Here is a 50,919-nt window from a genome sequence, read left to right as displayed (position 1 = left end):
ACGTGGGGCCCACAATCCAGAGATCAAGGGCTGCATGCTCTACCAAGTGAGGCAGCCAGGCACCCCTGTTAAAATTTTAAAGTTCTTTTTTTTTTTTTAAGATTTTATTTATTTTTTTGACAGACAGAGATCACAAGAGCAGCAGGCAGAGAGAGAGAGGAGGAAGCAGGCTCCCCGCGGAGCAGAGAGCCCGATGTGGGGCTCGATCCCAGGACCCTGGGATCATGACCTGAGCCGAAGTCAGAGGCTTTAATCCACTGAGCCACCCAGGAGCCCCATCCCCTGTTAAAATTTTAAATGGAGGAAAAAAAACCCCAAAATACAAATTTCATATACAGCATGATCACAAAAACAATTTCAAATATACGCATAGAAGGACAGGCTGGAAGGAAGTACATCAAAATGCTACTATTGGGGCACCCTGGTGGCTCAGTCATTAAGTGTCTGCTTTTGGCTCAGGTCATGATCCTGGGGTCCTGGGATTGAGATCACATTGGGCTCCCTGCTCAGCGGGGAGCCTGCTTCTGCCTCTCTCATTCTGTTTGTGTTCACTCTCTTGCTGTGTCTCTCTCTGTCAAATAAATAAATGAAAAATCTTCTAATTTTCCTATGAGTATCTATTATGGGAAAAAAGAAACATTTTAAAAGTCAGCTAAGGTTTGGTTATACAGACATTAAAAACAATTTATATCCATCAGGCCATGTAAGAATGTAGATGTAAGAAACATACAATTTTATCTGATTAACATAATCAATATCCTTTTAAACTTAGAATCAAGAATGGAGAGGTGGCAGGGCACCTGGGTGGCTCAGTGGGTTAAACCTCTGCCTTTGGCTCAGGTTATGATTTCAGGGTCCTGGGATCAAGCCCCACATGGGACTCTCTGCTCAGAGGGGAGCCTGCTCCCTTCTCTCCCTCTGCCTGCTTCTCTGCCTACTTGTGATCTCTGTCAAATAAATAAATAAAATCTTAAAAAAAGAGAGAGAGAACGGAGAGGTGGGAAAAAAGGCAAAGGCAAGAAAGAGGTAGATTATTATAGACAGAAACAGAAGCAGAGCAAATCAATGCGTTTGGAACCAGAAGTAAATCCCACCTGTCCTGCATGGGCTTAGGCTTGGTCTTTCCAAGGGCCTTTCCAGCAAGTCATTGCTCTCAGGCTTATCTCCAGGCTTCAGTGGCACATTATCTAGAGCTGAACTTGAGCCTCAGGGTCCCCTCCAGGGCTCACTGTTGGCTTTTTATCTTAAACCCTTAAGGGCCAACAGCAAATATTGCCAGAGCCCAAGCCCCTTTGGGAGCACAAGGGCATGAAGAGGACTTTATACTTTGCTGGGGAGATGCAATCTGAGTAAGTGACCAAATTCAGAGTGTCCTCCAAGTACCAAGAGAGCAATGTGGACACTAATACAAGTAAGAGACCCTTTCTGGAAAAGGGGAGTATGGAAAGATGCTTAGAAGAGAAACAGGACATGGGTGGCATTTTACAAACTAGAGGACTTGGCAAAGCAAAGACTTGAGAGTCAGAAGTCAAAAAATAATCGGAGATCAGGGAGTGGGATCACTGGAACCAGATGGCCTGGTCCGGGTTAGTGTGAGATTTGAGAAGTCCTGGAATTCTAAAATGAGGGCCTGGGAGTTCACTGCTGGCCCCTGAGAGCTGGTAATAGTCCTGAGTCAGAGAGGCACCAGAGGGAAGGCAGCAGAGGCAGGGATGAGGAGGGCAAGGATGACAAAGGCGCGGGCCAGGCTTGGTGACCTAGCAAAAGAGGAGACATAGTGGTATGGATGTGTTGAGACCATCAGAGAATCAGGGAAGAAGCTGGGCGGGCGGGGGGAGCCTTAGAGATGACCTTTAGACTTCCGCCCCCTACTCATGGCACCTCTAAGACCCCCAGAAGAAGTCTAACAACCTCTCACCCAGAATCCTGAGTCTTATTTTGCAAATGAGGAAACTGAGGCTCATGGAAGGGAAATGACTTGCCTAAGGCTATGGTTGATGGAAGAGTTTGAAGGTCAGGGCGTAGTGTGATGAGCTGGGTTGGGGTAAAAGAAGCTGTGGAGCTGGGGTGTGAGACACACCCCATCCCCCATCCCTCCTACCCCCCCCATCCCCTCCTGCCCTGGTGCAGCTCCAGCACCCCCCTGAGGGGCAAGGGGACAAATGGAGACAAGATAGCTGGAGCTCTGGGGGATGGGTACTGGTGGGACTGGCGCTGGACAGTCTTGGCTAAAATCTAAATTTGGAGATTATCTCGGGTTTCACTTGGCTGGGATTTCTGTCCCTCAGCCCTGCTCTTTCTCATACTCCAGCAGCTGTTACTTCCTGCAGAGGCTGCTGGGCTGGGACAGGGCTCGCACTTACCCGGCCTGACAGTTGCCTAGCAGGTGTCCCAGGTATGCCTTAGAAATAGCTCTCCAAAAGAATAACATTTACCCATGGACATAGAGAACTCGAGTTCCCAGAGTACTCTTACAGCTGCTTGGTAGTAATATCTCACTTGAGATGTTACCTTTTTCCTCTGGGGCTCCCTTTCCTTATGGTTAAAATAAAGTGTGTTTTTTCCTCCAAGCTGCCCTTTAAAGTTCCTTCCAGCTCCAATTCCAAGGAATGTTCTCTGGATCCCTGCTCCTCTCCAAGTTGTCACCCAACAAACCCTCACTCCACAGGATTTCTGGGACCAAACTTGTATTTAATTTTTTTTTTTTAAAGAAGATTTTATTTGACAGAGAGAGAGATCACAAGTAGGCAGAGAGGCAGGCAGAGAGAGAGGGAAGCAGGCTCCCTGCTGAGAGCCCAATGGCAGCGGGGGGGGGGGGGGGGGGCGGGGCTCGATCCCAGGACCCTGAGATCATGACCCCTGCTGAAAGCAGAGGCTTAACCCACTGAGCCACCCAGGCACCCATCTATTTAAATGATTGACAACTGGCACCTTGGGCCTTCTGCGGACTGAGTGCCAAGATCAAAGACTAGGTCCAATCAACTTGACCCAGAGTTTGACCAGTGGTTGAGCTTTAGGCTGTAAAAAGTCCCTTCATGCTCAGGCTCTGAAGCAGGTGGTCCCCCACCCCAAGACCCTGTGGACAGTTGGAAGGATCAGAGCAGGAAGGTTTAGAGGGCCCAGCATTGTCCGAGAACCCCAGTGCTGAGGGAGGTGCTCTAGAAAGGAGGGGCAGAGGGGCGGGGCAACACCCGCCTGGTGAGGTCATGGGAAAGCAGCTCTGGCGCTGACACCTGGGGAAACCCGTTCCTAGGCTGCTTCCCACGCTAGCTCTCCTGGGAACCGGCTAAGCCCCAAGTGGGGAGCCCCAGACCTGCCCCCCCCCCCCAGTCCAGTTCCCATCACACTGTCTCATCTAGTCCAGCCCCCACCTGTCAGTTTGGCCTCAGACCTTCAGTGCCCAACCTGTCTATCCTGGCTGCTGGGCCTTGAAGAGGGCTCTGAGAGGGCAATCGGCAGACAGCTCCAGGAAATGACACAGAGACAGCAGCTTCAGAAACCTAAGACTTTATTTGTAGAGTCTGTACCGTCCTACCTTCTAGGCTGTGCCTTAGAGAAAAGTGACCCCAGCCCCTTACTCCTCTAGGCTCTAGGTTGAAGCTCCTCCCCCTCCTCTTGCTGGGCCTTGCCTCTCACTTCCTGCCCTGCTCCTGGCCCAGCCAGTTTGGGCAGTGCCTAGGGAGCCCTGAGTCCCAGTTCTTCCCAGGGACCAGCCCTGCCCTCCCGGGCCCTGGGGGCAGAGGGCAGCCCAGGTGTCAGCCTTAATCTTCAGCTGCCCCACTTTTCTGCTCTCCTTGTCTTCCCTCTTCCAAACCTAGCCCTCTGACCTGCCTCCTCACCATACTGCCTCCTGTCCCAAGGCTCCAAGACCTCACTTTCAGCTCCCTTCTCTGTCTCTCCTTGACCTCTTACCCAGTCCATCCCGAACTTCTCTCCAAATCAGGGCTGGACACCCTCCTGCCCTCCAAAATGCCTGGCTCTTCCTCTCCCGCTGTGCCAAGGTGGGGACCACCATAGGGGGTCCTAATTCAGCCAGGCTGACCTAAGGGCTCATGATAAGAAACTGGGAATTGGATCCCAAAATGCTTGGAGGTGAGGTGGTTGGCACTGTTAGGACCAGCCCACGAAAATGAAAGTGCTGGGATTTGATTTCTCTGTGACCCTGACCACAGAAATCCAAATCAGAGCCCCTCACCTATAGAGTGGGCAGTTGGAGGCCTGTGTCCTCACAGTGTTCAGATGGAACTGAGTCCCATGGGGTGGCCTGGCCCTGCCAGCATCCCCCTCAAAAGCCCCAGTTTCCAGAAGTCTGTGGGCTTATGCCTACTACTCCCTAGCCACCGAGGCTCTTCAAACAAAGCAAAAGAACTTCTTCCAGCGGCAGCGGGAGAGGGTACGCACACCTTTGGCATTCAGTTTCTTCTCCAGCCGGGCTTTATGTTCAATGGCGCTGAGAATAGCCGAGTCAAACACCTCTTTCAAGTTCTTCTGCGTCAAAGCGGAGCACTCAAGGTAGCAGGAGGCTCGGATTTTCTCTGCTAGACCCTGAGCCTGGGGTTGGGGCACGGGGCCCTCCCGGCCCCCCTGGTCCAACTGAATCAGTACATTGACATCGTCCCTCAGGTCGGCCTGCGTACCCACCAGCAGCACAGGTGCCTGGGGGTTGTGAGTGCGGATCTCCGGCAGCCATTTCTCTGTGATGTTCTGGAAAGAGCTGGGCTGCACCACGCTGAAGCAGGCCAAGAAGACATCGGTATCCGGGTAGCAGAGAGAGCGGAGGCGGTCAAAGTCTTCCTAGGATGGGAAGGCCTGATCATTAGCAGGATTATTCCCTGCCACAGGTATTGGGAATCTGATTGTCATCGGGGTTGCAGACCTGAGAGTCAGAAGGGCCCAAGACCTTCTCCATCCCTTATCCATCTAGGGTCCTCCCAGGCTCCAGCCCACCTTCTCCCAGTCCATTAGGGGTCGCCCACAGCTTCTCACCTGTCCCGCTGTGTCCCAGAGCTCAATGCGCACCGGCGCTCCATCCACCAGGACTTGCACTATAGGGGGGGGGGGGGAGGTACAGCGAGTTAGGAAGAGCGTCTAGGGCCCCACCAGACCTCACCAGCGCCACCTCTGGGCCTGCTCCCGCCTCCCTCCCGGGGTGCTCCCTTGCCCTCCCGCCGCCGCGCCGGCCCCTGCCGACGAGTGCACAACCCTACCCTCAACTACGCGGCCGCCGGGGCCGTTGAACGTACCGGAGAAGGTGTCCAGCGCTGTGGGCCGGTAGCGCGCGGGGTATCCATTGCAGGTGTAGCTGACAATGAGGCTGCTCTTGCCCACGGCGCCGTCGCCCACCAGCACACACTTGATGCCCAGCTCCGGGGGAGCGCTGCCCCGCCGCGGGGGAGGGGTCGAGGCCCGGAGCGGGGACGACTCGGCCTCGCTCAGCTCCCGCGGGGGCATGGCCCGCTCCGGGGGCAGCCCGGGACCAGGCTCCGCTGCGCTCTGGAAAGCAGGTGCCGCAGGCCACCTCCGACTGAGTCCGCCAAGGCCCGGCGCTCTGGCCCGCCGCTAACCCCGGGTATATGTGGGGCCCCGCCCACCTCATCTGCATGTCCCGAGCGGCCTCGAACCCCGCCCACCCGCCGGGCCTCCAGCCGCGCCTCGCGCCGCAGTGCACCCCATGAGGCCAGGCAATCACAAACGCCGGGAGGAAGGGAGGCAGGACGAAAACTGGAGCTCAGGGAATCGCAGGTGCAAGGACAAAGAATCGCTAAAATGAGGCAGATCGAGGTATCTTGGCGGAGAAAGCTATCCAGGATTTATCGTTAAGAGGAAGAAGCAAGTTGTAGCACACACAATACAGCCTGTTCAAATTAAACCTTTGTTGAAAATAAAAAACTAGATATATGCTTGCACAAGTATGAAAGTCTGGATAATAATTTTCTTAATTAACGAATGATTTAAAAAAAAATGTATACACCGGGGTGCCTGGATGGCTCAGTGGGTTGAGCCTCTGCCTTCGGCTCAGGTCATGATCTCAGCGTCCTGGGATTGAGCCCCACGTCTGGCTCTCTGTTCAGTGGGGAGCCTGCTTCCTTCTCTCTCTGCCTGCCTCTCTGCCTACTTGTGATCTCTCTGTCAAATAAATAAATAAAATCTTTTAAAAAAAAAACAAAAACGTATACACCATGGCGACACCTGGCTGGTTCAGTCCTTAGAGCATTCAATTCTTGATCTCAGGAATGTAAATTCAAGCCCCATTCTGGTTTACTTACAGATTATTTCAAAATAAAATCTTTTTTTTTTTTTTTTTTTTTTTTTTTTTTTTAAAGATTTTATTTATTTATTTGAGAGCAAGACAGTGAGAGAGAGCATGAGCGAGGAGAAGGTCAGAGGGAGAAGCAGACTCCCCATGGAGCCGGGAGCCCGATGTGGGACTCGATCCCGGGACTCCAGGATCATGACCTGAGCTGAAGGCAGTCGTCCAACCAACTGAGCCACCCAGGCATCCCCAAAATAAAATCTTTAAAAAAAAAATACAGATCATTAAGAAAAGATAAACTCAAGCATGAACACATCAAGCAGGAATTTACTGTAGTCCCAGGGAACAGCTCCCTCTAGATTAGGCCTGGAGGCAGGTCTTAAACACCTTCACTATATTCTGCTAAAGGAATTCGGGGTGCTGGAGAATCTAGCTGAAGAGGATCTCCAAGGACAATTCTCCATTTGAGTATTTTCTAAATCCCCAAAGTCCCTAATACTATCTTCATCATCGTCATCACAAACACATAGTAATTACCTCTTTGTTGATGCTGTTCTGGGCCACCCACTGTCCTTGTTCCAGAAGGGGTTTACAGACTGAGACAATATATGCCAGGTAGCTCTAGGAAGGTCACCCAAGAGAGCTAATTTCATTTCTTTTTTGCAGCCGTACCAAGTGACATCAGGCCCAGAATCCTTTCTCTGAATTCCAAGATAGTCTTTCATCTAAGCCTGTACAAAGATCATTAAAAACACCTCGTTCTTCAGTTGTTGCAGGGAGAATGTTGGGAGGGGAGGAGGCAATGAACATTAAAGAAAAGAGATAATCCCCCAAAAAAGAAAAGCAAAGAGATAATCTTATTTCTTAAACTATTGGTAGTATAAAAATCCACAAATCCAAATCTCGAAATCTCGTGGAAAAAGTGTCAGGATCCCTGATTTTTATTTTTTCTTCCTTCCTTCCTTCCTTGTCAAGAATTGAGGACAACACCTAGAAAGTTGCTGATTTAACCATTAAAAAATTGACTATGGGAAATGGTAGGATCCTCTCCAATATCCACTTCTATATCCCAATGTCTACCTCCTACATTCCCTACATCCAAATATCTGGGGATCCTAATAATCCCTGATTATAGGCCCAAAGACTTCTCAGACATATCCAGCTATATTTATTCATCTAGCAGATGAAAGAGGCCCCAAAGTGTTGTCTTACCACTGTATCCCCCAGGAGGTCCAAAAGCTGTTCTTTTTGCTCTCCAGGAAAAGGAGGCAAGAATGGGGATTTGAAAAGACAGGCAGATCGGGAGACCCGTCCTAGTATTCCTAGTTCTTCCGATCATTAGCTTTGTGACTTCTGAGAAATTCCTTGATCCGGCTTAGTGTTATAAAATGAAAGGTGAAAAAAAAATAAAATAAAATAAGTGACAGGTGAAGCCTGTTTATTTTTGAAAACCCTTCTAGTGCTAGCAATCTGTGATTCAGGGAACCAGGTGTTGGGGACAAAATTACTACACACACACGTGGGGGCTCTTCACAGAATTCTTGTCCTTTTGCCCAAGTTTTAATAATAGTTTAATTGTAGCTATAAATTTGAGAGTAATCTTGTTTAATTCTTTCTGCAGGAATGAAGGGTATATAAAAATAATACACAAATGGGGGGAGGTGTCTGCCGGTGTGAAAGCCCTGACTGGGCCTGTGACAGGCCCCATGGGTGGGGACACTTTCTGACCTAGGTCCCTCTGTCTGAGCTGGTTTAAGGACAGTCTTGCCAGCAAGAAGGGGAGGGTGGAGACAACCCTGGGAGCTGGTGAGTCACCTGTTTCCCAGCTAAGGACTTGCCACTGTAGCAGCTACAGCTGGGAAAGTCCCCTCCTAATGGTGGGTTGAGTCTTACTCCTGCCCCCCCCAACCAGGACAGATCGTCTGTCCTAACTTCCAGTCAGACACATGTTTGCTAAGATTGAAACTTGACCCTAACATTCTCTATAGAGAAATGTTTGATTCAAGGGCTGGGGCAGGAAATATACAAGATGAGCCAGGAACATTCTGTGGTACAGAGAGTAAGGACGCCCTAAACCGAAGAAAGGGAAGATGGAGGTACATCAAACAGACACCAAGCCAACTAACTGAAAGAGTTTCCAAAGGCCGATCTGGAACAAGTTGAGCAACAAAATTAAGACATATTGGATTATGACCCAAAGAATAACATAAATATCCACAGGCTATTCTGATATAAATAAATGATTGAGTACCTAAATCAATAGGCCATCATAGACAAATCTCCCATGGAGAATTACAAATAATATGTGTAGAACCAGGAAGAGGAACATAACCCCCAACTCCTTCAGAGTGGGGCTGTGCGTAGTGACTTCCTTCCAAGGAGGATGGTATGAAAAAAGTGGAGGGGGAACGAATAACTTCACAGTGGAGAATCCTGAAGAACTCTCCCTCAACGTGGTGATCAAGATGAAGATCAACATGGATAAGTCAAGTTGATAGTTATGTACGCTTGATATGATGTAATGAGAATGGCATTTTTCCTCTGTAGTCTTCCCTACTAGAACCTCGGCCTAATCATGAGAACAACATCAGAAAAGTTCCATCTGAGGGGCACCTGGGTGGTTTAGTTGGTTAAGCGTCTACCTTCAGCTCAGGTCATGATCCCAGGGTCCTGGGATTGAGTCCTGAAACAGGTTCCACACTCAGCAAAGAGCCTGCTTCTCCCTCTCCCTCTCCCTGCCACTCTGCCCACTTGTGCTCTCTCTGTCAAGTAAAAAAAAAAAAAATCTTGAAAAAAAAAAAGAAAGAAAAGTTTCATCTGATAGACATTCTATGAATTGCCTGCCCAGTACTCCTCCAAACTGTCAAGGTCATAAGAAACAAGGAAAGTCTGAAAAACTGCCAAGAGTTGAGGGGAGCCTGAGGAGAATGGCTACAGAATGTAAGTAATATGGTTTGTGGACCGATTCTGGAGCTGAAGGAGGATCTTAAGGGAAAACTGAGGAATTCCGAACAAAATTTGAATTTAGTTAACAATAATGTATCCATGCTGGTTCATTAATCATGACAAATATAACCACATAATGTAAGATGTTCATCACAGGGGAAACTGGGTTGGAGGTATATGGAAATTATCTTCTCAACTTTTCCTGTAAATGTAAACAGTTTATTTAAAAAGAAAGAAAGAAAGAAAAGAAAACACTCAAAAAACCAAAACATGGCCCTGACGTTGAATCATGGCAGTAATAACCTTTAGTTTCCAAAATGTCTGACACAGGTGTATGGGGCTTAGAAATTAGTGCTTTAATTTCCCTGTCTTACGGGAAGCAAAGCGAGACGGCTGGGGGAGAGGGTGAGCGTACTGGGGCCCAGAGGAACTAGGGGACTTGCCCAATATTAAAGAAGCTAGTAAATGCTGGACACTTCACAGGTTCACCCTCAGGTGTGGCCAAGTTCTTGAGCATTTCTCTTGTTCCCTTATCTTATTTAAAATTACTGTTTATTGGGGCGCCTGGGTGGCTCAGTCTTTAGGTGTCTGGCTTGGCTCAGGTCATGATCCCAGAGTCCTGGGATCGAGCCCCACACTGGGCTCCCCGCTTGGCAGGGAAGCCTGCTTCTCCCTCTCCCTCTCCCCCTGCTTGTGTTCCCTCTCTCACTGTGTGACTCTCTGTCAAATAAATAAATAAAATCTTAAAAAATAAAATAAAATAAAATTACTGCCTACATTAGGATACCTAGGTAAAACCTCAATGAGAGTAAACCAAACCGATCTCAAACAAACAAACAAACAAACCAACCGATCTATCCCTACCCCACCATCGTGCTTTTCCTACAGCTGAAATGGTTGTTAACCAAAAAAAAAAAAAAAAAAAGCTGGTAGTGGGGTAGCTTGGACTTAGCAAGGTCAATGTGCAGACTCTTTGTAAGAGAAACACGCCCGTTCCTGGGGAACACTCTGCTCCAAGCCTCCCAAGTCAGGCCCGCAGCTCAGGAGGGGCCCCAAGAAAGAAGTGCACATTTAGCACTTCATTTGGCAGTCATACCTCAGTAAAACTGGGAAAAAACACCCTTTATTTACCATACTACTGCTACTACTGCCATACAATAGACTGCACAGTTAATAGGGTTTTATTTTTAAAGATTATTTATTTATTTATTTGACAGACAGAGATCACAAGTAGGCAGAGACGCAGGTGGGTGTGGGGGTGTGTTGAGCAGGCTCCCTGCTGAGCAGAGAGCCGGATGCTGGGCTCAATCCCAGGACCCTGAGATCATGACCTGAGCTGAAGGCAGAGCAGGCCTCATGGTGTCCCCTCCCCAGCTCCCCCCACAGGATCCTGCTAGCCAACCCTTCAGCCCAACCCCATCAGAGCTGTCCATGCCCTCCGGCTCCCATGGCTCAGTCTCCCGCCCTGTCCTGCATCTTCCCTCTAATTCCGCTTTAGCCTCTGCTTTTACCTCTTTCTCCCCACCTCCTCTATATCTAGCTAATCCCAACTTCTACTGCCCGCCACGCCCCCAGTCCCTTTTTCCTGCCCAGACCTCACACTCAAGCCCTGGCCAATATTTTTTAAAGGCCTGCAGGAGTTGAAACCTAAAAAAATTCATCTATAAAGGACTCCCGGAACCCCTGCGTGGCTATCAGTTGAGCATCTGCTTTTCTTTGAGCTTCTTTTTCTTTTCTTATTTCTTTTGAAATACGAGACTCTCCTCTTCCTTTTCCGCATCCTTTGCCACAGTGATCACCTCCTACTTGCCTCCCATCTTTGCTTTGTACATTTCTGGTGCACCCAAGCTTCCTAAGTCAAAACACTTATTTTGTCACTCTCTCACTCAAAGCCTAAAACGAATTCCTGTTAGCCATTGGATAGTGTCTGAGTCTCTACCTGACATCCCACATCCTTAGAGTACACCTCCAGCCCAGCAAACAATCCTTACGAGAATTTTCAATGAGGAAATGTGAAAAGATAATATTAAATGGTACAGAATTATAAAGACAGTTTGAGCCCAAGTATTTAAAAAAAGTGTACAGTTAGAATAAAAGAGAATCCGATATGAAGAGTGTATATTAAAATGTGGAATCATTGGCACCTGGTTGGCCCAGTCGGTTAAGCACCTGCCTTCAGCTCAGGTCATGATCCCAGGGTCCTGAGACAGAGTCCCCCATTGGGCTCCCTGCTCAGCGGGAAGCTTGCTTCTCCCTCTGCCTGCCGCTCACCCTACTTCTGTGTGCATGCTCTTTCTCTCTCTCTTTGACAAATTAAATAAAATCTTAAAAAAAAAAAAATACTGATTGGCAGCCCACGACCCTTCCCTGAGGCTGCAGCACCTGCCCAAATGGCTGGGTCTCAGGTCCAGCCAAATCCTTAGTTGATTCGCCCCAAAGACTGACTCCACTGCCCAAAGCTGCTTCTGGAAGAGGAGCCGAGGCCTGATACCACTGAGGTCCATTCACGTCGCTGTGGGTAACCCTAGAGCACATATTATCCTTTGATGCTGATGAGGATAATGATGAACATCAGCAGCTTTGCAAAAAGAGAGCCCTGTAAACAAACATTCAATGAATAATGCTATCGCTCCAAACTCTCTTCTCGGCATTGTTTATATAAACTAGCATTTTACACACTTGTAAATAGGGCTATCTAAATTCTTTAGCAACTGGTATAGCCTCAGAAAGAGATAGTCCTTGTGCCCTAGCAGCTTTTTAGAAGACTGGGTTATGCCCAACATTAACCCCTTAGTGGCTGGATCCTGGGCAGGAGTGACACGGTGGGGTACACTCAGGGAAGTGGGTACTTTAACAACTGGGTGTGGTCATACTGGTGTGTGCCTGTCGAACTTCATCAGTCTGTTTGGATTTGGAAGGAGGATAAACCAAGCAAAAAGGGCTTGGAAACAGGGCACCTGGGTGGCTTAGTCGGTGGCACAGGTCATGGTATCTGGGTCCTGGGAGAGAGAGCCCCAGGGCTCCTTGCTCAGTGGGGAGCTGGCTTCTCCCTCTGCCCATTCCCGCCCCCCTCAACTTGTGTTCTCTCTCTCTTTCTCTTTTTTTTAAAGATTTTATTTATTTATTTATTTATCAAAGAGAAAGAGCGCGAGAGAGCGAGAGTACGCACAAGCCGGCAGAGTGGCAGGCAGAGGAGAAGAGAAAAGCAGGCTCCCTGGCCAGCAAGGAGCCTGATGCAGGCAGGACTCCATCCCAGGACCTTGGGATCATGACCAGAGCCGAAGGCAGAGGCTTAACTGACTGAGCCGCCCAGGTATCCCTCTCTTTCTCTTTTTTTAAAAGATTTTATTTATTTGACAGAGAGAGAGACTGTGTGAGAGAGAACACAAGCAGAGGGCATGGGAGAGGGAGAAGCAGGCTCCCTGCTGAGCAGGGAGCCCAATGCTGGGCTCAATCCCAGGACTCTGGGACCACGATCCAAGTGGAAGGCAGTTGCTTAAGGACTGAACCACCCGGTGCCCCCCACCTCTAATAAATGGAGAAAAAAAAAATGCTTGGGAACAGCCTTAAAGAAACAGCAGGAATCAAGCCCAGGGGAGAAAGAATGGGGTCCCTTTGGAACTAAAGCTAGCTTAGCCTGGCTGAGGAAGAGACAGATAAGCAACAAGCTGCCAAGGGAAGCGGGAGCCCGATCAGGTCACAACAGAGCTGCTCTTGTCCTTTGGAGTTATTTCACAGGAGAACAGCTAGGCTTAGAGTGACCAGGACTAAGGGTTGTCTTGAGATGCCGAAATTTCAATGCTAAAATTGGCAGGGCTGGGGGGCACCTGAGTGGCTCAGTCAGCTAAGCATCTCAATCTCTGTTTCAGCTCAGATCATGATCTCAGGGTCATGATCTTAAGATCTTAAGATCAAGCCCCACATCAGGCTCCACCCCGAGCATGGAGCCTGCTTGAGATTCTCTCTCCCCCTCTGCCTCTCCCGCTGCTCACATGCACTCTCTCTCTCTAAAAAAAAATAAACATAAAAATAAATAAAATAGGAGGGCTGGTCACCCCAACTAGATCTCTTTTTCACTCCTGTTAGCACTTCCCGTGTGCTCTTCAGAAAGGCCACAGCAACTGAACTAGAAACAGAGCAGGATTTTCCAGACCAATGTGAAATCCGCATTTTCTATTTTGTGAAAGTACCGATAGGAAAGGTACTGGGTTTTGTACACATTTAAATTCATATAAAACTAGTATTTCCAAATCAAATTCCTTTCCCCTCTTTTATCTCAAATACAATTTCATTGATAAGAGACAAATTTGCTTGGTGGTCAAGAGCCTAGGCTTTGGTCCCTAGCACCTGGATTAGTAGCCAGATTGTGTTATTTACTAGCTGTTGTCTTCTCAGTCTCCTTGCCTATAAAATGGGGTTAGAATAGTACCTATCTCAAAGAATGTTGTGGGAGTTAAATGAATTATGGAGAATGCTTAGCATAGTGCCCATAGAGAGAGCTGCAAGGGGGCTCTATTATAATTATCTTCTCTCTGGGTCAGGGCAATTTTTTTGGATGAAGTCATGGGCCTACCTGAGAATGAACAATACAGATTTATCAGGGAAGGTAAGGTTCAGAATTTTGTCTCCTGTGACCCAGAGAGGGAACACGAAAAGAACTGAGGCTTTTTTTTTTTTTTAAGATTTTATTTATTCATTTGACAGAGATCGCAAGTAGGCAGAGAGGCAGGCAGAGAGAGAAGGGGAAGCAGGCTCCCCGCTGAGCAGAGAGTCCAATGCGGGGCTTGATCCCAGGAGTCCGGGATCATGACCTGAGCCGAAGGCAGAGGCTTTAACCCACTGAGCCACCCAGGCGCCCCAAGAGCTGAGCTTTTATTGAAGTCACCATCCTACTATCCTGGCATTGTTATTACCTTTATTTTACAGAGGAGGAAACGGAGTCTCCTTAGAGGGGAAGTGACTTGCCCAAGGCCTCAAGGCTAAGAGAGAGCCAGGTCTGTGGAGCCCAGGTCCGCGCTCCAACACCACCCTCTTCTCAGGCCTCCCCTTAAGGATTAAGGGCTACAAAGCAAGTTATCTATTGTTTTGTTATCTTTTGCCATATAAGTACTGATTACACTCTAACATTTGGGCAGAGAACTTTTTTAAAAATTTGTATTGCGATCAAATTCATTTAGATATTACGGAGAAGATGTACACATTGTGGGGCGCCTGGGCGGGCGGCTGAGTCAGTTGAGCATCTGCGTCCTGCTCAGGTCATGATCCCAGGGTCCTGGGATCGAGCCCCTCATCGGGCTCCCTTTTTCCCTCTCCCTCTGCCTCTCCCCGCAGTTTGTGCTCTCTCTTGGTTACTCTCTCTCTCTCTCAAATAAATAAAATGTTTTTTAAAAAAGATGCACCCTTTTTAACTATATGGTTCCATGAGTTTTGACCAATGTGTCCTCCTCTAGCATCATCACCACCAGCACAATCAAGATATGAAACATCTCCATCTCCCCTAAAAAGTTCCTTCTTATTCCTTTCTAGTCAATCCTCCACCCCCTAAAATAGGTCCCCGGGGAAACACTGATCAGCTTTTCTGTTGCTAAAGCTTAAGTTTTGCCTGTTTTAGAATTTCAAATATATATCCCTTATTGGTGGTGGGAAGCCTGTTTCTCCCTCTCCCACTCCGCCTGCTTGTGTTCTCTCTCTCACTGTGTCTCTCTCTGTCAAGAAAAGAAATAGAATTTCAAATAAATAGAAGCATACTCTGTGTACTCTTTTACGTCTGGCTTCCTTTGCTCAACCTGTTTTCGAGATTCGTTGCATGTCAGGGTAATTTGTTCTTTTTTATTGCTGAATAGTATTCTATTGTACAGATGGATCACTATTTGTTTATTCTTTTGTCAGTAGACACTGAGCTGTGTCCAGTTCGGGGCTATTATGAATAAAGCTGCTATAAATACTTGTGTGTAAATCTTTGTCCGGACAGATGTTTTCTTTCTCTTGGGTAAGTATCCAGGCCCAGAACTGCTGGTTCATAGAGGAAGTGCCTGGTTCATAGAGGAAATGGCTGCACCATTTTGGGGCACCTGGCTGGCTCAGTTGTTAAGTGCCTGTCTTCAGCTCAGGTCATGATCCCAGGGTCCTGGGATCTAGCCCCATATCGGGCTCTCTGCTTCTCCCTCACCTCTTCTTGCTCTCTCTCTCTCTCTCACTTGCTCACTCTCTCTCACTCAAATAAATAAATAAAATCTTTAAAAAAAAAAAAAAAGCAAAAATCATTTGATGCACAAAGGATTTGCTACCTGTTCTTTGTAGGAATACCAACAATAATTCCAGAGGTCTCTTTGCTGGGATACCTGCGTATCTTTAAGCCCTGAAGTACCCACCATAGTGTGGCGGGGGCTTGGTTTTACCATTCCAGTAGGTGAGTGGTGTGTTTTTCTTTGAAAAGTAGGAGCCCGGGAGGTGGAAGAGATCCTGCCTCTTCCTCCCAGGTACCTTCTGCTTGTCACTTTCAGGAAATAGATGGGGGAAGCTGAGGACACTGATTTTCTTGGTGCCCTGGGCCTCTTCGGGAAAGCTTCTCATCCCCCTAAGGACATGTGAACCCCAGTTTGAGAACCAATGACTTGAGGATGCTTTCTTTTCATTTTTAAAGATTTATTTGTTTATTTTGGGAGGAAGGGCAGAGGGAGAGTCTTTTATAAGTTTTTTTTTTAAGATTTTATTTATTTAAGAGAGAGAGAGAACAAGCAGGGGGACCCGCTGGCAGAGGGAGAAGCAGGCTCCCCACTGAGCAAGAAGCGTGATGTGGGACTTGATCCCAGGACCCTAGGATTATGACCTCTACCAAAGGCAGGCACCAACTGAGCCACCCAGGCACGCTTTGAAGGATGCTTTCATTTCCCACATAGACAAGTGAAAAAAGTGTCTCTATTCCCTCACCTCCAGTGTCTTCTCTGGGTCCACTGGAGCAATAATCCTAGAAGATGGCAGGAAGAAAGAAAGAAGGTAGGTTGGATCCACACACGCCTTGGGTGAGGTTTTGACATGCACTCAGTGAAATAAGGGATGACAGTAACAAGGAGGGGAGAAGGCTTTCTTAAAACTGGGGCCATTCAGATAGGTTTGGAAACATCAGGAAGGATACCAAATAGGAAAAGAAGAGATTTATAATCTCTTGTAAAGGGTTGAGAAGAGGTGTTCTTCATTACTTAGGGCTTTTTTTTCCCCTTCAGTATAGTTTAACAATGTGCCAGGCCCTGTCCTAGGAGAGGGTGTGCCCGTATACCTGTCCCTGCCCTCTGGGGGCTTATACAGAGTCACCTCAGGGAGAAGGAGGGAAAGGCGGAAAGGCGGGGGAAGAGGAGGGACAGGAGGAAGGAGAGAGAAAATGAGGGTAGGGAGGAGGAAGGGAAGGGGAAGGGGGGTGAAGGGGTGGAAAAGTAGAAAGAGGGAGAGAGGGGAGAGAGAGAGAGAGAGAGGAGAGACTACCAGACAATTGTACTGCAGGCTGATCATAACATGGTGATCAGTCCAGGAGCTGGAGGAGCCCGTAGGAGGGTCCTGATCCTGGCAAGTGGAGGAATATCAGCAAAATCTTTACAGAGGGATCAGACCCCTAAGACCAAATACTCAAATATCTGCAGAGATGTGGTACATTCTGGGAACATCCCTAGATCAGGATAACTGGAGCACTGAGAAATGAATACAGACTGGTCAGAAGGAGTTTAACTGGAGGTGAGGAAAACGACTGATGGGTTTCCTTAATAAGTCTTATGGCCCTGTTTTAAAATTTATACATATGTTACAATGATTAAAATAAAAATGAAATTTAAAAATGAATTCCTAGGGCGCCTGGGTGGCTCAGTCCTTAAGCGTCTGCCTTTGGCTCAGGTCATGATCCCAGGGTCCTAGGATCAAGCCCTGCATCAGGCTCCCGGCTCAGCAGGAAGTCTGCTTCTCTCTCTCTCCAGCTCCCCCTGATTGTGTTCCCTCTCTCTATGTCTCTGTCAAATAAATAAATAAGTTCTTCAAAAAACAAAAACAGAACAACAAAAAAAACCCCACAAATTCCTAAATCTCCCATGCAGAAGAATTCCAAATGACTTAGACATCACCCTCGAAGAATGGTAAATCCCCATTCTTAATTGTGGGCTGTGTGTAGAGACTTCCTTCCAAAAGAAGATAGTATTGAAAGGTGGGGAGGAGGGGACGCCTGGGTGGCTCAGTTAGTTAAGCGGCTGCCTTGGGCTCAGGTCAGACTCCCTGTAGTCACGTGATTGTGATCCAGCTCCGCTTGGGGGCATGGGGCTCCCTGCTCAGCGGGGAATCTGCTTCTCCCTCTCCCTTTGCCGCCAGCCACCCCCACCCCGCCCCCATGCTCTCTCTCATTGGCTCACTCTCTCAAATAAATAAACAAAATCTTTAAAAGAAAAAAAAAAAGGTTGGGAGGAAGAGTAACCTTACAGTGGAGAATCTGACAAGCGCTACCAAGGTCAACATCAACAGTGATGAGTCATGTTGATGGTACATAGCCTTGATATGATGTGATGATAATGGTACTTCACCTCCCCCAAACCCATAACCCCAATCTAATTATAAAAAAGAGATACCAGACAAATTCCAATAGAGAGCATCCTGCAAAATATTTGCTCAATACTCCTCAAAATTGTCAAGGTCATCAAAAACAAGGAAAGTCTGAAAAACTGCCAGAGTCAAAAGGAGTCCAAGGAGACATGACAGCTAAATATATGGTGATATCCTGGATGGAATCCTGGAGCAGCCAGAGGACGGAGGTAAAACCTGAGGAAATCTGAATAAAGTATGGACTTTAGTTAACCATAAGGTATCAATATTGATTTACTAATTTTAACAAATATGCCATACGAGTGTAAGATGTTCAAAGTAAGAGAAACTGGATGTGAGGTACATGGAAACCCTTTACTATCTTCTCACTTCTTCCATAAATCTAAAACTTCTTAGAAAGAATGCATATTTTAAAAAAAAAATCTAATTTGGAGTGCCTGGCTGGCTCAGATAGGAGAGCATGTGACACTTGATCTCAGGGTTGTGAGTTCAAGCCCCATGTTGGGTGTAGAGATCACTAAATAAATAAACTTGAAAAGAAAACAACAAATTACTTAAGTCAATTAAATCACTCCTTTTGGTATGGATCTTCATTCAGTTGACAATTGCTGCTAATAGTTAACTGATTTTTGGTTTGTTGTTTTTTTTTTAATAGTTTATTTATTTGAGAGAGAGAGAGAGACAGATAGTATGAGAGCAGGGAGGAGAGGGAGAAGCAGGCTCTCTGCTAGGCAGGGAGCCCAACACAGGACTCGATCCCAGGACCCCAGGATCATGACTTGAGCTGAAGGCAGAAGCTTAACCAACTGAGCCACCCAGGCGCCCCTATTTAACCTGTACTGAGCATCTTCTAGGTATAGGCATTGTGCTGAGTGATTTGCATAATATCCTCTAATATTCACAATGCTACAGGTATATTTTTCTCATTTTACAAATGCAGAAACTGAAGCATGAGAAAGGTCATTCATGCAATTGTTTAATAAGCTTTTATTAATATGTTATGACTGCCCCCATGATGCTGGATCTCTCAGAGTAAATGCCCGGCAGGAACCTCAGGAGCCACAGACTAGAGTGTGCTCAATCATGTGACCTCTGCCCCACCCCTATCCAGCTCTTCCTTCTCCTGGACAGTGATGACACTGCCCCATCTGCCACGTCTCTCCAGGAGTCATCCTGAACCCTTCCTTCATCCCCACATCTAACCTGTCGCTAAGTCCAGTGGGCTCTTTCTTGGAAATGTCTCCCTAGAGCTTTCCCAGTCTACTCTCCAGGCTGGGCCCTTTACCACTTCTCTGCTTCTGTCTCAGGTCTCCTACTCTCTGATGTGGATTCCACCCAAGCCACCACCCATTTTTTTCTAGAACCCACATCAGATGATCTCACCCCCAGCCAAAGCCTTCTGATGGCCCATTGAATTGATTTCATAATCTGGCCACAACTGGTCCCATTTCCTACACTGCCCTCCTCCCTGATGCTCCAGCTCCCCAGCCCCTCAACTGGCACTGCTTGCAGGCCTATTCTCTTGGTTTTCTTGACGCTTGCCTAATGCCTTCTCTTTTTTTTTTTTTCTTGGCCTTGGAAATCAGGCATGCACTTCAAGTCTTAGGTCAAGTTCACCTCCTTTCATACACTATTCCTCTTTCTCCCCGGCCCAGCAGTCAGCCCTTGCCTATCTTGTGGCAACAACCACACTGACTGTGAGAGGTAGGAGCTGGTAGATCTGTATCCCCAGCTGTGAGTTCCTGAGACACTTCAGTATTCCTGTGCTCGCTCAGGTTTGTCTGGGATGTTCTCCACAATCAGCCTCTATTATATCAATGAAAAATGCCCATGCTTCTTAATTAAGGGTCAGCAAATGGCCAGGATAAGAAAAGCTGTAGCAGCTCTGATGGGGAAGTTGTGGTCTAGGGAGGCTGCATGGAGGAGGTGGCTTGGGAGTGACAGTCAGATTAAAGCCACATTTCGAGTTTCCTGAGCTTATGCTCTGTGTTGGACATTATGCTATAGCAATGAGACTTCACCTAGATCACCTCATTTACTTTTCTACGAAAACCTACTACGTAAGTATTACTGTATCTACAGTATTTCTGTAGATGAGGAAACCAAAGTTAACAGCATCACATGTGCACAGTGTCCAACTAGAGAGTGATTGGGCAGGGATGAGAATGTTGGTCTTGTTCCTACTCCCAACTCCAACATAGGGATGGGAGAATGAGTATGCCGAGGAATCCTGCAGTGATCAGCTCAGCAGGGAGTGTGTATGGAGTCAGTGGTAAGCAAGGCCCAGGTAGGCCCCACCCTCTACATCCCAGAGAGCAGTGAAGCCCAGGACTGAGGTTTTGGGGACAGGGAGGAGGTAGCTGGAAGGACTCTGTGTCCCTGAGACACCCCCTCCAATGCTGTCTGGCTCCCCACAGGGGGGGGCATTTCTCTGCATGGTCCAGACCTGTGGAATCAGCTGTACCCTCTTCTCTTCGTCTTGCATTGAAAAATGGGGTGTGGTGGTTAACTCATGGCATCTGCTTGTATTTTGAATGCTGCCTCCTGGTTTCCCCAATTCCTGGCCATGGGACCCTGTGGACAAACTGCTTCTCCCTTCGGAATGTCAGTTTCTGATTTCCTAGCATGGGGAAAAGAGCAGTATCTGTTCCAGAGCATTAGGGTAAGGGTAAAACTTAATAACAATGACTATTATGAACTTGGTGTGGTGCTTGGCACATTGTTGATACTCAGTAAATGTACCTTTTATTATTGTCTGACCTTAGCGGGGGGGGGGGGGGGGGGGGGGGTTGCTATTTGTACTTCCCTGATGCACCCAGCAGGGGAGCTGGGGTGGAGCCTTTTGCTCTGAGCGGGGCAGCTCCCTAGCTGGAATCACTTTTCCCAGGGCGGAAACCTCTTGTCTTCGGCTCACCCCTGGCAACTTCCCTTCTGGGATCTAGCCTGCCAAGCCACACCCTTGGTTGGGAGAGCGGCTTTGCTTCTGCAGGTTCTGGACGGGAGAAGTGGGACCCGGGAGCCACAGAAAGTTACTGTGTTCGGCCTAACTTGTGTCCCTGTCCCAGGCCAGGGCCAGTCCCGGTCTGAAAGCCCTCGATGTAGGCTGGTGAGGGTTCAGTCCTCTGTGCCTGGCAGGTTAGTTCAGCAAGAGTAGCGGGACCACACAAAATGTGGCACAAACCGGGACGCTTCTGAGAGTAAAGGGGGCGCTTTTAGTCATTACGCCCAGGCTACCTGTTAAAGCCAGGATGGCAGTGACCCTGGCCCATAACCCTATCTTAACAAAGTAGAGTCTGCAGGTCCCCGAAGGGGACAGGCTCCGTCTGGGTGGCCTAGGTGGGTGCAAGAGGGAAACCAAAACGGAGTCGCACTTTGTGAGCTTTGGACTCCCCACCGGCCTTCAAGGTAGGTCACTTGTCCTTCGTTCCTGCCAGGCTCTGCAGGTATTTGCCCCTCTGTGCTCCCACAGCGCTATGACCATGTCCCTGGGTTAGCCTCGGGAGGGCTGAGACTTTCCTCTGTTTTGTTCTCTGTCGTGCCGCCCCCAGAGCCTGGAATCGTGCCTGGCAGAGAGTGTGTGCTCACTTTGGAATGAGTGAGGTTCTGAACAAATCCATCCATCGCTTTTCTAGCATTAATGATCTGTTTACTGGTCCATTGTCCCTGCTTGTTTATGACCTTCAAGGATGATATTGTACTTATCTCTGTGACTCCAGCACCCAGCCTAAGGCTAGGCAGGCAAAGAATAAGGACGCTATTTTGAACGAGTGAATGGAAGCAGTCCTTCCTGAAGCCCTTAGCTGTGCTGGGTCTTTTCTGCTACCCATTCTGTCTCTCCCCACACCGAGGAGACATTACGCAGCCGGTTCGAGGCAGGTTAGGTAGCTCTTGGCTTCCGTTGGCCAGGTGACCAGCTCTGTCACTTCCTGAAAGCTGGTGGGCTCCTAAATGTTGGAGAAGAAAGGCCAGAACTGCTTGCCTTGGCCTTGTGAAGATAGGATCAAGACAGCGACTAGACCGAGGAACGGGAGGTTCTCCTGAGGACCTAGGGCAGCGACCTGTTTGGAGAGGTTGGAGCGGGAACTGGACACGGAGGCTGAGCAGTCGTCTGAGGGAGGGAAGCCTGGGCACGAAAGGAGTAGGGGACTGGCTTCGAGGCTGGGGCTGAACTCCGAGGCACGGTGGGGAAAGGCCTAAAAGAGCCAGGATTGCCCCCTGGCGTCAGAGATCGGAACTGCACCCTGGAAGGAAGGGCCTGTATTCGGAGGAAGCCACGGAGCACCCAGCTGGACGGCACATCTGCCCTGTCCAGCGCTCCGCCTCCAGCCGAGAACTCCCAAAGAACTTCCGGCTCCCTCCCTCAAGAACCACCCGGCCCAGGCCCTGGCCCGCCCCCCGCCCTCGCCCCGCCTCCGCCCCGCCTCCTCCTCCGTAGCCCTTGCCGCGCCCCCGAGTGGCCGGCCGGGGTACGTTCCTGCGCGAGTAAACGCGGGGCTCCGAGAACCCGGAAGTTACGTTATAGGCGCGCGTCCCGGGGGCGGGAGTCAGCTGAGCTGCCTGGGCGAGGTTGGGATCTTCTCGAATCGGCTAAGGGGAGCCAGTGATCTTTTGGGGTGCGGGAGCGGAGTGCAGGACTGCGTCAGATTCAAGGGGGAGGGCTCCCCAGTCTTCTCGCTTTATAAGGCGAGAACGAGAAAATCCTCAGGATTTTAAAGAGGAGGAGTGGGCGGCGGATTACCAAAATCTGTCAACAGATTCTTGTCGAGGCTGGGGAGACGCAGTTTCCAATCCAGGGCCACGGGGATCCCTGGGGGGAACTCTGTTGTAATCCCTGGGCCCGGGAGGGAGATCCCAGAGGCCGGGCACCATGGCGTCCATCCTGGATGAATACGAGGACTCCCTGTCCCGCTCAGCCGTCTTGCAGCCTGGCTGCCCCAGCGTGGGCATCCCCCACTCCGGTAAGGGAGGGGAGGGCGCCGCTCACCTGGCACCTGCTGGGGAGGATCGGGGAAGTAGCTCCAGGAGGTCCGGTTCACCGCCTAGAGGTGCAGTCCAGATCCAGGCCCCTGAATCTCCGCAGGCTCTCGTGGCCCCCAGCTGGAGGATGGTCGAAGTTTGAAAGAGCAGCCTCGTGATCTAGGCCCTGCCACTAGGGTCCTAAGAGGAAACTGGGACCCAGATAAGGAAGTGGCTTGTCTACAGGGCCACAGTTGAGAGAACTGAGAATAAGCTCCAAGGCTTCAGCCAGAGCCTATGCTTTTCCTACCAGGCCCCTTCTGGAGGCGGGAGGAAGAGAGTGGTCCAAGAAAATGGTTGAAGGGGAGTATTGTAGGGGAAAGAAGACTAGTCCTAGAGGGAACTTTGTCACTGGACAGGGAAAAATGCAGTTATTTTAGGCCTTTACTAGATCTGGGTGCAGCCTGGTGTTGAGGGGAAATTTTTTAGAAAGTGAACAGGGTTGGCGGAGGGTTCTGAAGTGCTGGGATATTTTGTGCAATGGTAAAGATACGAGAGCAAAGGTGAGAGAGAAAGAAGCTTCAGTTTAATTGGCACTGTTCCCGGGGTTCGCTCTGCCTGCATTTTTCTGGAAACTGAGAGCATTACTGCATGGGCAGGGAGGAGGGGAGGGGAGGGGGTGATCAGAATACTTTAGTTGAGCTGGGATTTCTGGGCCCAGGACTGATAAGGGAGAATATCCAACCTTTTCCCCACATTACCATTGGGAGCGGGTACATGACGGTGCAGCAGCAATCCATGGGTTCAAAGAATCCACCCTTTATGGCTGTCAGAGGTGTGAAAGGAGCCCAGGACCCTAATGTAGAGGTGATTAACAAACTACCTGATACATTGATATTAAGCTTTTAACCAAAGGCTTGGGGTAGGGATATGTTGGGAAGATGAAAAGGAAACATTTTTGGTTGCCTCTCCTTGGCCTTCCTCCTCCACATTTTCCATACCTAACGTTTAATTCCCTCCTTCCCTGTAGGGTATGTGAATGCCCAGCTAGAGAAGGAAGTGCCCATTTTCACGAAGCAGCGCATTGACTTTACCCCTTCTGAGCGAATTAGCAGTCTTGTTGTCTCCTGCAATCAGCTCTGCATGAGCCTGGGCAAGGATACACTACTCCGGTGAGTGAGGGCCCAAAAGGCTTAAGAGTAGGGACTGAATTAGTGGTATCTGGGGCCTAATTAGTGACTAGGGCTTTTCTTTCACTCTGGACAGGTGAAACAGTAGATTTGGAATTTTCCAAGAATATCCATTCCCTAAGAGAATTAATGCAGTGTAGTAGTAAAAATCAGGTAGACCTGGATCAGATCCCAGCTCTCCCACTTACCAGCTAGGGAATATTGAGCAAGTCACCCAGTCTCCGAATGTGTCCCTTCACCTGTTAGAGATAGTACCAGCCCATACACTGGTCATATTGATCAGGGGAACTGTCTAGAGTCCTAAAATAAATCCACTGTAAATGGAAATAATATATCAATAAAACTGGAAATACATACATACATACAAACATAAGTGGAAATAATATATAACAAAAGTATCAGCAGAGTTGTTTATCCAGAATAATTATCGAAGATAAAACAGACCTAAGCCTCTATATCACAAAAAAAAATTCGAAGTGGAATAAGTATATAAATATAAAAGTAAATTAGATATTAGGGCGCCTGGGTGGCTCAATTGGTTAAGCGTCTGCCTTTGGCTCAGGTCATGATCTCAGGGTCCTAGGATTGGGCCCCGTGTCAGGCTCCCTGCTCAGCGGGAAGCTTGCTTCTCCCTCTCTGCTCCTTCCCCTGCCACTTCCCCACCCCCCAATAAATAAATAAATAAATAAAATCTTTAAAAATACAAAAATAAATGATTATCAAAAGAATATTTAATGGGGGTGCCTGAGTGGCTTAGTGAGTAAAGTGTCTGACTCTTGATTTTGGCTCAGGTCATGATGTTGGGGTTGTAAAATTGAGCCCCATGTCAGGCTCTGTGCTGGGCACGGAGCCTGCTTCAGATTCTTTTTCCCTCCCCTGCCTCTCCCCACTCCCTCTTTAAAAAAATAGGTTAATTAAGATAAAAAAATAAAAGAATACATAATAAATGTCTTTGTTCTTGGGCTGAAGGGAGATCTTCTTACTCAAGCTAGAAAATCCGCTAGGAAGAAGACAGATATATTTGACTACACAGTAATTGCTGTTATGACAAAAAAAAAAAAACTTTTGAGAGGCACCTGGTTGGCTCAGTGGGAAGAACATGGAACTCTTGATTCTGGGGTCGAGTTCGAGCCCTATGTTGGATGTAGAGCTTACTTAAAAAAAAATAATAATAATACAGGGCGCTTGAGTGACTCAGTCAGGTGTCTTTCTTGATTTAAGCTCAGTTCATGATCTCAGGGTTGTGAGATCAAGTCGTGCATTGGACTGGGAATGGAGCCTGCTTAAGATTCTCTCACTCCCAGGGTGCTTTGGTGGCTCAGTCAGTGAAGCGTCTGCTTTCGGCTCAGGTCATGATCCCAGGGTCCTGGAATTGAGCCCTGCATTGGGCTCCCTGCTCAGCAGGCAGTGTGCCACTCCCTCACCCTCTGCTGCTCCCCCGCTTGTGTTCTCTTTCTCTCTCTCTTTCCAAAAAAAAAAAAAGATTTATCTTTCTCTCTCTCCCTCTGTCCTTCCCTCCCGCCAATCATACACTCTCTTTCTCTCAAAATAAATAAATAAAATAATAATTAACTTAAAAAAAAGCATTTGAATCAGGCACGATCAAAAATGGTGGGAAAATGGGGCACCTGGGTGGCTCAGTGGGTTGGAGCCTCTGCCTTCGGCTCAGGTCATGATCCCAGGGTCCCAGGGTCCTGGGATCCAGCCCCGCATCAGGCACTCTGCTCGGCAGGGAGCCTGCTTCCTCCTCTCTCTCTGCCTGCTTCTCTGCCTACTTGTGATCTCTGTCTGTCAAATAAATAAAATCTTTAAAAAAAAAAAAATGGTGGGAAAATGATGTTTTTCCATGTAAGGCTGTAGATTTTTTTAATCCTATTCCTTAAAAAGTCCTTAAAAACTAGTAAGAAAAAGGAAAGGGGAGGGCAAAGGTATAAACCAGTAGATTACAGAAGAGGAAGTCTACATTTCTAGTAAACATCTAAATATATTTTCAACCTTTGGAAAATAACAACAAGGTACCATGCTTTTAACCTATCAGATTGACAAAAATTACAAACAGTAATTTTCACCATTTCACCCTATGGGGCTGGTGAAGAGACACAGGAATGGACTTTGACACACTGCTGGTGAGAGCATAAATTGCCACCATCTTTTGGAAGAGTAATCTGGAAGCATTATTTGTGGTAGGAAAAACTGGACACACACTGAATGCCCATCAACAGGAAAATGATAAAATTATGGTTGAGCCATAAAGAGACAAATTAGGCAGTTCTTGAAACTATGAGAGCTGTATCAGTTGACATGGTGGAACGTTGAGGAAATATTAAGTGAGAAAAGCAAGCTATTAATATGCATATACACACATATACATGACATGAAGAGATTTTTGTCAAAACATAAAAACAGTGGCAAAACAACTCTTGTAAGCATGGAGAAAGACACTAAAATCAGTTTTGTCTGGAGAATGACAAGTTTGAGAAGAAAATCATTAACTATACATCTTTGCTTTGATTCTTTGGTTAGAATGAGGGTATAATTTGAAAAGAATTTAATAAGGGAAATATAAACAGGAGCTTTCCTCAAGGTTATCCTGAAGACTCATTGAGCTCTACTAGGTGAAGCTTGTGGCACGGTGCTAGGTATACAGAAAGTGCTCAGTAACCATTAGCTACTGTTTGTTGTTCGTTTTTACCCCAGCAGTCTGGGATACCCCTGCCAGTCTTCCCAGAAGCATTGCACCGCTACTGAGCAGAGGAAAAGACTTTTTGTTCAGTGATTTCTCAAAATGAGGTGGCGGAATTCTCAGAGCAGAGCGTTCTTAAGGAGGCCCTGTATGTATGTCAGAGTTCCCTTGGGATCATATGCCAAATTGTATGTGTGTACACAGATTTCAGGGCAGAGAGCCTGTGGCTTTCATCAGATTATAAAGAGGTCTGTGATTCCAAAAAAGGGACTGCCTTCTCTGGAGTGATTCTGTGACTCTTATCTTGACAGCATTGACCTGGGCAAGGCCAATGAACCCAACCATGTGGAGCTGGGGCGCAAGGATGATGCCAAGGTTCACAAGATGTTTCTGGACCACACTGGTGAGTTGGGGGCGGGGGGGGGGGGGGGTTGTCGGGGGTTGGACGGGTCGTTGTGGGGAGCGCAAGTCACCGCCCCGGCGCGTGGGATCAGAGAGTGGTGGGGGCAGGGAGGAGGCTGCCCGTGGGAATGGCTGCCTTCTGTAGGGTGCCATGCTCTCCCCCTTTCCAGGCTCTCACCTGCTGATTGCTCTGAGCAGCACTGAGGTCCTCTATGTGAACCGTAATGGGCAGAAGGTACGACCACTGGCACGCTGGAAGGGGCAGCTGGTGGAGAGTGTGGGCTGGAACAAGGCACTGGGCACCGAGAGCAGCACGGGTCCCATCCTGGTCGGCACTGCCCAAGGCCAGATCTTCGAAGCGGAGCTCTCAGCCAGCGAGGGTGGGCTTTTCGGCCCTGCGCCAGACCTCTACTTCCGCCCGTTGTACGTACTCAACGAAGAAGGGGGTCCAGCCCCTGTGTGTGCCCTTGAGGCCGAGCGAGGCCCTGATGGGCGTGGCTTTGTCATTGCCACCACCCGGCAGCGCCTCTTCCAGTTCATAGGGCGAGCGGCGGAGGGAGCCGAAGTTCAGGGCTTCTCTGGGATCTTTGCTGCCTACGCGGACCACCCACCCCCATTCCGTGAGTTCCCCAGCAGTCTGGGCTACAGTGAGTTGGCCTTCTATACCCCCAAGTTGCGCTCCGCACCGCGGGCCTTCGCCTGGATGATGGGGGATGGCGTGTTGTACGGAGCCCTGGACTGCGGGCGCCCCGATTCCCTGCTGAGCGAAGAGCGAGTCTGGGAGTACCCAGAGGGGGTCGGTCCGGGAGCCAGCCCGCCCCTGGCTATCGTCCTGACCCAGTTCCACTTCCTGCTGCTGCTGGCGGACCGCGTGGAGGCGGTGTGCACGCTGACGGGGCAGGTGGTGCTGCGGGATCACTTCCTGGAGAAGTTTGGGCCCCTGAGGCACATGGTGAAGGACTCCTCCACGGGCCACCTGTGGGCCTACACCGAACGGGCCGTCTTCCGCTACCACGTGCAGCGGGAGGCCCGGGACGTCTGGCGCACCTACCTGGACATGAACCGCTTCGACTTGGCCAAAGAGTACTGTCGAGAGCGGCCTGACTGCCTGGACACTGTCCTGGCCCGCGAGGCCGAGTTCTGCTTTCGCCAGCGTCGTTACCTGGAGAGCGCCCGCTGCTATGCCCTGACCCAGAGCTACTTTGAGGAGATTGCCCTGAAGTTCCTGGAGGCCCGTCAGGAGGAGGCCCTGGCTGAGTTCCTGCAGCGAAAACTGGCCGGTCTGAAGCCAGCCGAGCGCACCCAGGCCACGCTGCTGACTGCCTGGCTCACCGAGCTTTACCTGAGCCGGCTCGGGGCGCTGCAAGGTGATCCTGAGGCCCTGAGCTTATACCGGGAGACCCGGGAGCGCTTCCGGTCCTTCCTCAGCAGCCCCCGCCACAAGGAGTGGCTCTTCGCCAGCCGGGCTTCCATCCACGAGCTGCTGGCCAGCCACGGGGACACGGAGCACATGGTGTACTTTGCTGTGATCATGCAGGACTACGAGCGCGTGGTGGCATACCACTGCCAGCACGAGGCCTACGAGGAGGCCCTGGCTGTGCTCGCTCGCCACCGTGACCCCCAGCTCTTCTACAAGTTCTCGCCCATCCTCATCCGTCACATCCCTCGCCAGTTGGTGGACGCTTGGATCGAGATGGGCAGCCGGCTGGATGCCCGGCAGCTCATCCCTGCACTGGTGAACTACAGCCAGGGTGGCGAGGCCCAGCAGGTGAGCCAGGCCACCCGATACATGGAGTTCTGCGTCAATGTGCTCGGCGAGACGGAGCAGGCGATTCACAATTACCTGCTGTCGCTGTATGCCCGCAGCCAGCCGGCCTCGCTGCTGGCGTACTTGGAGCAGGCAGGCGCCAGCCCACACCGCGTGCATTACGACCTCAAGTACGCGCTGCGGCTCTGTGCAGAGCACGGCCACCACCGTGCCTGCGTTCACGTCTACAAGGTCCTGGAGCTGTACGAGGAGGCTGTGGACCTGGCCCTGCAGGTGAGCCGATGAGTTTCGACCCCATCCACGATGGGGTCCTGGAGAGCCCTGATGTCAGCTCTTGAGGGTTTGGAGTTGGTGGGGGCTGTGGCTAGAGGGTGCTGGCTTCTGTGGAGAGGAGCTGTGGTGCAGAGGTTAGAAACAAGGATCCGAGGTCAGGGTTTGGAATCTGGTTCTGCTGCTTGCTGGGCTGTGTGACCTCAGACTGATTTCTGACCCTCTCTCTTTGCCCCAGATCGTTGGGCCGCAAATGGCATAATGTTCTAGTCACTTCCCTCCTAAGGTGGATGAGAGTAGCATATAGGAAAAGGGCTCAGAACGGTGCCAAACCTACTGCTAGTGATTGCATTACAGTCACTGCGGCTGGAGGCGAGAGGGCTGAGTTGTGTTTCTTATTCACGAGTTACCACTTGCAGAGGATCACAGGAAGTGCTGTTTAAAATGTGAATCCCTGGTTCTGGACCTAGGACTTAACTGAATCAAAGTCTGAGGGCGGGGCCCAAAAACCTGTATTTCGAATATGCTTCGCAGGTGATTTTTACCATTTGCCAACATCAGTGTCCCCCCTCAACCGAAAGTAGCTTTTACAAAGCAGTGCTGGGGACAGACGCATCACTAAGACAGGTTCCTCTTGGGGCTTCTCCCAGGGCCCAGGTTCACCCTGGGCATCTGTGTCTCCCCCAATCTGTCCCAGTCTCTACCTTCGACCCCTACTGCTCACAATCTCCCTGCAGGTGGATGTGGACCTGGCCAAGCAGTGTGCCGACTTGCCGGAGGACGACGAGGAGCTGCGTAAGAAGCTGTGGCTGAAGATTGCTCGGCACGTGGTGCAGGAGGAGGAGGACGTGCAGACGGCCATGGCCTGCCTGGCCAGCTGCCCCCTGCTCAAGATCGAGGACGTGCTGCCTTTCTTTCCGGACTTCGTCACCATCGACCACTTCAAGGAGGCCATCTGCAGCTCTCTCAAGGCCTACAACCACCACATCCAGGAGCTGCAGCGGGAGATGGAAGAGGCCACAGCCAGCGCCCAGCGTATCCGGCGAGACCTGCAGGAGCTGCGGGGCCGCTACGGCACGGTGGAGCCCCAGGACAAGTGCGCCACCTGTGACTTTCCCCTGCTCAACCGCCCTTTTTACCTTTTCCTCTGCGGCCACATGTTCCATGCTGACTGCTTGCTGCAGGCTGTGCGGCCTGGCCTGCCGGCCTACAAGCAGGCCCGGCTCGAGGAGTTGCAGCGGAAGTTGGGAGCCGCTCCAGCCCCTGCCAAGGGCTCCACCCACACCAAGGAAGCCGAGGCAGGGGCTGCCGCGGCGGGGCCTAGTCGGGAACAGCTCAAGGCTGACCTCGATGAACTGGTGGCCGCCGAGTGCGTGTACTGTGGGGAGTTGATGATCCGCTCCATTGACCGGCCCTTCATTGACCCCCAGCGCTATGAGGAGGAGCACCTCAGCTGGCTGTAGGAAGGAGGGTATCACCCCGCTGGGTGGGCAGGTGGTCTGGGGCACAGCTGCCCCCTCTTGGGAAGGCCACATCATGGTACACGCTAAGTCGTCTGGAGACCGCTGGGCCATGACGGTGTTGTGGAGAGTGGAATTAGAGCTGTCGCTTTCGAGGTGTCATCTGTGATCACGTTCTGCCACTGTCCGTGCTCCTCTTGAGAGCTGCTCTTAAATCGGGCCATCTGCCTGCCTCCCAAGAGAGGGCCTCAGCCTGGAGGAGTCAGAATTCTGACCCTGTTGCCATCCGCCCTCCATCTAACAGCCCTGTTTTCCTCTCCGAGGCCCACAGACATCCTGTTCACCTTCTAGAGTGAGAGTACCATTCATCTCTTTCCCTCTGTGACCCTTCTTCCTCAGAGGACACCTCTCCTGTGTCTGCCCCTCGGTCCCAGAGTGAAAAGGCAGCCCCTCCCCGTCTTGGGCATGGAGGGTGGGGAGGGAGGTGCCGGTGTATACCTTCGGGGGCTCTGGGTGAGGGTGCCCTGGGACAGAGGGCCTCGGGGCGGGGGGGGGGGGGGGGGGGGGGGGGGGGGGGGCATTAAACAGCCTGCACTGCACTGGGGGCTCTCGAGTTGATGGCTTTGTGTCCATGCTGGCCTGAGGGGTGTGTGGGTTTTCTCCGGGGGTGCTACGGTGCCACAGGGTGGCTGCCAGAAGCCTGAACTCTTTCCAGCCTTGGCCCTCACTCCTTTGTCTGGAGATGTGACCAGTTTTGTCATTGTTGTGATTTTTCTCACTTCCTTGTCCCAAGACTCCATCCTCTCTGGCTCCCGGCTTCAGCTGGGCGTGATGATGGCCCACTGTCCTCTCAGGCCAAGAACTATTTTTTCCTTTGGCCAGCAGGTGGTGCTGCTCCCCACAGAATCCTCCTCACCGGGACTGCTGGGGGGCGCTGATTTCTTGTCACTTTCTCCTTGGTGTGTTCCTCCCTAGTGTGTTCTGGGAAACTGCGCTGCCTAACCATGAATCTAAGCCCTCATCCTTCCTCCCTCCACCAGCCTGTATGCGTGTTAGATTTTGCTCCTCAACTAATTCCCATGACCGGCCCCCACCTCCACATTACCCGTTTTTAGCTGTGGCTACCCTAGAGAGCCCTGCATTGGGGCCTTCCTGTGACATCCGAGAGCAGCACCCTTTGCTCCATGGACTGGGGTTCACAGTCCACTACTGGGCTCTATAGGTGTGGTCTATCAGCTGCCCAGAATGAAACAAAGTAACAAGTGCGTGTTCCTGGAATCAGGCTGAACACCCCCACCCTCACCCCACCCCCTGCCAGGGTAGCTGGTGACCGCAGGCTTTTCTCTCCTTTGCAGAGTAGCCCTCTTCCGAGATTTTTAGCTCCTGCAGTCCTGGTAGAGTCTTGCCCTGCCTAGTTCCCTAATCACTACAACAGGTGTCTCTTTGTGGCTTCTGCCAATGGTCAGGCTAGAAACTGGCCGTCTTGAATGAACCTCAGACTTTACATCTTCCGCCAGAAGCAAGAGGGAGCAAATGTGGAAGGGGCTGGTAATCTGGGTGGTAGAGAGCATTCTAACCCTGTTCCTTCTGTTCCAAGATTTGGAAGGCTCTCGTTCCTCTTCCTCTTCTCATGTGGCCTAAGGCTCCCCTCATACCTAGACATGCCCAGTAGAGAGCTAAGGGGTATTATCCCCCACTGTCGGTATCAGTCTAAACTTTGACCTGCCACTTGCATGGTCACTTGCTTAGAACAGCTTGGGTTGTCTGTCGTGCCTAATACATGTTAGTTAAACAAACACTGCCCTATTGCTCCCTCCTCCCAAAGGACTTGGCTAAGACAGCCTGGGATGCCCCTGCCCCCTTCTGTCCTCTTCCCAGCCTGCCCATCTGGTCCTAGGCTGCTTCCTCTTTCCTGGAAAAAAAGCCCCAGGCTTCCTTGGCACTGACAGAATGGGGTTCCGTCGAGTCAGGGGAACGGGAAGCTACAGCTCTTAGATCCCTGGAAACCACGCAAGGCCTAGAATGGAGGGGAGAGAGAAGGTCCTCAGGGCCTTGGCCCTAAGCCTGCGGAGGGCCAGAAGGGGGTGTGGCGGGGGAGCAGCTGTGTGGGCAGAGACCAAGATGAATGAGCTGCTCGTGGAGCTGTCACTGGAAATAGGAGGAGTGGCCACAGGCAGTGACGCTGAGAACAGGGCAGGAGGCCTGTAAACAAGGAAGCCACCTGGGGGAGACTCAGGGCGGTCACTGGTCCTGGGGAGCAGGTGCTTCCTGAGGCGCGCCCTTGAGAGGGCTCTGGGGGGCTGCCTGGCCAAGTCGTCAGCGGGCACGAGGGGGCGCTGTCGGCCGGCTTCCCGAAACCACTGGCTCCCTTCCACAGCTGCACGGGGAGTGGCCATCGGAGGGTGTGCCGGCGCAGCGACTGAGGCCTGGCTTTCCCGCGGGACGGCCCTCTCTTCGATCCCTAAGGCAGACAGGCCAAGGGCACTAGCCCTGGCAGGGAGGGCACGGGGCTCCAAGCCTGGCCAGTATGGGTGTGAGCTCATTCCCCCGGGACCAATTCTCCCCCTCCCCCGCTTCCTCCATCCCAGGGCTCAGGTTGCTTGCTGGGCCCTCATCAACCCCATTGGTTGGGAGGGGGCTCCGAGGCCACTAGGCTCCAGCCTGCCCTTGGCGCTGACCCCCGCCCAGCGTCAGGGAAACAAAAGGTTGGGGGCCCAGAGGGAGTTATCTGGCCCCACTACCACCAAGGGAGGGGTGAGGGGGCCAAGAAGGGCACACCTCCTCCCCACTCCCCCAGCTCCACAGATTCTTCGAGACACTTTCACAGGCGGAAATTCCCAGAGGTCAGAGGAGGGAAACGGTTAATTCCTTTTATTCAATGGGTCCCCCCTACATGCCTCCCCCCAGCTTCCTCCCTCCACTTCCCGCCCCCCCCTGTGTGAACAGGAAGTGGAGAGGAAAAGGCTCAGAGCAGAGCAGCTGGGAGCAGGAGGCAGGGAGTGGGCGGCAGGCTTGGTGCCAGCCCTGCCCCTCATGGCTGCTCGCTGGAGAACCAGACCCTCTGTGGCCTGGGAAAGAACCTGCAAGCTGGTGGGCAAGTGGCAGCGGAGCCGGGTGACGGCCTCCCATTGGAGTCCCCTCTGTCAACCTGCTTCTAGGTCAAAGGCTGCTACCAGGAGGGCATGAGGCACGCTCTGTCCAAGCCCCAGCGGCCCTGGCCACTGAGGCCCCACCCCCACTGCAGGCCGGGCATCGTGAGGCTGGCAGGCATCTCTTCAGGCAGCCGCCGGTCCTGGCACTGGCTCCAGCCACAGCCCCTTGGCCCTGCCAGTTCTTTGAAGCTCATGCAGTGCTTCCTGTTTGGGGCAGGCGATGCCAGAGCCCCTCCCCCACCATTGTTCTGCAGAGACCATAGGTCCATCTGTTGCCCCATGGTGGGGCCCCTAGGCAGTGCCACACGGGAGCAGCACCACAAAGGACCCTGCTGGCAGCTTTGATTATGTGGCGCGAGGCTGGGCCCCCGAAGCAGGTTGAGGGTGAATGGTGGTCAGAGGCAGGCCCAGGGTGGGCCATGGGACAGGGAGGATGCTAGGTAGTTCCAGTGACGGGGCAGCCAGAGCCCCCAGCTTCCTCCACCTCCTGGAGCATGATGATGATGCTTTTCCTTTGAGACCTATACCTGCTGAAGTCACCAGGAGAGGGACGCCATTCCATGCCCAGTTTCTGAAAGGGAAAACTGAGGCAGACAGGCAAACTTGGGTCTAGGATGGCTGACAAAGGGTGCACAAAGTAGGGTTCTTCTCTCCAGGGGATCAGTTCTTCTCGCCAAATGCCTTCAGATTGGCGGCTTTCCTCTCCCTGAGCTGCTTTGCTGTTTCTTGGCATTTACCTTGAAGTAGCTCTTGAGCTGAGAAGTCAGGAACCACGGGGTCACTGGGAGGTAAGGGTGGCCCTACGTTGGTGACCAGCAACCAGTGTTCACTGAGAACAAGCCCAGGCAGGCCCAGCAGGAAAAGAGAAAGGGGCATGGGTCTGGCCCCAGGAAAATGGGTGCTGCTCTTGGTTCCCAGTCTGGCTGTAGCCAAAAGTCTGTTTGTGTTTCTTAGGTATGTGTGGGGGGAGGTGCAGCTCACCTCCTCTGCCTAATCGCGCAGCTCTGGCTCCAACCTGCTTCTTCCCACAGGGCTAGAAGCCCAGATGTGGTCTACCCCACTTCCCTTACCAGGTCCTCTGGCTTCTCCCCAGCCCAGGACCTGAACTACCTAGACCATGCCTTCCGAAGGTCAGCACGGCAGACACCTCAGCTGCTCTTGTTCTAAGAAAAGCCTTCAAGGATGTTCACAGCCCGAAATGAGTTTGCTCTGCCTCCCTGGTGGGAGCTGGGCTGGGAGGCCCCCACCCCTATTTACTGTCTTTCCTCCCCCACCCCAGTCTCTCTCAGATGCCAGGATGCTGAGCAACCCAACTGCTGGAAAACCATTGTGGTCAGTCCCTGGTCCTCATCTTCCAGATGCTGAATCTCAGAGGAGAAGTTGGTGGCTGACACGAGGCTCGAGCCAGGATCCTGTCCCTTCTCCATGAAATTCAGTGACCCTGTGCCCATCGGGAGGCAAACACGGCTATAGGCTTCACCGTGCTTGCTCTCCCTCTCCAGCTGAAGTGCTTTGAGCTGATGGGTGGGGAGGTGACTGGAAAGAACAGGTGTAAGTCTCTTCTCTGCCATTTACCAGCTGTCAGTTTAATCATCCCCCCAGAACGTCAATTTCTTTGCTCGAAAATGTGAATAAATATAACAGAACTTGGAGGCTCAGGTGTAGCTTGGACCAGAACAGTATGGCATGTCTGTGTTGGGCCCCTGAGCGATTCCTTTTGGCTTGTTTCTCTTCCACTTTCATTCTGTGCCTCATTCCTCTGGGGCTGGGACCCTGTAAGCCCCGTCGTGGCTCTCCCAGCACAAACTCCTCTGATCTCCTCTTTGGAAATCTGAGCAGAATTGAAAAGAAAGAGGCTAGCTTGAGAAGGCTTTTCTGGTTTCTCAAAAGATGGCGATGATGGGTAAGTAGTTCAGGATGAGTGTGAAAGGGATCCCTCAGGAGTATAGAATATGGCCCCTGAGGTGGGACAGGAGAGTTGGCCTGGGGGATGGGGTCCCAGTTTTCTGGAGGTGAGAGGACACTACTCTTGCCTTGCTCCAGGGGACAGATAGGATAGGCTGAGGGGGCTGGGCCAGGCATGGCTCCACTGCCAGCCTGCCCTCCTGGTCCAGCCCCGAGAGCTTGCACAACAGCCTGGCTGGCTGGCTGGCACTCCCCTGGGAGTCTCAGGAAGTCCCTCTTGTCCCCCCTTGACCTTTGACCTCTTGGGCCCACTGCAGGCCAGAATTCCAGGCAGCTGTCCTCTCTTTTACCTTCTGTTCCTGGCCATTTCCCTTTAAGGCTGGAACTTAGAGATACCCCAAACCCCCACCTTACAGCTCATCCTTTCACATGTTCTTTGGTACTGACCAACTACAGTCTTCCCTGGGGCGCTCCCTATGTGAGCAGCAGAGACCCTGGGCCATAAGCCAGCGGGAAAGACCCTTGGAGTCTAGCTACCTGAAGGGTCCAAGCCTTATAGGAGAGTGCCCCCAACAAGTACTCCTGAACTCCAGATACCCTCCCAGCTGTCTTGCTTGACTTCATCTCTGTTCCAGAACTCAGTGGCCCAAGCCAAGAGCAGCAGACAGAGCCTCCTCTCCCTCCAGCCTCTGCAAAGTCAAAGTTGAAAGGACCCTTGATACTGTTCCACATTAAACCATGCTGCACCTCACGGCAACTCAGTTTCACAATCAAATAATTCCCTTTGGTTTTCTAGCGGAATTTTTGTTTTTATTTTTTAGGGTTTCTTGGCCTTTTTTTTTTTTTTTTTTTAAGCAATCTGTCTAAATTTGTCATCACACATCCCCCATTTCCGCCCCTAAGGGCCTCCTTTTCATCCCCTGGAATCTGGAAACCATATGTGTGGGCAGAAACCCCCCAGCATCCCCCATGGCACCCTGGCCCAGCCTGGCCTCCACAGGGGCAGCCTGTTCGCTGGGGAAGAGTCTACACTCCAGGCTGGGGCTGGAAAGGGAGTTTCTCTTTGGACCTTCCCAGCTCAAGCCATGGAGAAGCCGTGTGGTCTAGTGGTTAGGGTTGGAACACATGGGTTCTGTCCCCAGCAATCTCTTTGACTAACGCCAGAAGCCTGGGAAAGTCCCCTTGGTAGCCAAGGGACTCAGTTTCCCCATCGGCTGCAGGACTCAGAGCTTTACCAGCCAGCTCATCTCCTACCTGCCTCGGTAAAGAGAGTTTTTGATCCAAAATTTTTGCTCTGTTACTTGCAAGCCCTGTGACCTTGACAAATGGCTTAATCTTTCTAAACTTCAGTTTCCTCAATTAGAGACTATGGTACCTACATCCTGATTGTTGCTAGGGTTAAGTAAGAAAACCTATTCTCAAGGGCCTAACGTCAATAAACATTAGTTGTTAATAAAAAGTAGAAATAGATAATAAGGCGGCAGTGTGTTCTCAGCGGGCCCAGCTCTGAGGCCCAGACTGCCTGCCCCTGCCTCTCCCGCTCAGACTGCCCTGTCCCAACCTTCTTTGGGCCTCCTCTGGCTCTAGAAGGGGAAGGGATGCATTAGTGGGGCGAGTGGATCAGGCCTGAGGCCCTGTGGCTCTGTCCCTGTCTCCATGGCGACCCCAGCCCCTCCCCTTCTTCCTTCCTCAGGAGCTTTCTGTTTACTGTAAACAGCGGCCCTAGCTCAGCCCTAGCTGATCCCGCCCAGGGACAGCCAGACCCTCTCTGAACTGGGGACAGACAGGCTAGATGTGAAGGTCCGGCCACCGGATCCTGGGCTCCAAGTGGCCTTGAACAGGCTCTGTTTTGCCACCTGGACTGGAGGGGAGAAAAGAAGGGGGAATGCAAAGGCCTGTTACTTCAGACCCAGGGCAGCCAGGGTCTCAAAGATGAGGATCACTGGAGTGTAATTAAGGGAGACCGTGTGCAGAGAGCCCGGTAGAGAGATCTCTGGTGTGGCCTTAGACTGACCTGGGTTCAAATCCTGCCCTGGACGTCTGGATGTGCTCATTGTATGACCTAAGTCTGGTCATTTCACTTCTCTAAGCCCCGCTCCGTTTTTTGATTTGTAAAATAGAGGTGATAACACAGTCCTAGTCCTTAGAAGACCAGTTGCTGGGTAGATTGGCGATAACTCGCACACACGTTAGTTGCTAGCCTGCATTGGTGGTGGCTGGATTTTTTTTTTTTTTAAGATTTTATGTATTTATTTGACAGAGATCACAAGTAGGCAGAGCAGCAGGCAGACAGAGGGGGCGGGGAAGCAGACTCCCTGCTGAGCAGAGAGCCCTATGTGATGTGGGGCTCGATCCCAGGACCCTGAGATCATGACCTGAGCCGAAGGCAGAGGCTTAACCTACTGAGCCACCCAGGTGCCCCGGTGGTGGCTGGATTTATGATTTCTCCCCTCAGATACTCTCCTGCCCAGGGACTTTGCAAGAGTCCCAGCCTATTCCTCCACCCAGCGCGCGTCAATCACACAAGCTACAAGCAAGTGTGTGTGTGCACAAAGCACAGACACCTGGGAACACAGCAAATACATACAAGCCAAGTAATGAAATGAAACTCGCAAGCATCTGAGGCACAGGAGAATCTCCATGAAGGTGGAGTTAGAGTCCAGTTGTTTTATTTTTTCTTTTTTTTAAAGATTTTATTTATTTTTAAGTAATCTCTACACCCAAATGTGGGGCTTGAACTCATAAGCCCTGAGATCAAGAGTTGCACGCTCCACCGACCGAGCCCACCAGGTGCCCCCAGTCTAGTTTCTTAAGCCCATATCTGGGCCTGAGTAGAATGACACTGGATGGGGGACATTGTCCCACCATTGCCAGGTCATCCCAAGTGCCTACTCTCTCTCCACGCAGCCCTCCAGGATTGCACCCACGCTCCCTGCTCACTTGACCACTGTACAGGAATACAGGGAATGCTGTTAGAATACGGCGTCCCATTCCTAGGGGTCAGGCTTTCAGGCCAGGATGTCTGGAATGTGAGGCCTCTGGTCCCCACCTGAGGAGCTCACAAGTGACTTCTTTGACTCCAGCATCCTTGGAAGTACAGGCCAGTTAGGGAAGCCTTCAAGGGTGAGACAGAGAGCTGTCATTCCCCTTACCACCAGAACCAGGGGCAGCTGGGGTTAGGTAGGGGCATTCATGAATTTGAGTCATTCCCCACAGACCCATGAGTAAGCGTGGCTCTGGATTTCCAGCACCCCCTCCCCACCAAGATGCCTGTCGGGGTCTTCCAGGGCTGTGTTCCATTTGGTCCCAGGTGTAGCCCTGGGGTTGCCTCCTGGGCTCAGCTCCCTCCGAGGCAGGAAGCAGTGTGGGGAGGCTTGTGAGATTTGCTGCCCTCACGTTGGTCTGCTGATAAGCGGGCCTAATTCCAGAGTTTCTGTCCTCACCCTGGTCTGGGCTGCATGAGCAAGGAGAGGAGCCCCCAGTACTAAAGTCAGGCCCGTGGACAGGGCTGGAAATCCCCCACTTCTTACCTTGGCTGGTTGAGGAAACAGCCTCCCGGCAGAAGGCCGCCTCCCGCCAGGGACTTTTCTCCTGGGGGTGACACAACATACAGGGCAGCAACAGGGACCCCAGCCTACCGCCCTTCAGCCAGCCCCAGGGGTCAGGGGAACATCACACATGGGACCACTGTCTCCCTTGCAGGAAACATGGCAGTCAAAGGTTCTAGAGCCCTCCAGCGGCTTAAGCAGGCCTGAAAGAATGGGCAGGGAGAAGGGAGGCCATGGGGTGGCCAGGAAGGTCCACACGGCTGGTGGCATCCGGGAATCTGACAGGGCCCCAGAAGTACCAGGAGCTCCCCAACCCCTCCCCCACAGTCCCCTGCCCTCACCCTGCACCAATCTGAGCCGGGCTTCTTTTTTTTTTTTTTTTTTCTTAAGATTTTATTTATTTATTTGACAGACAGAGATCACAAGTAGGCAGAGAGTTGGGCAGAGAGAGAAGGAAGCAGGCTCCCTGCTGAGCAGAGAGCCTGATGTGGGGCTCGATCCCAGGATCCTGAGATCATGACCTGAGCCCAAGGTAGAGGCTTTAACCCACTGAGCCACCCAGGCGCCCCTTAGCCAGGCTTCTGATAGGATATAAAGTCTTCACGGGGCTCTGGTCTCCCAGGGTTGTGGTTTCCAGTTTTGATTGTGAACATTTATGTATCAATGACACACTAGACTCAAAGCCCATAGGAACTATTATTAAAGCTCGATATTTGTTAGATAAAGAATAAGTGTAAATGGAAATCTTCCTATTTCCTCCCACCTCTTGCCAGATGGCCTTGCTCCCTCCTGCTCTCAGCCCACTGAGGAGCGCACCACACTGATAGATGAAGGCAGCACAGCCTGGCTCAGAGCAGCCCATCCCACCGTGCAGGAGGGTACAGGGCGTGGGGCGTGGGGCACAGATTGTTTTCTTTTCTTTTTTTTTTTTTCAAGATTGTATTTATTTATTTATTTGAGAGAGAGAGAGAGAGAGAGATAGAGACAGCATGAGAGGGGAGAGGTCAGAGGGAGAGGCAGACTCCCCGCCAAGCAGGGAGCCGGATGTGGGACTCGATTCCGGGACCCCAGGATCATGACCTGAGATGAAGGCTTAACCAACTGAGCCACCTAGGTGCCCCCGCAGCTCGTTCTCTTAATGCTTTGCACACCACCACCAAAGGAGTAACCCAGGTCTGAACTCTTCTATTCATTGTCATTAACCTGGAAAGAAACTCAGTCATCTTCAGTAAGGCTCTTTTGCTGCAGGGGTGGTTATGCTACAACCCCATAAGGCCCCATGGCCTGTCCCTAGAGCCCCAAAACCCCCATGCAGAAAGGGAGCATTTCTCAAGGAAGAACGCACGGGCCTGTGTATGTGCGTGTGTTTCATGATTACATGCATGTGTGTGCGCTTGCACACCTGGGTGTGCTGATCAGACAAAGCCTGCTTAGGGACAGCCTCTGATTCTGGGTCCTGCCAGCCACTGGGGCCACATGCAGGTCACACAGGTACTGAGACACCTGCCATAAACCCTTCTGACCTGAGTCAGAAGAACCTCTGATGCTGACTCATATTTTTTATCTCACCGATATTGTCACAACAGAACCCTTTAGATAGGTGAGGCCGCTGTCAATGCCTCCCTGTCCTCTGGTGGAGGGGAGGAGCCCGAGGCACAGGGAGGAGAGGGAATGGCCTGAAGTCACATGGTTCCACAGAGCGGGTCTCCTGTGTGCTCCCCCTCCTCCCAGGTCCTACCTTTTCTGTCCCCCAGAGAGAAGGCAAGCTCAGGACCCTCTCTCTGTCCTTGGAAATGGGACCTAGCCATGGGTCAGCCCTCCTAGTGGGGAAGCAGGGGCCCCATGGGCAGAGGGCAGGGATCTGACTCTTCTGCCAAGGCCAGGACCAGAGTTGCCCCCAGCTCCAACTGGCCCAGGGGGCTGTGGGGCCAGGACTTCCTGCTTCATTCAAAAGCTCAGCCCTGTAAGGGTGGCAGAAGGGGAGGGTGAAGGGAGGGCTCAACCTCCAGCCCCCTCCCCCCGTCACTGACAGCTGTAATCTGCTTGGGAAAATCTCTCTCTTTTTTTTTTCCGTACAGGAAAAAATATTAGTTGTCCCGATAACAAGGAAAACAAAATCCAGTGCAGGGCATCAGAGACTTCCTGAGGCGGGAAACAATGTCCAGGGAGTTCAGTGGAGAAGCCCGAGCTGGGAGGCTGAGGGGGAGCTGAGAGAGGACACTGGTCCAGGCCTATCCGGCCTGCGGGGGAGGGGATGACAGATCGAGGAACTTGGAAAAAAGATTTCCCCCCCAAAACCTTGAAGTCTGGGCCGTTGAGCTATATCCGGGAAATGATTCAGGAGCGCGCACGTCCCAAACGGGATCAGGCCCCATCAGCTCAGGTGCTTTAAGTCTACTTCTCTTCCCTCCCAGTCCTCAGCCTGTTCTCTTGGGGGCCGCTGTCCCTGGGCCTGGGAACCTAGAGGGTTAGGCGGCAGGATGCCTGCTAGGGGGGCCTGGAGAGGCCAAGAGTACCCCATGGACACCCCTCCCCCCAGGCTTCTCCCCTTGTCTGCCCCAGGTTACTTCCCTGGGTAACTTTCCACTGGGGTTGGGGGTCCCAGAAGGGGACGGCTTCTCCAAAGATTCCACCCTCAAGCTACCCGGGCTCTGTTGCCAGTTTCCCCAGGGCACTCCAGGAGATTTGGTCCAGTGGGTGTGGCCTCTGATCACCATAGGCTCTGGGGAGCGGCAAATGAGGCCCTAGGATTTAAAGCAGGGTCCTGTGTTTCCAGGGAGAAGTGGTTCTCAAGCAATGGGTCCCTTAGGGAGCTTTTAGAAAATACCAAAGCCTCCTAGGCCCCTTTTCCGAACAATTACATCAAAATCTTTAGGTTGCTGCTCAGGTGATTCTTATGGTATAGTCAGGGCGGAGAAACCCCTGTGACACTTTGGTCACTTGCTGGCTGGTCCCCTCCACCTCTGGCATCAGCACTGGTCCCTCGGTTTCAGATTGAAGACCCTCAGAAATTACCCACCACCTAGCCGATGGCCTCCAGACTGCAGAGTCCCCTGACCAGCCAGGGGCCAGCTGGCTAACCCGATAGGAGGTTCTGGGTTACTGCTGCCCCTTTCCTCTGCTCCTTCTCTTCCCCTTGGGCGATGATGTCTGGGGCTTTTGTTCTTAGCCAACAGGCTCTGTGACCAGAAACCTACCCACAGCTTTATTACAGCCGCATTCCCCAGCCATAGGCTGGCCACCCTCCACACCCAGCCTTCCTAGCTCTCCTGCTCGGCAACCCCCTTCCTCACAGAGCTGGTAGCCCAGGCAACTCCTCCCCACACCCCAGGGTCATAGCCAGCTTTATTCTTGGGAGGACTCGAGGTTCCTTCCCCCATATGCCCTCAGCCCCTGCTCAGCACAAAGGCTCAGGCCCTTCTCCTGGATGTCTGGGCTCTGAGCACGGGAGCTGTGATGATGACCATGGGCTGGGTGGGGGGCCTTGCCAGGCTGCTGCTGCTGCTGGTAAATTTACATGGGAAACTCTCTGAAGTCAGAGACCATTCCTGCATCAGTTTTGATTGTTCATAATCATGTAGTAATCACCTATGGGCTAGGTCTATGGGGAGCCACACACCTGAAGAGAGCCAAAGTCCCTCCACTCAAAGGCCTTCTCAAGACAGGGAAGGGCTGGGGTGCTTGGCTCTCCTGACTCTTGACCTCAGGGTGTGAGTTCAAGCCTCACGTTGGGCATAGAGATTACTTAAAAGAGAGAGACAGAGAAGGACCTGTAATGAGCTAGCACAGTGAGTTCTCTGAAACCATCTCAGGAACACCCTAACAGCATAGTGTAAGGAGCATGGCAACTACTCCATAAATGTTTATTGAATGAATATTCTTAAGTGGCGCATAGTATATCCCTCCCCTAGCTGTACAAAGATAGGGGGATATCCCTCCCCTAGCTGTACAAAGATAGGGGGATCTCAGGGATCAGGGACAAAGTGAGGCTCCCACTGCAGCCTGGTTCAGGAGAATTCACTGGGGTCCCTTTTTGCTCCCGGCCTGGCTTTCACCAACAGAGGGGGCTTGGAAGTCCCCAGGGTCTGTCCAGAGGGCCTGTGGGTTACCGTCTCCTCTGTCCAAGCAGTCCTGCCCACCTGGAGAATCACCACAGGTCCTGAGAGACAGGACCACAGAGCAGGATTTTTCCTTCTCCTAAGGGGGCCTTCTTGGCCTTGGATTCCCAGGGGTCTCCCCTTTCCCACTGGAGGAGCCCACCCCAGCTCCCAGCACCCACAGCATTGTTTTCCAAACAGGTGGAGGATGCCCTGGACAAGTGGCCACCTGGCTGTGGGGAGAGGGGAAGCCCCAATGCACGCCTCTGGGGCTCCCATCTCCCCAGGGGAAGCAGTTCTCTGAGAAACCACTGCCTGCTCCCCAGAAGCTCAGGCTCTGACCCTTGGCCTGGGCAGTGGGCAGCCAGCTTCAGGAGCTTGGGGTGAGGGGGCTTAGAAGGGAGGGGTTCCAATCCCAGCTGCCTAGCTCTGGGTACTAACAGGCCATGCCGGGGGCAGCCGAGATTGGGGGGGGGGCACCACCACCTGCTTTTCCTTGTTTTGTTTTCAGGGCACTAATTACTGTGCTGAGCTCCGAGCTGCCTAATGAGGCCGTTTGGATTTCCTGTTGTTCTGGCTTCCCAAGACCCTTAAAGGGCCAGCATCTCACTAGGAGCGGCCCGGGTGGGACACCGACCATCCTGGTGAGGACGAGCACAGAGGGGCTATCCCTTCGCTCAGCCTGAATGCCAAGGGCAGTGACAAGGGGATGGTCTATTGCTTCCCAGCTGCTCACATTCTCCATGAGGACCTGCTCAGAAGGGCCCGCGCCGGAAGCAGGAGCTTCAGAACTGTGTAGCCGGGCCAGAGCATGGGGGTGGGGGGTGGTGAGGCCGGGAGGCCAGGGCTGAGGAGGAAAGGCTGGTGATGTCACCAGTGCCCAGACTGTGAGAACCACTGCAGCACCAGGCAGGAGGGAAACGCCATGACGTCCTGCCATCCCCCAACTAGAAAATAAACACTTGTCTGAGCAGCCAATGCTAGCCCAGCTAGTAGCCCAGCAATGGGCCTCGGCCCAGCTGGGAGCAAAGTGCTTTGCCCAAGTTGGATGTAGAAAGGCCTGCAGGTCAGCGTGCCCTAACTCAGTCCCTCCATGGCACACCACCAGACAGGGCTCACAGGACGCATTCGTCCCTTCTGCACCTTTGGGCTCATCTTTGCACACAAAGGAGCGGAGCGTGGCTGGTGATGTTGGGGACCCCCCTTCCATGCGTGCCACAGGCTGCTGATGGACTGGCAGGGCTGCGGGGGGATTGCCCTTCCAATCTCTGGCACAGCCTCAGCCCCAAGACCTGCCCCAAGTGCCCCTCCAGCTGCCCCAGACTGTGGGTCCCCTGGGCCCCAGGAGCCCTGGCCCGCAGCACCCTCCCCCACAGACAGGGTGACGACATTGTTGTTCTTATACGGGGCCTTCCGCCTGGAGTTCCGGCTCCGCTAAATGGTGGGAATGAGGGTCCCAGGGACAAAGCCAGGCTGGTTCCCGCAGTCACCTCAGAATGGACGGAATCCCCATTGTGTGCGGGCGCCCTGTGCCCGCCCTCCCCTTGCCCGCGCCGGACATGCCAACAAACAGCTCATTGAGTCCGGGGGAGGGGCCCGGGAGACAACAATGTCCCCCAGCAGGCCAGGGCAGTGAGCTCAGCTGGGGGTGGGGGCTGCCATGGAGGCCGGAGGGCGATGATCTCAGCCTGGGGAGGGACTGCCCATGCGACAGGCTGACCTGAGCCTGGCCTCCCCGGTGAGGCTGAGAAGGGCCAAGCAGGGCTGGCCTCACCCCAGCTGCCCCACCCCCGAGCTGGGAACTGACCAGGGCTTCTCATGCTTAAACAGCCCCAGCCCAGGGTGCCAAGCAGGCACAGCAAGGGGCCCATGAGACCCTGCAGAGCCACCCCAGATCCAAGAGGCTGGGGGACCCTACCTCTAGCAGCGGCATTCCAGAAGCCCCTGAGTGAGGCCCAGTCCATACAGAGCCCTCCCTGCCACCAGGCCACGCTGACCACAGATGGACTTTTGGATCAATAAGCGGATGTGATTGCTATAATCAGAACTATCTAAAGAGCAGGCTCAGCCTGGAGAGGGGGTGAGGATCCAATCCCTGGAGGTATTCAAACTCTTGGTTACAGAATATGGGGTTGGTCTAAGTGGCCTTGATAGCCCACCTCACCCTGAGCTTCTCGAGACACCTATGGATTCCCTTTGTGGGTTTCAGGCCTGAGGTTAGACGAACCTGGGCCTGATCCAACCCTTCATCCTCTTCTAGGCGAGTCTGGGCTTCTAGGCAAGGCCTCGGGCCTCTGAGAGAAAAAGGAGGAAGTGGGGAGAACTGGCAGGGGAAGTGGCATGGCCAGAGTGGCCTCGGCCCTCAGTATTAGAGCTAGGGAGCCCTAATGCTGGTCCTGCTTGCAGGGCTCTATCTGGAAAGCCGAGGCTGAGAAGAGAAAGCAGATGCTGGGCTTGGGGCCCCTCCTAGCAGGTGATCAGGGGTCTGGCATTCTCAGGTAGCCAGCCATCTCAGGGGCAGGACCCAGGCATCTGTGTACACCTGACTACCAGTCAGAAGTGCAGAAAGGCTCCTACCGCCTCTGGCGTGCCCTTTGTCCCTCGCCGCTCTAGACCACCTTGCAGGCCTCCTCAGCTCAAAAACCCACAGGCTCCTGACTGCCTCTCAGTCAAGTCCAAATTTGCCTGCTGGGTCCCCAAACCCTAGCTATCTAACCTCAGGTTCCACACTCCCCGTGTGAAATCTGCTCCAGGTTTACCTACTTCATTTCCCCCTGATTCTTTTCCTCTCTCCATTCTCCCTGCCAGGAATGCCCCTTCTTCTCTAAGTTCCACTATTTTTCTTCATCCAGGCCCTCCCACAAAGCCTCTTTTGACCCCTAAAGCCCCGCTCCCTCTCTGAACCCTGGTTCCAAAGGTCATCACATTTCCTCTTCATGGACCTTGATTTCATCTCCACATCCCATCACATCAGGAGCGAAGTGTGATGCTCCTTTTGGCCTTGCAGACCTTAGTCCGTGCTAGGAACATGGTAGAACGCATCCACAATTGGCTGACAGTTGGATCCACACTCTGCATATACATGTGGCCCCAAGAAGGCTAGCTTTGGGGCATACCCATCTTTTGCCTGCATTCTCTTCTTTTGGTGGCAATTGGTGGATTTGTCTTCCGTCTCCCTAGCTTCCTCTCTACCTGGAGAAGGGCTTCGGTAATAAGGGTAGGGGAGGAAGCCACTTAGGAGAGGAGGGGAAGCAAGGGGCCAGGTGGGGGCGGGGGGAGTTGGTCACAAGGAGACACAGAGATCTTGGTGGCAGAATGCTCCAACAAAAGGAGTATTCGTGCTGCCAAGCAGGACTCAGGGGAGTGGGGTGAGTGGACACAGTAGAGGGTCAAAGCCTGTCTGTTTCTAAATGTATAGAGTTACTGAGGCTGTTACTGAAATCCCTGGTGTTGGAGAGCCTGAGTATTCACTATTGCTCTGGAAATTCTCTATGAGCTCCCAGACCTGAAATTCAGCCTGCCCCTTTGCCTCAAAGTTCTTGTGGTTGGACAACTCCGTAGGGCTTGTTTTTCTGAGAGTGGTGGCCAGAGGGCTGGGGGGCAGGAGAAGCAATGTGACATTGGCCCACAGCGGCCTCAACTTGTCCAGAAAACTCCTTGGGGCTCTGGTTCTGGTGCCTCCCAGGCCTCTCTGGACTTCTTCCCTGGGGAGAGTCTGGACACATACATTCTCTGGGCTGGAGGTTCTTTGCTAATTACAGGCAAGGCAAGTTATTCATTAGCAAGCATCAACATGCAATTCTCATCAACTCCAGGGGAGAGTTCAACCTGGCTGAACAACTGGGATACATAGTGTAGACGCTGTCACAGGAAGTTCCCCCATATGTCTAACCTAAATCCTTCCTGCCACAACTGAAGCCCGTTTCCTCTCATTCCGACCATGGTGGGAAAAGGAGACAGCCGGTCACCATCCTTTGCTTCAGACCCCTCACCTCCTTGACCATGGCAGTCAGATTCCCCCTCAGCCTTCTCCAGGGATCAGTGCCCCTGCCCACTCAGGCAGCTGCTCAGAGTTGGCACCTATCCCTGATGTCTTTCTCTATGAGAGTATTTGAAACACAGCACATCCTGGTTCAGGCCTGACCCTTTCTTCCAGGGAGGCTGTCCCTGTAGCCCCCACTCCCAGGTTCCCGGGGCTGCCTATTCCCTATCTCTTGCTTGCTTCAAGTCCTGGGTGGCAGCTGGGATCAGAGATCAGAAGCCATGTGGAGAAATGAGAGGTCAGAGTTCCTTCCAGGAGATGAGCTGTTGCTCAGTGGAGGAAGGCGAAGGGCACCCAGGAACCTGGGAAACCCAGGGACAACACGGAGCTTGGATGCTAATAGAAGGCCAGAGCCAGAAGAGGGGATGAGGGTTGTGGGGGGGTGGGCTGGGGAGAGCTTCCCACCTGTCAACATTTACAGAGAGGTTTCAGAGACAAGTGACCTGTGTGCTGGGGAGGGACAGTGGAGACTAGCCAACCAGGGTGGAGGACGGATGAGTGAAGAGGCTCCTACAGAGGAAGAAAACCGCAGCTAAGGAAGCTGGGCCAAGATCTAGGGCCCAGTGGGTGCCTAAACCTTTGCTTTCGGGCTCTGTCCCAACTCCCTCAGTCCTCCAGCGCAATGTGGCAGAAGGTTCTCTCTTAGTCCCATCACTCTGAGCAATGTCTTTGCCCTGTACCCTGTCGTGTAGCCCTGTGAGCCACCTCCCAGAGTTTCCATGCCCTGAGGGATCTGGGCAGGGGGCAAGGGCAGGATGGGGCTTGGCCTATAGCCAGAGGGTCTCCACACAGAGGCCTCCCTGAGCCTTCCCTCCCTCCCCACCCCCCCCAGAGTCCCTGTTCATTTGCTAGGGTGGGGACAGGAAGGAGCTAGGGAAGGGGAAGCCTGGGGCTCTGGGAAAGTTGCCGTGGAGGCGACCATAAACCCCGGACTCCTCTGTGTCTGGAAATACCCGTTGCATGGCTCCTGGCCCTGGCTTTCCAGGCATCCCCTGGGTTTGGCAAATGAAGCTGGGGCAGCTGCTGGGTCACCACCAGTGAGGACCCTTTCCTCCAGCCAGGAGGTTTCCACCCTGCCCCTCCTTTCCTCTTGATCAGCACACAGGAGGCCTGGGGAGAGCTTCCTTCTGTTACAGTTAAAAGGGGCTTCTCAGGTCAGGGACCCTCAGCTTCTCCTCTCTTGAGCCCATTGTCTCTGCAGGCCAAAGTGTTCTCCTTGAGAAGGAGAGAGCCCTGTCCACATCATTTACCCCAGCTCTGTGTGTCACCTGCACTGGTCTTCCACGAAGGCAAAGGAGACATCATATGAGGCTAGTCTCAGCCCTCATGCTCCATGGAAATCAGGGAGGTTGAAGGTGGAAGATGTTCCTGGTCTCACAAGGAGCCAGAGCAGATGCTCTGACTCATGGTCAATGATCTTACCCACTCGGACATGCATTCCTTGAGACACTGGGTCACCAATCATGAACCATCAGCCAGTGGACAGTCCAGTCTAGTCTGTGGACCACCCAGCTCACTTGGTGATGGGCAGAGGGCTGAGTCCCCTGAGCTACCAGGAGCCTCAATGACCAGGGCAATTCAGAAGTGGACTTCTCCTTCCTCCTGTACATCTCTGCTCTGAAACACCACCAGGAAGGAGGAGGGCTGCCATCCTGAGACCTACGCTTGGTCCTGGTAAGAGAGTCATGGGCACTTGGTTCTTTCGACCTTCATCTCTTCTCCAAACCCATTCTCGAAGCTCCAGTCATCTCTCTCCAGCCAAGAACCTCATCACATCCTCTTCCCACAAAACACCCTTAGAGTCAAGGTTTTTCACAGGGCCCACCTCGTTCCATGCCCTACCTGGCTTTCGTCCCTTATGAGTGTTTCCTTTTAGCTCTCCTTTTTCCTTCCCTTCCTTTTGGATTTCATTTGGTGTCAGGGATCTCCCTTCTACCCCAAATCTTCCCCTGGCTGTCAGGATGTCACCTGGGGGAAAGGAAATTAGTGTTTATTGGGCCCTGAGAATGTGTAATCACATACAGTCAGTCCCTTGGTCACCCTCCCACATTACTGTTATTATTATCCCCATTGCACAGATGTGAAAACCCAGGGGTTTAAATTACAAGCCCCAAGAGGGGCACTTGGCTGGCTCAGTCAGTAGAGCCTGTGACTTTTTTTTTTTTTTTTAAGATTTTTGTTTATTTATTTGACACAGAGAGAGAAATCACAAGCAGGCAGAGCAGCAGGCAGAGAGAGGGAGAAGCAGGCTCCCTGCTGAGCAGAGAGCCTGATTTGGGGCTCTATCCCAGGACCCTGAGATCATGACCTGAGCTTGGGGTACCTGGGTGGCTCAATGGGTTGGGCCTCTGCCTTTGGCTTAGGGTTGTGAGTTTGAGTCCCAGATGGGGTGTAGAGATTACTTAAAAATAAAACTTAAGGGAACCTGGATGGCTCATTTGGTTAAGGGTCTGGCTCAGGTCACCATCTCGGGGTCAATGAAATTGAGCCCTGCATGGGGAGAGCTGAGCCAGAGCCTGCTTGAGATTCTCTGCCCTGCCCCCCCCAAAATTGTTTAAAAAATAAAAAATAAATAAATTACAACTCCAAGGCCCCAAGACTAGATGGCTGAGGAGTGCAAAAAGCCAAGTCCATTTTATGTTTATTCCCCACAATCAGCCAGAGCACGCAATGGAGAGATGCCCCATTCCAGCTTAACGCTCCCATCACTATCACCGGGGGTCTTCAAGACTCATTGTCTTCAAGACTCTTAGCGCCCATGCCCCAAGTCCTACCCTTTCTCCTCACAGGGGCTCTCACATCTTATCCTGAAGCCCACAATTAGCCCCCAAATGCGTCCTCAAGGCTACCACGAAGTCATCATCTTTTCTCTTCCACCAGCCTCAGGCCTGTCCTACGGGAAACCCACTCTGTTCCACGGGAAAGACCCTAAGCAGACAGTTCCTTGTAGGGACTTGAGAAAGAGGTGAAGGAGGCCCCGCGGGGCACCGCCTGCCGAGCGGGAATCCCTGCCCTAACCGCTGGCGCCCCTCGAGGGGAGGGGTGAGGGCGGAGGTGGTTCTGCGGCGGCATCTGTCCCAGGCGGGCGGGAAGCTGCTGCATTAAATTGTAAAATCGATTTATTGACCGGCAGGTGCGAGCAGCGGCAGATGGAGAGTAGCGCTGCCGGGGCGCATCTGCGGGGAGCGGCGGCATCGATCCTGGCCCCCCTCTGAAACCCGTCAGTCCCGGTCCTTTCTCGTCGGCTCGCTCCCAATTGCAGGGCCAAGGTCCGCGAAACTGCGGCGCCTGAGCGGCTAGCGTAGCTCGGCTCCCTTCTCCTCCCCCCCCTCCTGGCCGCAGGGCCCCGGGCTGCGCCCCCACGGCTGGCAGGCCCCTGCCAGCCCCACTGCCCCAGTTGGCACGCGGCGGGCCGGGCTGACGCGTGGCAGCGCCCTGCGGCAGATGAGGCACGCGCCGGCCTCATTTCAATGTGAATGGATCGAAAGGAGCAGCCATGTGGCAGCAACAGTTTGCAAATCTCCCCGCCTTCTGTGCAGCTCCCTGGCCGCGGTTCCCTGCACGTGGCCCCTTCTCCGCAGCGACCGCAGCGGCGCCCCTCAAGGCTTAAGCGCCCCGCCCAAGCCGGGCCCGCTCCCCCGCCCCTCTCATGCCCGACGGGCTCTGCGGTCCG

At 52.2% G+C, this 50,919-nt stretch overlaps 2 protein-coding genes across 3 annotated transcripts; one reads left to right on the top strand and one right to left on the bottom strand.

Moving 5' to 3' along the window:
• Positions 1 to 3,491: 3,491 nt before the first annotated feature.
• Positions 3,492 to 5,868, bottom strand: RHOV (ras homolog family member V). Its single transcript, XM_032856812.1, has 3 exons — positions 5,244 to 5,868; positions 4,987 to 5,045; positions 3,492 to 4,794 (listed from the first exon to the last, which is right to left on the bottom strand). The coding sequence occupies exons 1-3, from the start codon at positions 5,449 to 5,451 to the stop codon at positions 4,351 to 4,353; spliced, it is 711 nt and encodes a 236-aa protein (XP_032712703.1). The 5' UTR covers positions 5,452 to 5,868; the 3' UTR covers positions 3,492 to 4,350.
• Positions 5,869 to 22,295: 16,427 nt separating this feature from the next.
• VPS18 (VPS18 core subunit of CORVET and HOPS complexes) lies at positions 22,296 to 30,998 on the top strand. Of its 2 annotated transcripts, none has more exons than XM_032856810.1 (5): positions 22,296 to 22,731; positions 23,760 to 23,901; positions 26,914 to 27,005; positions 27,175 to 29,045; positions 29,780 to 30,998. In XM_032856810.1, the coding sequence occupies exons 1-5, from the start codon at positions 22,641 to 22,643 to the stop codon at positions 30,503 to 30,505; spliced, it is 2,922 nt and encodes a 973-aa protein (XP_032712701.1). In that variant the 5' UTR covers positions 22,296 to 22,640; the 3' UTR covers positions 30,506 to 30,998. The 2 variants fall into 2 exon arrangements, with proteins under 2 accessions (XP_032712701.1, XP_032712702.1); XM_032856811.1 differs by lacking the exon at positions 22,296 to 22,731 and adding an exon at positions 23,167 to 23,292.
• Positions 30,999 to 50,919: the final 19,921 nt, after the last annotated feature.

This window comes from Lontra canadensis, unplaced genomic scaffold (assembly GCF_010015895.1).
Source record: "Lontra canadensis isolate GAN:19392208 unplaced genomic scaffold, GSC_riverotter_1.0 scaffold12, whole genome shotgun sequence".
NCBI lineage: Eukaryota > Metazoa > Chordata > Mammalia > Carnivora > Mustelidae > Lontra > Lontra canadensis.
Note: the sequence above shows the minus strand (reverse complement) of the source record. Positions and strands in the feature narration are given on the sequence as shown.

Bases quoted from the DNA above. Each gene is read 5' to 3' on its own strand.
- RHOV (XM_032856812.1), bottom strand. From the start codon at position 5,451: ATGCCCCCGCGGGAGCTGAGCGAGGCCGAGTCGTCCCCGCTCCGGGCC. The intron at 5,046-5,243 runs GTACGTTCAACG...CCCCCCCTATAG, and splicing joins AGCGCTGGACACCTTCTCCG to TGCAAGTCCTGGTGGATGGA. The intron at 4,795-4,986 runs GTGAGAAGCTGT...TTCCCATCCTAG, and splicing joins TCTGGGACACAGCGGGACAG to GAAGACTTTGACCGCCTCCG.
- VPS18 (XM_032856810.1), top strand. From the start codon at position 22,641: ATGGCGTCCATCCTGGATGAATACGAGGACTCCCTGTCCCGCTCAGCC. The intron at 22,732-23,759 runs GTAAGGGAGGGG...CCTTCCCTGTAG, and splicing joins CGTGGGCATCCCCCACTCCG to GGTATGTGAATGCCCAGCTA. The intron at 29,046-29,779 runs GTGAGCCGATGA...ATCTCCCTGCAG, and splicing joins CTGTGGACCTGGCCCTGCAG to GTGGATGTGGACCTGGCCAA.